This window comes from Gossypium hirsutum, chromosome A03 (assembly GCF_007990345.1).
Source record: "Gossypium hirsutum isolate 1008001.06 chromosome A03, Gossypium_hirsutum_v2.1, whole genome shotgun sequence".
In the NCBI taxonomy this organism is placed as follows: domain Eukaryota; kingdom Viridiplantae; phylum Streptophyta; class Magnoliopsida; order Malvales; family Malvaceae; genus Gossypium; species Gossypium hirsutum.
In genome coordinates, this window is record NC_053426.1 from 39,211,443 (window position 1) to 39,283,531 (window position 72,089).

Here is a 72,089-nt window from a genome sequence, read left to right on the forward strand (position 1 = left end):
TGTATGAGGAGCAGGATTTTGATTTACTGGATTTGCAGCAACCACAGGAGGTAGCAGATTATTCTGATTATCAGCCATCTCCTCGGTTGTAGTATAGATATCGTCCTCTCGCTCTTACTCTATGTATAGTAGACTTTGCCTTATTTCTCTTCAGTTTCTGCGAGCAGTGCTCTCAATCTCACTGTCAAAAAGTAAAGGCCCTGACGGGTTCCTCCTAGTCATAAACTAGAGACACCTGCCAGAAGCAGTTAAAAAGAAAAATTTAGAAAACAAAAATTAAACTAAAAACAAAAAGTAAATTGCAATAAAAGTAAAAATGGCTAAAGTAATAAAAATCAAGCGTTCCTAATATCTTAGTCCCCGACAATAGCGCCAAAAACTTGATAGTCGCTACACTAACTAAAAAGTTAATTAAGGCAAGCGCACCTATCGAACAGTAGTATAGTTAAGGTAAGACCAGAAATATCGTATCCATAAGGACTAGAAGAACTAGTAATTACTATTTTTTTATTATCTAACCTAAGAATTGAAAGGATGTTTTCTAAACTAAACTTAATTATCTAATTAACTAAGAACACGTTAGAGATGAAGGTTGAAGAATACTTTTGGAAAACTGATGGAGAAGACAATACCCAGGGAAGAATCCACCTAAGCTTCCCTTATTACTTCTGAATTAGACGATTTATTCACTTGACTTAATCTGTTGAAATTCTAATTTATGTTATTATCTCTCTCAAGACTAAAAACAACTGACTCTAGGTTGATTAATTGAAATCTCTTTCTAATTAAACCCCTATTGTCGCATTAACTCGACCTATGGATTCCCTTATTAGATTTGACTCTAATCCGACAGATTTATGTCGTCCTATCTCTAGGATTGCATGCAGCTACGCTTAATTATAGAGGATCTACTCTTAAATAGGGACTTTTGCTCCACTGAATAAGCACATTAAACCTGAATTAATATCCTGAAATATTAAAACAAGGATTAAATCTCACAATTAAGAATAAGAATAAGTATTTATCATATAATTCAAATAGTAATAAGATCCGTCTTAGGTTTCAACTTCCCTAGGTATTTAGGGAGTTTAGTCCATAATAAGGGAAAACATCTCAAAATTGGGAAAACAACAAAACATAAAGAAACCCAAAGAACTTCTAAGGAAATTGAATGGAGATCTTCAATTTTGAAGTAGATCGTGCTTCCCAGCTACTTTCAATGGCTATCCTTGAGTATTTTTTTCCTTCTACTCTCCCTATCCCTTTTAATCCTCTTCTAGGGTGTTTATATAGACTTTGGAATATTTCAAAACCCTCTAAATTAGCCTTTTCTGAATAGAATTAGACTTGGGCTCGGCAGAGACACGGCCATGTGCCATGCCCGTGTGAAGGTGCTCAAACCGTGTGTAATTCTAAGTTGGTTTTTTAGTTGACATGGCCATGACACACAAGCATTGGCCTGCCCGTGTGCCTCACACAGGCGTGCGGTTTACCCGTGTGGAAGTGCCTAGGTCGTGTGAAATATTGAGATAAGCCCATTTTGTCTGTTTTTTGCCCGTTTCTTGCTTTTTTCACCTTCCTATGCTCACCTAAGTATAAAACATGAATTTAAAGGATTAGGAGCATCAAATTCACTAAATCTTATGATAAATCATCCAAAAATATGCCAAGCATGGGATAAAAATATTTATACATTGTGGTTTATCACTAGGTTTGAGTAATCAAGAAAATGCATGCATTCCACTTTAAGAGCCTAAGGACTAAAGTGTAAATATGAGAAAGTTTACGGGAAAAATTATAAATTTGCCAAAGTATGATTATTAGACCAATTTGAATAATTTGAGTGTTAAATAAGTTATATTTAAAATGTTAGATCAAGAAGAATGAGGTTATGATTTTTGGACCAATTTGAATAATGTGAGTGTTAAATAAGTTATATTTGACATGTTAGATCAAGAAGAATGAGGTTATGGACTAAATTGAAATAAATAGTCATTTTTGCATTCGAGGTAAGTTAGTATGATAAAATAAGCATGTTGTTAATGTTATTATTGTTTATATTTGAAACCCAAATTGGTATGTTAATTTGGTTGTGATGAATTATATGTTTATGATAATATGTATGTGATAGTGACGTACCCCATGAAATCTTCGATAGTTCAAGTGTCAATAACGTGCTAAATGATGGTTGAATATATTGGAAATTTGATGGAACATGATATTTGATTAAATTGAATAGATTGTGAAGAAAATGAAATGAAATGAAATGAAAGCTTATGAAAAGCTTATGCTATGATGGGTTCTATGAGTTGTAAAAATGACTTTTCGAGTAAGTTCACTTGCAAATAATGCAACATGTACCATAATTTAAATGCTTTAATATTGCATGTATGGTAAGTACATACATATTTAATATGATGTTGTATCATGTGTTTATTTCCTAAATTTTATCATGAATTATGCTTTGATTATTCCATGAATATGTGATTGGTGCTATAAGCATTGAAATCGACGTTACGAGCAAGTTTTATAGAAATGTGGTATCGAAGAATCTCGCTTGAACCTTAGGAATAGTTTAGGATACAAGTGACATGTCACTAGGAACTATGTGATCTAAACTCATGAGTACTGGTCTGAGTTCATGATATATGTGACACATGTTTTGGCGTTTCGGGTACTAGTCTTGTATGTTCTACCAATGGCTGGGTAGTCTGGCATGTGTTACGGATACTTGACAGCTTGTGTGAGCAGGCCGTGTAGCTACATCCTAATCATCAGCTTGTGAGAGCAGACCTGTGAGTAGCTCGAAAGCGAGCAACATGTGATATGTGATCAAAGTAGCGTTGGCTACATATGGGGCACTTAGGCGTGAGATTCTGATGTATCCAACGGTATTCGAAGTGTTCAATGGGTAATTCAAAGAGAAGTTCAAAGCGTAATTCATTAAGTATATCAAAGATGAGAAAGTAAGTGATTATGATATGAGATAGTACAGGTACGTATTCGAGACTCATGAGTAATGATCTTAATATGTGATGAACAAGTGGTAATGTTGTACATGAGAAGGTTATGATTATAAAATCTTGATGAGATGTAAAAGAATGAATCATGATTATAAGACTTTATCGTACACTATGCTAATGATATGATTTACAATATGTTCAAGATACTTGATGACTCCGTGGTGAATTATGTTTGAAGGAGTGATGAGTATAAGGTATAATGTAAATTATGTGTTCATAAGCTGCAACATGGAAAGGTAAATGTGTGGTAAGAGCTATGAATGGAAAGTATGTAGATATATCCATGACATATTATGATTTATGTTATGTTGTCTTTACAATATTGATCTAAGCAAAGAAATGGCATGAAATGCTTACATATGGGCTTATTAAGCCTTAAAGCTTACTCCCTCCTTTCCATTTCTTTTAGTATTGTTAGGATTGGCTCGGGGTTGGAGATTGTCGGAGACAGCATCACACTATCAAATTATCAAATTGGGGTATTAAAAGTCTTAAATTTTTTGAGTGAGTGGCATGTATAAAGGCTTAGCTATTATGATATGTTTTTTTATGATTTGGCCAAAGATGTGGGCTTATATTGATTCATTGTAGATAGCCATGAGATGTGGCTTATATTGGCTATAGATTTGTAAACCTATTTATCTATGCTAATGCCTTGAGATGTGGTTATACGTATGCATGTGCTAAGATTTCATGTGATATGGTCATGCGTGTTTGCTATGATTGGATAGTGTCATGGCATATATACATATGTGCTTGATGAATGCATTATGATCAATAAAAGTGGTCATAGCCATGGAATTAATGTGTGATATGGTAATAAGATAATAGTGCCTTGAATAAGAATGCTTGATGATTAAGTTGAGATTAATTGATAAGTTGATAATCATAGTATAAAAGTAAAAGTAGTCATCAAAATGACAAAGCTAAATGAATATGAATTGGTGTGTTTAGATGTGGTATAATATGAGTATGTGAAACACATGGATGATGGCATGTAAATGATATAATTGTGCCTTAATTGAGGATGTTTAATCATTAAATTGATGCTATGTTATGTGTCTTTGATGTGCCTAAGGTTGGGATTAAGGGTAACAAAGGGCCTGGAAAATAGCCTAAGTATTGGCCACACGGGCAGAGACATGATCGTGTGTCTCAGCCATGTAAAGGATACGGCCTGGAGGCATGGGTGTGTGTCCCGAGGTGTGTGAAGTCTGCACTTAATTCGCGAGAATTTAGTTCGTCACACAGCCTAGCACACGGGCGTGTGGCTTGGCCGTGTGGTTCATTTTGTTTGCTGACGTCATAAACTAAGAGTTACACGGCCTGAGGACACGGGTGTGTCTAAGGCACACGAGCATGTCCCTATGTCCACATTGGCGTGTGACCCTGTTCCATGAAAAATTTTCTAAGTTTTCCCAAAATTTCTCAAAGTTCTCAATTTAGTCCTTAACCTCTCTTAATGTATGTTTTGGGTCTCGTAGGCCTATAATAGGGACACTATGATTGAATGTCGATGATTTTGAATTGAATGAAATCTCATTGCCCGAATTTGCATGAATGTTTGTGAATTTATCTAGTAATGCCTCATACCTTATTCCGGCGTCGAATACGGGTAAGGGGTGTCACAAAGGAGGTAGATCAGTTTATGGTGTTCAATGAGAAGTAGAATTAAGGTAGAAAATGTTGACCATGAAGCAATTAATTAAAGTTATCAAGAAAGAGAAGTCAATGTATAATATATTATTATTTTGCACTATGTTATGAACTGTATGCATCCCCATACGTTTCTTTTTTGGCAGTAATAAGAGACATATGCAGCTAGTAGTTGCAACTGTTGATTAACCAATATTGGTTGTTTTTTATGTAATTTAACATTATACTTGGAAGTAATGACCAATATTGGTTGTTTATGCCTAATTTAATTTAGCTTAATAAATAATGTAGTGACAATAAACATAAGACTGAAAGGACAAATTTGATCATTTAAGCATATGATTTCCCCGTTCCAATTTGGATAAATGTACTTTACAAAAGCATATGCTTAGCCTATACACCATTACACTATACACCATCCACGCTATACCAGTCAAAAACCAAAATGTGAGGGAGCTATACATGAACCAAAAAAACCAACATATTGGTTTTCAATACAACAAAATAACATTCAACATTGGTGTATTCCAAAACCAGAATGTTGTCGGCTCAAAATGTGACTACCATCTTTTGTTCCAAAACCAAAATGTTGTAGGCTCAAAATGTTGTATGAAGAAAACCTTACACCGTCCTTTTTGGATCATAAGCTGTAAGCCAAGAATACCTTACACCGTCCTCTAAAATAGAAAATAGATACAAGATAAATGTTGTAGGCGAAGCTAGTTTTGGCATGTATAACCAGTACATGAGATGCAAATAGATAAATGAAAATATGGCACCCTGGATAAAATGATTTGCTTGACAAAGGAACTTCACAAGTAAAAAATTGTTGCAATAAGAGACTTATGTTGTACAACCTATTTGTAGAAGGTTATATGCATAGTCATGAAGTGAATTATGGCATGATTTGGCATACAACATAAAGAAATGGATATCATCCCCAGTTCCAGAGAAAACACAGCAGATATATATAATGAAGCTGTATTTTTTCCATGTATGATTGCACAAGTTCAATAGCAAGTTATTACTATGAATCACAAGACAAACAGCAGAAGTCATTCAAAATAAAAAAATAATGATTTACTCATGTTTCCTACAATTGATTCTTGTGTTCTCAGATGGTTAAAAGGAGCCTTTCGCTTGTTATTTTGCGACTTCGGTGTTGAAGAAGTTTGTCCACTACCATCTTGGCATGAAGCTATCATCATGCTCCTTGTGGTTTTACCAGGCTACAAGAGTATTTTATATTAATATTAAAATAATATACAATGTCTGATCAACAGTAAAATGAAGAAACTCACATAAAATGTTTGTTTTCCCTTAGATTTATCTAAGGTAGTTGACCTTTTAATGGAAGATTTCCCCTTTTGTTTGGGTGGTTGTGCATCTTGCTGCAAAAAATGGACCATAATCATTGGTTAGACAAAATAAAATAAAAAATTTACTTAATGTATATAACTGAAGGACAACATTGTACCTGTTTTGAATTTGTGCAAGGCCACTTATTATGGCCATGTTGGCCACATTGAGTACATGCCATGAGTAGATCTTTCCTACTTAAGTGGCCAGGCTTTAATTTTTTTTGTTAATCTTTGGCCATCCTTCTATTCTTTTTGGGCCTCCCAGGCATCTTCCTTTTAATAGGAGGTAGCACTAATTATTACTAGTTTTTTCCCAATCATGTAGCCCATTTATGGGCAGCATTGGAAAAGAGTAAGCTTTCTTGTAGGTGTCAATGTGATAATATTCATGTAGATATTCATCTGGTTGAAGCCCTAAGTGATACATGGTAGCACATGCATCGGAACATGGAATCCTACTAATTTGTCAACTTCTACAACTATATATCCTTTAACTTAGGTCCACTATATATTGATAACTTCCTTTCCTCAACTCACATCCATTTTCACCATTCCATATCAGTTACCACTTTACACAGTCTTTCTTGTTGGCATCAAACTTAGCTTTCACCAATGAACCATAATTTTACTTCCATCTATTACATAACTTCCTTTTTTGTACTATTCTAGTCATTATCTTGGTCCTAATATCCTCAAGCAATTTGATAATGCTTTTAAACCTAGCTTCAACAATGCTTGAATAGAATGTTTCACACAAATTGTTGTCAACTATATCTGATTTACAAGTAGTCCCCAAAAATGGCTTAGTCTACATCTTTAGAGACTTTTTCATCGAATTATTGTAAGCATCCTTATCTTTCTTCTTAAGTGCTGAACATAGATCCTCTCACTCCTTCTCAGTGATGCAATTCACAATCAGCTAGAAATCACACTCATAAGCTTTCCCTAACTTCCTCCCTGACCAAATTGCAAACACATGCCTCACACAATTCCTATGTTCCACCCTTGGTAGTATGTCGGAAATTGCAATCTCAAGGCCCTAATTAAAAATAATAAACCAGATAGATTGTTAGAAAAGTTTAGTTAAATACAAATAACAGAATAAAAAAAATACCAAGCTTAAATTTGCATATTCACTTACCAAGCTTAAATTTGCATATTCACTAACCTTTTGATGGTCATTGATAATTGTGTATCCATACCCATCTTCCAAGCCCTCTTAAGAAGCAACCATCTAGCCTAATGAGTGGCCTATACCTTGCTTTCTAACCTCTCTTTAATGCATCAAAGCATACATAATACCTCTTAAAAGGAGGAAGGAAGTCTGTTGTCACCCTTTAAATAGCCATTTTTTTGTGCTTCCTGGCATCTTTGACTTTAACTCATGAGCATAGTCCCACAGCAAGCCAAATTCCTCCTTATGATTCCCAACCATTTTCTCCTTCACTATTTTCTCGCTTTATAACAACAGTTAATGGTCACATTTACATGCATCTCAGAAGTACATCTTCTTTGAATTTCCTCAACTTCATCTTAGGGTGATCCTTGATAGTTGCTTCAAAATGTTGGGCAACCATAGCAACAGTCACCATTTTGTTCTTAAAACTAACCAAAAAATGGTGCTCATCCTGAAACGTCTTTATTTGTAAGCATTTCACCACAAGACTGTAGCTAGCCCTAATTCTCCATGGATAGTTAGGGGAAGCAATGCACCTTACAACAACCCTTTTCAGTTCACTCTTAATAAACTTTAGTTGTCTTTTACATTATTTAGAGTACTTTCAAATTGCACTCTTAAATTGTTTGCCATCCTTAAATAACATTCTTAAAATAAATTTTAACTTATCACTGTATAAGGTAAACTTGCTCCTCCTTCTCTCACCATTTTCATGTTCTTCATCTTCATCGGACCCAACCAAGCTTTCATGTTCATCTAAGTCCAATACCTCAATCTCATTCCCATCCTCCTCTTTTGCACTACTTGCAGTAGTAACATTATCCAATCCATTTGATGTTGAAAAACACTAGCATATTCATCAGCAACATTATACACTCCATCTGATGTTGTAAAATCACCAGCATATTCATCAGCAGTAACTTCACTATCATTTTCCTCTCCAACAATAGACCCTAAACTATTCTGTCCACCACTTTCCACACCACCCTACTCATCTACCTCAATAGCAATAGCACACATCCTCCCCATCAGATTGTACCCCTTCTACATCATCCTGCACAATAGATTCTACCCTTTCAAAATCAACTTCACCATTAGATTCTACTCCTTCAACATCACCCTCCCTAACTATAACAGCCCGTTTTTAGTAAAATCAGAATAGTGATTTCGGGGCCACAAATCCAACTAGTAAAATTATTATTTTATTCTTATTTTATTGTCTATAATACGTTAGTAAGGTTGTATTAAAATTTCGTTAAGAAATTTTAATGTTTGCATGCTTAATTACGTAAAAAGGACTTATTTGTAAAAGTAGTAAAATTCATGGTAAATTTATGAAATAATGGATTATATGGGTGGATATAGGTCCCTAATGATTTTGGATAGCATGAAATAAGGATGAAAATGTTTAGATTTTAAATTATGAGTTTAAAGAACTAAATTGTGAAAAGTTAAAATTTTAAGGGTAAAATTGTAATTATGCATAAAAGTGGATTATGGATTGGATTGAATGTTCGAGATTGATTGAAATACTTAATTGAATATACTTATTTATTTAGATCAAGATAAATCCCAATTGGATTTAAATCGGGGAAAGGCAAAAACCACATATTAGCTCGATCGTATTTCTATACTCTAATTGTCAATGTAACTTCATATCATTTCAATGTGTAATTGAGTTTCTACTTGTATAGTTTTACATTATAGTAATGTACTTAAATGCTTATAGTTAATTATTTCCTGAATTGTACATACTTGCCCCTATATATACTTTGGTACCCTGAATTGCACATACGTGCCCCTGTTTGTACTTTAATACCCTTGAATTGCACATATGTGCCCCTATTTGTACTTTGGTACCCTGAATTACACATACGTGCCCCTAATTATACTTTAGTACCCTTGAATTACACATACGTGCCTATTTTTATACTTCAGTACCCCTGTAATACACATATGTGCCCCTGTTTATACTCCGGTAACTTTGAGTCGTGTACAATAAGAGTTTTGAGTTGAGTACAATAAGAGTTGTACTTAATTTTTGTTAAGTTTAATGATATAATATGTTCTTACTAAGATCTATAAGCTTATTCAATTTTGTGGATTGTTTTGTAGACCATTGTAGCTAACTTTTGGATGGATCAAACTTTCGACTCACACTATCCATCGATGTTGGTAGTTCTTGTGTCCCTTAGGGTAGTGGCATGTATATGTGGCTATATAGGTTCTTTAGTTACAATATGACAATATACTAAACTAAATTGTTAGGTACTTTATTAAGATTGTAAATAGGTATCTTATTGGTACAATTAGAATGGTATGAAATTGAACACTTGTGATTTGTTTTAGCTTGTGAGTGAATTAAATGCTATGCTAGAAATGGATTAATGTTTACATGTTTTAGTTGTTGATGTTGGATAATTGCGGTGTCTATGATGGGCACATTTGTTTGTTGTTTTTAAGACATTAAAATGGTATGTTATGTTGAGTTACTTGTGGTCTCAATTGTGGTAATGCATATGTTTAGGTAAGTTTGTTTGATTTTAAGATTGAGGTTCCTTATATGACATATATTTTTAATGGATTTGGTGATTTGAATTGGTCAATTTAAGCATGTTCTGGTATGTTTTTGATGCCTTGGTCATGGGGGTAAATTGCTTGTATGTACACATTTGGCTTAGTGATAGGAATGGCTTGATTTTGGCCAATTTCATGTCCACGCGGCCTAAGACATGGGTGTGTGTCTCAATAGTGTGTGTCACATAGCCAGGCAACACGGGAATGTGTCCCCTATAGGTTTTAAAGGCATTCAAGTCAAGCAATTACACGGCCTAGCACACGGCCTGCTACATGGGTGTGTGAGGCCATTTTGAGTGTTACACAGCCTGGCACACGGGTATGTGGCTTGGCCGTGTGACCCAACTCAGAGAGTTACACGGGCATAGACATGGGCTGGGACACGGCCATGTGTCCCTATTTCAATTATTACACGGCCTGAGACACGGGCGTGTGTCTCAACCGTGTGAATCACATAGTTGTGCGACCCCTACAACTTAATTTTTTTAATTTTTTAAATGTTCCAAATGTTTCTAATTTAGTCCTGGATCATTTCTAAAGTGTTTCTAAGACCTCGAGGCTCAATTAAGGGACGTTATGCATATATATGTATGAATTATGCCATGTTTATGTAGAGGTACTAAACGTATGTTTTAAAGTTATGATTTTACTGAATGCTCTGTAACCCTATTTTGGTGACATATACGGGTTAGGGATGTTACATTTAGTTGTATCAGCACTACGGTTTAGTTAATTCTAGGACAAATATAGCAATGTAAGGTTTAGTATATTCTTGCCACATATACCCTGTGATAGTGTGATGCTTTTGATTCATTCTAACATTTTATTTCTTATAGATTCAAGATGTTAGTTGAATTGAATCAAGTTATAGTTAATGAAACTGAAAGTAATGTTCAAACTTCGAATCCTGAGGCAAGTAATAGTGCGTCTATTGCAAAATCCTTTGGTGATGAGATGAAAAATGTATTTTTTGGAATGATGAACCAATGGTTCAACGAGTTTAAAAGAAAATCTTGCAACTCATCCATCTCTACCCCCTGTTGTGCCTCTTCCAACACCTCTGAATACACCAAACCATGTACTTGCGATGGTTACCCGAGTATCTATAGACAAAATTCAAAAATGTAGAGCAAAAGAGTTTAGAAGTATGGTAGTTGATGATCCTTCAAAATCTAAGTATTGGCTATTGAACACAAAGAGAGTTTTTGCGGAGTTATTATGCATCCCTGAAGATTGCTTGAGGTGTGCGGTCCTTACTAAAAGATGAGGCGTATCTATGGTGGGATACTTTGAGCACGATGATATTGGATGATCAGGTTAATTGGGATTTCTTTCAGAATGAATTCAAGAAAAAGTATGTTAGTCGACTATTCATCAACTAGAAAAAGAAAGAATTTCTCGAGTTAAAACAAGGAAACTGGACTGTAGCTAAGTATGAAAGTGAATTTGTTTAGTTAAGCAAGTATGCCTATAACATCGTATCAAATGAGGAGGAAATGTGTATCAGATTTGAATATGGCTGAATGATGAGATCCATATGGTTGTAGAGGCATTAAAGTTATGGGGATTTGTAAAACTTTCAAAGCGGGCTCAGAAAGTTGAAGAGATTTGTAAAAGCAAATGACAGTCACATTCAAGATTCGAGATTATAACAAGATAGGGTCATTCAAGCCTGCTCAAACATCTCCATCGAAGAATTTAGAAATGACATCTGTAACACCCCTTACCCGTGTCTGACACTGGGACAGGATACGAGGCATTATCAGACTTAAACACAAGCAAATGTACAAAACCCAGCCATTAAATTTCATTCAAGTCAAATTCATTCATACATATGCAAATTGTCCTTGGTATAGGCCTACGAGGCCCAAAACATACATCAGGAGTAGTTCAAGACTAAAACGAGAACTTTAGAAAACTTTGGGAAAACTTAGAAAAATTTTCATGAAACAGAGGCACATGCCTGTGTGGAGATAGGAGACATGCCCGTGTTCACTCGACGCGCTCGTGTCTTCAGGCCGTGTAACTCTCTGTTTATGACGTCAGCACCAAAATATAGTCACATGGTCGTGTCACATGCCCGTGTGGTTGATTAAAATTTCATAATTTTTCATAAAATGGTGCAAACTTCACAAGGCCTGGGCACATGCCCATGTCTCCTAGCCGTGTCCCTCAGACGGCTAAGACACAAGCCCATGTCTTAGCCCGTGTGTTTATACTAGGCATTCTGTTTTGCCTAATTAGGGTGCAGGGGACACACGACCGGATCACAAGCCCATGGGCCAGACCGTGTGTCACACACGGCCTAGACATATGCCCGTGTGTCTACCTATGTGGACAACTTTGAGGCTATTTTCAAAGCCATTTGCCACCCTTAAATGCTCACTCACTTATACATTTTCGATAGCATGCAACATAGCATATTTAGTCACTTAATTACTCTCAATCATGATTAATCCATGACTTTGTAATGTCAACATATCACATGCTCAAACCATCATGCTTTCTTATGGCATTCCACACAGATTTCATATTTATTCAACCTTATAAACCTACCTTAATCTACTCAATTATACCATAGCTATGGTCATACCTAGTAGTCCCAATTCATTCATTAAGCATATGTACCATTTATCACGTCCATTTCCAACAAGCAACCACCAACCCCATCACAAAGCATAAACACATTGTATGCATGCATAAATAATTAGGGTTACAACCTAAGAAGCAAATATAAGCCACATCTCATGGCCTTATACAAAATGAATCATAATACCATCATTAGCCAACTCAATTGGCTAATCAATATGACACATAACAAAATGACCAAGTCCCCTATACATGCCATACTCAAAATGTTAAGACTAACTATATCCAAATGTCCAATTGATAGTGTGATCGAGTCTCTGACGTCCTTCGATCCCCAAGCTAGCTTGGCGACACTAAAAAGATGGAAAGGAAGGGGGTAAGCATTAAAGCTTAGTAAGTCCATATGCAAATAACATGCTATCTAAACAAGTATTTAACATACATTTAACATAATGAACATAAATTTGTATTTCATTAAATCACTTAAACTTACTCATCACATAAACAACCTTGTCATAAGTTCATCACATACCAGGTCATTACTCATGAGTTCTGTATACATACCTGTATCAACTCATAACATAATCTCTTACTCATTCTTCTCATTGACTTACCCCTTGGGTCTTCTGTCAAGTTACTCGATAATTTACCCTTTGAACACTTGGAATACTATTGGATACACAGAAGGCTCACACATAAGTGCCATATACGTAGCTAAAGCTACCTCATATCAAATAACACATAAAAGCTCATTCTCGAGCTACTCACGAGTCTGCTCACACAAGCTGTCGGACAGGACGTAGCTACATGGGCTACTCACGCAAGCTGTCAAGTATCCGCAACACATGCCGGACTACCCAGCCACAGGTAGGAAGTACAAGACCAGTACCCGAAACCACATAAACATATACCACATATCTCATAAGCTCATAAATCACATGGTTCCTAGTGACATGTCACTTGTATCCTAAACTATTCCTAAGGTTCAAACGGGATTCTTCGATATCACATCTCTTTCAAGCTTGCTCGTAATATCAATCTCAATGTCCATAATACCAATCACTTACTCATGGAGCAATCAAAGCATAACTCATAATAGCATTAAAGAATTTAAATTCACATAATACTCAAGTATTGAGAATATAACATAACATCACATTATTTGTATATGAACTTACCTCTGTACAAAATGATGAAAATGAGTCTATTCTTCGTAAACCTTATTTTTACCTCGTCAAGACCCGAATCATGTTTTTCTTGATCTATAATGTCAAATTTAACTTGTTTATTACAATAATTGTTCGAATCGACCCATAACACATACTTTGGTAAAATTACCTTTTTACCCCTAGCTTTTCACTTATTTACAAATTGGTCTTTAGGCTCGTAAAATGAAATGCATGCATTTTCTTTGTTACCCAAGCCAAGCCTATTCATATTCCTACTCCTAGCAGCCCACATTTTTCTTTATTTCACATATTACTACCCATTTTACAATTTTTACAAATAGTCTCTTTTTAGGTGTTTTCATGAAAAATCACTTTGTAAAAGATGTTTATCACACATCAAACTTTCATATTCTTCCACTAAACATCAAAATAAATGCATGTCATACAAGGTTAAAATTTTGAACATAAACCCTACTTCAAAATAAGGGTAGAAATGGATAGATCATGCTTCAAGGATCTCAAAAATGTACAGAACATTAAAAACGGGCTTGGAGGTACTTACAATCAAGCTTGAAAAGTTGAAAAACCCTAGCTATGGAGACCACCTAAATTTTGGCACTTAGGGAAGAAGACGGACATGAATTTTGCTTCTTTTTCCCTTTTTATTCTTTTAATTACTAAATGACCAAAATGCCCTTAAGGCTTTTCTTTCAAATTTTTCCTATTCATGCCCATTTTTGTCCAAAATTTTAGAACTTGGTTAAATTGTTATTTAAGACCTTCTAATTTATAATCCATACCAAATTCATGCTAAAAGCTTCTAAAACTCAGGTTTTGCAACTTATTCAATTTAGTCCCTAACTTCAAATTGGACACTTTAGGCATAAAATTTCTTCATGAAAATTTCACACAAACATGAAATCATTTCATGGATCATCAAATAATCATAAAATAATTATTTTTACTTCAAATTTGTGGTCTCAAGACCACTGTTCTGACTAAACCCTAATTCATGATGTTACAACATCAGTCGATCAACTACTCCTTCAAAGTTCGTTAGTAAAGAGAAACAGAGGCAAAGCAATTTCCAGTCAGTCAATTCTTCAGAGGTGAGTGTTGGAACTGTAATAAATGTGGAGAGAACCGATCATGTGTGTGATAAATGCAATAAAAGACATTTCGGAGAGTGTCGATCAAAATCTGGAGCTTGTTTTCATTGTGGGTCTACTAACCATTTTCTTTGTAACTGTCCGAAGAAGCAAAATGATTTTGGAAATCAATTAATTAAGTCGGAAGAAACTTCTCAGAGGGGTAGACGAACTGGAAACAGTAGAAATACTACTCTCAGTCGAGGAAAGAATAGCGAAATGAATGAATGGTTTGAAACGAGAACACCAACTAAAGCCTATGCAATCCGAGCTCGTGAGGAAGCTGCTACTTCAGATCTTTTTCTCTCTTTGATATTAATGTATATGCATTGATTGGTCCTGGATCAACCCATTTGTATATATGCACTACATTAGTAGAAAAAAAAATACCTGTAGAATTCATTGAATATATTGTTAGAGTTAAAAATCCCCTAGGTCGATGTGTTCTAGTTAATTAATCAATTATGTAGATCATGTCCACTGAAAATTAGGGGTTACAATTTCCCTACTAGTTTGATGTTGTTACCCTTTGATAAGTTTGATGTGATACTGGGTATGAACTGGTTGACTCTGCATGATGCTATTGTGAATTGTAGAAGATAACATATTGTACTTAAATGTTAGTATGGTAAACGAATCCGAAATGAGTTAGACAAATTAGATGGTACATCTAATATAATCTCAGCAATAATGGCACAGAAGTACGTTAATAAGGGTTGTGAAGCATATCTCGCTTACATAGTTGATTCTAGGGTCTCAAAGTTGAAATTAGAGTCGGTTCTGATTGTATGTGAGTTCTCAGATGTGTTTCCATAGGAATTACCAAGGTTATCATTGACCCAAGAGATTGAGTTTGCTATTGAATTGGTACCGGGAACATATCTGATATCAATAGCTTCATACAGAATTGCACCTATAGAGTTGAAGGAGTTGAAAATCCAGTTGCAAGAGTTAACAGATAAGGGCTTTGCTCGGCCCAATTTTTTACCTTGGGGTGCTCCTATGTTATTTGTTAAGAAAAATGACGAATCTATGTGATTATGTATCGATTATCGACAACTCAACAAGGTGACGATCAAGAACAAGTATCCATTGCCATATATTGATGATCTATTTGCCCAGTTGAAAGTTGTAATGGTATTCTCAAAGATCGATCTTCGTTCTGGTTATTATCAATTGCGAGTAAATGATTCGAATATACCAAAAACCGTATTCAAAACCAGGTACGAACATTATGAGTTTCTTGTGATGCCATTTGGTTTGACTAATACACCTGTGGTATTTATGGATTTGATGAATCTTCAGACCATATTTAGACTTATTTGTTGTTGTATTTATTAATGATATTCTAATCTATTCACAGGATGAGACAGAGCATGCCCAACATTTGAGAATTGTTTTCCAAAATTTATACGAAAAATAATTATTCACTAAGTTTAGCAAATGTGAGTTCGAGTTTCAAAAAGTCAGATTTTTGGGACATGTTGTATCGACTGACGATATTAGAGTTGATTTGAGCAAGATTTCAGCTGTCGTAGATTGCTTCCGAGAAGTGTCTCTAAGGTCAGAAGTTTTCTGGGTTTGGTTGGATATTACAGAATATTCGTCAAGGGATTCCCGATGATTGCTACACCATTGACGAGATTGTTACAAAAAGATGTTAAATTCGATTGGCCTGAGAAATGTCAACAAAGCTTTAATCAGTTGAAAGCAATGTTAACTGAGGAACCAGTGTTAGTTCAGCCAGAGTCCGGTAAATAATTTGTGATTTATAGTGATGCGCCGTTGAATGGTTTGAGTTGTGTTTTAATGCAATAGGGCAAAGTGATATCGTATGCTTCTAGATAGTTGAAACTGCATGAAAAAATTATTCGACTCATGATTTAGAGCTTGCAGTGATTGTGTTTGCTTTGAAGATTTGGCGACACCATTTATACGGAGAAAAATGTCATATCTTCATGGATCATAAAAGTCTGAAGTATTTGATGTCACAAAAAGATTTGAATTTGAGACAGGGTAAATGGCTCGAGTTATTGAAAGACTACGATTTGATCATTGACTATCATCCTGGAAAAAACTAATATTATTGCTGATGCATTGAGTAGAAAATTTATATTTTCTTTGCGAGCATTGAACGCGATTGACGTTGTTTGATGATGCTTCGATTTTAGTCTAATTGAAAGCTAGACCGATGTTTTTGCAACAGATTTTTGAAGCTTAGAAATGTGATGATGTGTTGATAGCCAAACGAAAATAGATTGAAACGACTCCTGGTTTAGATTTTCGTGTTGGTTCCGATGATAGTTTGTAAAGACAGAATTTGTGTATCGAGAAATTTTAATCTTGTTCAGAAGATTTTACAGGAAGCTTGCAATAGTAGCTTGTCTATTCATCCTAGTAGCAATAAAATGTATAGTGATTTGAAAGAGATGCACTGGTGGCTAGGTATGAAACAAGAAATTTTAGAGTTCATATCAAGATGTTTGGTCTGTCAACGACTTAAAGTTTAATATCAGGTACCTTCATGTTTATTATAAATTCTAGAGTAGAACAATGGATTTCGTGTCAGGATTGCCTCTATCTTTGAGAAAGAAAGATACTGTGTGAGTCATTGTTGATTGTTTGACGACATTCGCACATTTTATTCCAGTGTGTATAGATTTTTCACTCGAGAGATTGGAAGACTTGTATGTTGTTGAGATTGTTAGATTACATGATGTGCCTCTTTCTATTATTTCATATAGAAATCCATAATTTAAGTCTCAATTCTAAAACAAATTACATGAAGCTCTAAGTACTCGATTGCATTTTAGCACAATGTTCCATCCACAAACCAATGGTCAGTCTGAGCGAGTAATTCAGATACTCGAGGATATGCTTCAATGTTGTGTTCTAGAGTTCGAAGGTAATTGGAGAGATTTCTACCATTGGTTGGATTTGCATACAACAGTTATCAATCAAGCATTAAAATGGCACTGTATGAGACTTCGTATGGTCGAAAGTGTCAAACTCTATTATACTAGACTGAACTTGGTGAGAATAAGTTATTTGATGTTGATTTGATACGGGAAACCGAAGAAAAAGTTAAAGTGATACGTGATAGTCTGAAAGCGACTTTAGATCGATAGCAAATCTTACGTAGATTTGAAAAGAAAATACATTGAATTTCAAACTGGTGAAAAAGTGTTTTTGAAAGTATAGCCTTGAAAGAAAGTCTTTTGGTTTGGTTGTAAAGAAAAGCTTAGTCCGCAGTTTATCGGGTGTGTAATAGATGTTTTCAATGAAATCAGAATAGTGGTTTCGGGACCATAAACCTAAAGTCGTAAAATTTATTTTAATATTATTTTGAGGTCTATAGCATGATAATATGATAGTATAAAAATTTCGTTTAGAAATTTAACCGTTTGTATGCTTAATTTATGAAAAAGGACTAAATCGTGTAAAGTGCAAAATGTTGAGTTCTATTAGCTAAAGGTGTTATATAGCTATAGAACCTTAAAGTCCTTATGTGGTAATTAGACCATTAAATGAGTTAATGGATGTGCATGGCTTGGTAATTGAGTAATTTTGAAAGTTGGGTAAGGGTAATATGGTAATTAGGCAATTAAATAATAAAAATAAACAGAACAAAAGCTAGATATCATCTTTTCCTATTTCTTTCTTTTTCGACTGAAAACACAAAGAAAAGGGGAGATTTGAAGCTTGAAATTCAGCTAGGCTAAATCCATTCCATGTAAGTGAAGTTTTGGTCCGTTTTTAATGGTTTTTAAGTTTTCGGGATTATTGTAGCTTAAGCTAGCTAAATAAGGGACTAATTCGCAATATTATTGAAAGTCTACGGTTTTTCCATGTGAACATTCTAGTTGTTCTTGAAGTTTAATGGAAGAATATGAATCCTTATTGTTAAATAAACAACTTTTGTTAAGTTATTTTTAGTAAATTGTCAAATAGGGATTAAATTGAGAAATATGAAAATTATGTGTTAAATATGTGAAATTGTGAAATGTATGAGCTGCTATATGCACATATGAAATTCGGCTAGGCTTATATAGGGATGAAATTACATAAATTTCATTTTTACGAGCCTAGGGACTAAATTGTAAAGAAGTCAAATGTTTAGGGGTAAAATGGCAATTTTTCCATAGCGTGAAATTTGGATTGAATTGAATAGAATTGTGATTAAAGTAGTTAAATTTGATTATTAGATCAAGAAAAGAAACAAACGGAATTAGATCGAGGAAAGGACAAAGTTATCGAGTAAATGATCATTTTTCGTTATACGAGTTCAAGGTAAGTTTGTGTAATTAAATTGAATATTTATATGCTTTAAATGGAAATATATGTATGTGAATGATTTAATTATTATGTATAATTATCAAGAGCATAATTGATGACGTACGAAGAATACCGAGCCCCGTTTGAACCTTAGGAATTCGTAGGATACAAATGACATGTCATTAGGGTTACCATTTTGGTTGATGTCTTGCATTTGTTGCGGACTCACCACAGCCGTATGAGCTTACTGATTTGTAGCTCGTGAGAGCTTATAGATATTTAGCTCAGAAGAGATTACTGATTATCGCTCGTAGGAGCATACATGTACAAGAATGACAGATTACAGTTCAGTACACCTCGTGTGTACCACCCGCATATCTAACGATATTCTAAGTGGTTCAATAGGCATAGTGTTATTATGAGATTATACCAATTTGATATGAACAAGTACAGTTATTTGCATGAAAATGGTTGATATTTGATATATGTTTACATGGCTTAGATGTTACAAGTACATGGAATTCAATTAATTGATGATTTCATATATGATTCTTGGTTTTTTGTGAATATATGACTGACATGATATGGATTATGATAGACTTTGGCCAAATTGAATTGTGCCTTACTTTGAGTTGCTTAATTAAATTTTAGTCAAATGGTAAGTCTAATTTCGTATCACACGGACTTACTAAGCTTAATTGCTTACTCTATTTATTTTTTTCTGTGTATGGCAGTGTTTCGGAAGCTTGCTTGGGTTGGAAGTTGTCAGAGATCGCATCACACTATCAAACGTTATTTTGGTACTTATGACTTTTTATTTCAGGTTAAATGGCATGTATAAGTCTTTTTGGGTAATGGTAGCCTTTATGTTCTTTTGTATATTTAGCCGATTGATTTGGCTTGATTTTAGTATATTTGGTTATATAAATATGTAAATGGACTTATTGTATTTGATGTATGGTTGTCATGTAATGCCTTGTTTGTGAATTGGTATTAGGGTGCCAAATAGTTGAATTTGAAATGTGATATGCATGGTGAATTTAGGCACAATATCTCATAGGTAAGGTTAACCATTTAGGTATACTTTAGAAGTATATTTGGTAACTTTTGAAGTGATCATTTGATTGTGTTTATGGATATCATGTTATATGTATGGAAGTACATGTTATAAACTTGATATTGGTTGGTTTTGAGTGCCTATTTATGCCATGGTTATATGCAAATTGATGTGTATAGGTTGGTACCAATGTGGGTGAGGAATATGGCTTGGAAAATGGCCTATTTTTGTCCACACGGGCAGAGACACGGGCGTGTGTCTCAGCCTTGTGTAACATACGACCAAGTGATACGGCCGTGTGTCCCCTGATACTTTTATAGAATTCAAGTCAGTAGCTTCACAAGGCCTAGCACAAGGGCGTGTGGCACAAGTCAGTATACCCTTTAGTTTTCACACAGCCTGGTACACCCTCATTTTGAATGTCTACACGACCTAAGACACAGGTGTGTCACTTAGCCGTGTGAGACACACGGCCTGGCTATACGGGTGTGTGTCCCCTGCACTTTGAAAATTTTCCATGTTTTTGAAAAAAAATTATTAAGTACTCGATTTATTCCCAAACCACTCTAAATGTCTATTTTTGGCCGAGAGGGCTCGTTTTAGGGACTATATGATTAAATTTTAATGGTTTTTGTTTGCATTGAGAAATGAACATGAATTGTATGATTGTATGAGTTATAAGTTCGGTAATGTCCATAACCCTGTTCCGGCATCGGATATGGGTTAGGGGTGTTACAAGGTCGTATGAGATCATCGAGAGAATCGGGCCAGTAGCTTACAGATTAGCTCTGTTGTCAGAGTTAGAAAAGATTCACAATGTATTTCATGTATCTATGTTACGATGGTATTGATCAAACCCTTCACAAGTGATTTCACCTGCTGACATTAAGATTCAACTAGATATGACTTATTGTAATGCCCCGTACCCGAGACCGTTGCCGGAGTCGAACACGAGGTGTTAACGGACTTAATTCATTAATTAAACAGCTCATACAATTCATTTTAAAATTTCCAGACAAGCTGGCTAACTGCATCACAGTTGCTTTAAAAATCATATCTCGAGTTATAAAACTCGAAATCCAATTCCGTAAATTTTTCCTAAAACTAGACTCATATATCTATCTACTAATTTTTTTCTAGAATTTTTGGTTGGGCCAATTAGTACAGTTTATTAGTTAAAGTCTCCCCTGTTTTAGGGTTCAACTACTCTGACCTCTGTGTATTACGAATCAGATATCTCCCTGTACAGAGCTTCAATGACTATGCTGTTTGTCTTTAATAAAACTAGACTCAATAAGAAATCTGTACATATAAATCATGACTTCTAATTATCTTTGTAAAATTTATGGTGAATTTCCAAAGCCAGAACAGGGGATCCAGAAATCGCTCTGGCCCTATTTCACAAAAATTTAAACATCTCATAAAATATAGCTCATATACCTGTTTCGCTTCTTCCATATGAAAATAGACTCATCAAGATTAGATTCCATAACTTATTCATTATTTAATTTAATTTCTACTATTTTTAGTGATTTTTCAAATTCACGTCACTACTGCTGTCTGAATCTATTTTATGGTAAATTTTACCTATTTCATGGTTTCCATGGATTAGCTAGCAATTTGATATACATAACACCAAATATGATCATGATTAGCCATTCCAATGGCTAATCATTACCAAGCATTTCCATACCACTCAATAACCATATCATAAGACCATATATACAAAATGATTATAATGTTATACATGCCATACTCAAAATATACAAGCCATTATGCCAAGATGGTATACGGATAGTGTGAGCGAGCCTCCGACCGTTCCCGATTTCCGAGCTGGCTTGTCAAAACTACAAGGAATGAAAAGGAGGGAGTAAGCATAAATGCTTAATAAGTTCACCTGCAAATAGCAAGTAACATAACCATATAAGCAAACATAAAACATCATTTGCATAATCATCACTAAGACATTCATATCACATTTTCATTTATCATCTTACCATATTGTTGTTATATCGATTTTTCAACCCGAGGGTTAAGTACATACCTATTCAAAGTACCCATTTCACAACAATTACCAATACGTCTCTTTCATCTTGAGTATTCCTCCATTTCAGTAGAACTTTACCCGTTGAACACATCGGAATATAATTCGGATACATGGAAAGTTTGCACATAAATGCCACATATGTAGCCAAGCTACCATGTAACCCACCCATAAGTGAACTCGGACTCAACTCAACGAGCTCGGGCGTTCGCATCCATGAGTGAACTCGGACTCAACTCAACGAGTTCGGATGCCTAGTTACATCTCACGAACTCGTACTCAACTCAACGAGTTCGGACATTTGCATCGATAAGTGAACTTGGACTCAACTCAACGAGTTCGGATGCCCAAATATCCCAGTGACATGTCACTCGTATCCTAATCCATTCTTAAGGCTCAACGGGACATTTTTCCCAATCATATGTCTCAACCATCTTCTATGGAATGTCGATACCGATACTCGGTAGTATTTCACATTTTCCAAGTATATCACATAATTTGACATATTATCAAACAATTGTCACAAGTATGATATTTCATAATAATTATCATATCATTTAAATAACATTAAAACATTTAAAACAATAACTATGTTACCAACATTTACATATGAACTTACCTCGTATGCGAAAATGGCTATTTTTACCATTTCGTCCACAACTTGGTATTTTCCCCATTTTAGCCTGAATTTCAGTTTTCCTTGCTCTATCATTTAAAATATAGTCTAATTAGGACTCACATTATTCAAATTGAACCAAAATCATATTTTGGAAAATTTACAATTTTGCCCCTAAACTTTTGCATATTTACACTTTTTCCCCAAAGCTCGTAAATTAAACTTCAGCCTATTTTCTTATGTTTTATGACATGCTTATCATTTTTCCCTTCTATGGCAACATCAAATTCTCACTCTAACATGTACTTATGACTATTAGGTATTTTTACCGATTAAGCCCTTTTGCTCGTTTTCACTTAAAACCGAGTAGCACAAGTTGTCTAACATAATTTAAAACCTCATATTCTATCATAAAACACCAAAATACACAAATTTCACCTATGGGTATTTTTCCAAATATAAACCCTAGGTTAAATTATTACTAGCATAAGCTAAATCGAGCTACCGGGACTCCAAAAACGTAAAAATCATTAAAAACGAGGCTAGAACGGACTTACAATCGAGCTTGGAAGCCTGAAAAACCCTATCCATGGTTTCTCCTTGCTATATTCGGCCATGGGGTTGAAGATGAGCAAAATTGGCTTTTAATTTTGTATTTTAATTCATTTTACCCCTAAATGACCAAAATGCCCTTACTACTAAACTTTCTAAAAATTCCATCCATGTCCAATTTTTGTCCATAGACTTAGAAATTGGTAAAATTATATTTAAGACCCCTAATTAATATTTCAAAACAATTTCATACTAGAAACTTCTAGAATGCAAGTTTTGAAATTATTCGATTTAGTCCCTAATTTCAATTTAAGCACTTTATGCATAAAATTTCTTCACGAAATTTTCACACAATCATGCAATCATACCATAGACCTCAAAATAATCATAAAATAATTATTTCTATCTCGGATTTTGTGGTCACAAAACCACTATTCAGACTAGGCCCAAAATCAGGATATTACAACTCTCCCCCCTTCAGGGATTTTCGTCCCCGAAAATCTTACCAGAAAAGTGGTCTTCACTTTTAATCTCATATTCGGTGCCGAAGAACTTGCACTTAGACTGTACCTCCAATACATCTCTTCAATTTCTCATATGATCTAAAAGCTTACAGTCTCAACTCTCAACTATTCTTAAATTTTCAACCCTTCTCAGTTTCCCATGATATCATGACATAGAACCCGGATCTCAACTTGATTTAATGGAGACCGGAATTCCAAGAAATCCAACAATCAAAGAGACCTGAAATTCCATGAATCTGATGAGTAGGAATTCATTCAATACAGATATGATTTATAGATCTCGCCAAACATTTAACAATAGGATACATCACATTTTCCTCTTTCTGCCATAGAAATAATTCTGATATGGCCTCAAGAATAATCCTTCTCATTTCCATCCCAATATCAACATTGACAAGGATAATTTTGATAGATCCCAATGCTCGGCTTTAACCCCTTTAACAACTCCGATTTTATGTAACATCGGATGCTCTAAACTATCACATTACCTCACTGTCTTGAAACACATCATAATTCATACAACAATACATTACTGAAAGTCAGGAAGTCTTTGCTCAATGTAGACTAGTCTAGTTCAGACGCTTCGGTTACCAATATTCTCATCTATCCGAACTCTGTCAACATGTAATAAACTTTTCAGCTTTCACAAGATGGAAACCTTATCATTCGTAATGACTTAAACTAATATTCAACTCTTTCTAATAAATATACACTTCTCGTTCAAACTATTTACTCTTTTATCCGTACAAAATGAAATTCTATTATCAGACTTGGGAAAAATAATCCTGACATAATTGTCACATGAAATCTTTCAAATAAATAATTTACCATACCGACTGAAACTCGCGCTTTTATCACCTATGCCTTTACAGATGTCAAATCCTTACACAGAAATTAGAAAAAATCCCAATACTAAAATCACCACATTACCAAGATCAAATTAGAAGTATAGTCATATTTGACATGATTATCACGAGCTGAAGAACGTACTTCGAACATGAGTCATAATTGACAAATTATGGAACAAAGATAACAAGAAAACCGAATAAAGAAATCCAAGATAGAGAAACCCAGAATAAAGAAATCCAGAATAAAGAGATCCAGGATAAAGAAACCCAAGATACGATACTATGCTGGAGAATCGAAAACCAAATTCATAGAGAAAATACAAAATACCCTGATAATTCTTCAAAGAAAGAAAGTCCAAAAGAAAACATCATTTAATCCCACTGAAATCAAATATAACAGGATCAATATATTTTCCCATACATATATATCAGATGAAGCATCAAGTAGAAGAAACAGAATCATAATATCATACATATTCTCTCATCAATTCTTATTAGACGAAATGAAATAGAATACCCAATGAAATAGAGCAATATAAATTATAAACCAGTCAGACTACCAATGCTTTCATCCAACACCAGAATTAGAAGACATTCCCATATAACAAGAATTTCTTCAGAAGATTAATAGCCATAGAAATATTTCTGAGAACGGGTGAACACATAGAACATCTCAAAAGAGACTGTTAAATCTGTCCCGTCATAACTGTCACACTCAGATAATTCACATTTCAAATATCATTTCCCCAACTAGTTCTGCCGTCACAAATTTCATATTAAATCATTCACTAAAGAATGTCAGTTCTGAATAAATTTCGATTTACACTTTTCTCGACCTTGCACCTGAGTAATTCGATTTACCAAAGAGAATTCCTTCTCTAACTGGGACAGTGCATAATTCCAATAATCTTTATATCAATCCGATACTTTCTGGCTCTGACTTTACTTATCAGCTCATTTTCAATCTCTGATCATACTTATAATTATTCTATCACTGAACTCTTTGGGTTCTCAACCGGAAACTTATTCAACACAAATCTCATGAAATTCCATTATAAGTACCACTTCGGTAAGGGGGAGGGGTTGTAGGACCTCTGACTCGACTTTCTTATACATACACATATGACACAACTTCCATCATCATAGTAACATCATCAAAATCATGTCATTCATTCATGTTACCAACATTTACATATGAACTTACCTCGTATGCGAAAATGGCTACTTTTACCATTTCGTCCACAACTTGGTATTTTCCCTATTTTAGCCCGAATTTCAGTTTTCCTTGATCTATCATTTAAAATATAGTCTAATTAGGACTCACATTATTCAAATTGACCCAAAATCATATTTTGGAAAAATTATAATTTTGCCCCTAAACTTTTGCATATTTACACTTTTTCCCCAAAGCTCGTAAATTAAAGTTCAGCCTATTTTCTTATGTTTTATGACATGCTGATCATTTTTCCCTTCTATGGCAACATCAAATTCTCACTCTATCATGTACTTATGACTATTAGGTATTTTTATCGATTAAGCCCTTTTGCTCGTTTTCACTTAAAACCGAGTAGCACAAGTTGTCTAACATAATTTAAAACCTCATATTCTATCATAAAACACCAAAATACACAAATTTCACCTATGGGTATTTTTCCAAATATAAACCCTAGGTTAAATTATTACTAGCATAAGCTAAATCGAGCTACCAGGACTCCAAAAACGTAAAAATCATTAAAAACGAGGCTAGGACGGACTTACAATCGAGCTTGGAAGCTTGAAAAACCCTAGCCATGGTTTCTCCTTGCTATATTCGGCCATGGGGTTGAAGATGAGCAAAATTGGCTTTTAATTTTGTATTTTAATTCATTTTACCCCTAAATGACCAAAATGCCCTTACTACTAAACTTTCCAAAAATTCCATCCATGTCCAATTTTTGTCCATAGACTTAGAAATTGGTAAAATTCTATTTAAGACCTCCTAATTAATATTTCAAAACAATTTCATACTAGAAACTTCTAGAATGCAAGTTTTGCAAATTATTCGATTTAGTCCCTAATTTCACTTTAAGCACTTTATGCATAAAATTTCTTCACAAAATTTTCACACAATCATGCAATCAAATCATAGACCTCAAAATAGTCATAAAATAATTATTTCTATCTCGGATTTTGTGGTTACGAAACCTATTCTGACTAGAACCAAAATTAGGATATTACACTTATAGTGAAGAATCGATTAGAATTCTAACTCGAGAGGTTAAAGAATTAAGAAATAAAAGCATAGCTTTGGTGAAAGTTCTCTGCTAGTGTCACGGTATAGAAGAAGCTACCTGGGAACTGGAAGAAGTTATGAAAGTGCAGTACCCGAACCTCTTTTCTTGTAAGATTTTCGGGGATGAAAATTTCTTTATAGGGAGAGTTGTAATAGCCCGTTTTGTAACATCCCAAATTAGGGCCTAGTCAGAACAATGGTTTTGGGACCATAAATTTGACGTAAGAAAACTTATTTTTATTATATTTTTGTGGTATAAAATTTCACGGGATGATTTCGTGAAAATTTCGTTCGAAAATTTTGACGTTTGGGCACTCAATTTAGTTAAAAGGACTAAATTGTAAAAAGTGAAAAAGTTGAGTTCTACATGTTAGAGGTGGAAAATTGATTTGAAAATTTAAATTTGAGGTCCTTAGATGGTATTAGATCATTGGTTAATTGTTGGACAAAAATAGACATGAAATGGGTGAAATAGAATATTTTTAAGTTAGGGGCATTTTGGTAATCTAATAATTAAAAGAATTAAAAAGGGAAAATAAGACAAAATTGTCCATATTCTTCCCCATTCAGCCGAAAATTTCATGGAAACCATGGCTAGGTTTGGTTCAAGCTTCCAAGCTCATTTGTAAGTGATCCCGAGTCTTGTTTTTAATGTTCTTTACATTTTTGAAGTCCTAGTAGCTCGATTTAGCTATTTCCACCATTATTTTAAGCTAGGGTTTGTGTTTAAAAATTTACCCATGGATGACATGCATGTGTTTTGATGTTTAATGGTAGAATATGAATGCTCGGTGTGTAATAAATGACTTTTACTAAGTGATTCTCGGTGAAATTGTCAAAAAGGACCGTTTTGCAAAAGTTACAAAATTTGTCAAAAAGTGAGATTGAGTGGAAATTAGGGGCTGCTATAGTTATGAAAATGATTCGGATAGGCTTAAAAAGCAAGGAAATTGAATAAAAATCATTTTACAAGCATTGGGGCAAAAGTGCAAATATGTGAAAGTTTAGGGGTCAAAATGCAAATTTGTAAAAGTATGATTTTTGGACCCATATGAATAATGTGACTAATTATTAAGCTAAATTTGATATTATAGATTAAAGAAAATGAGATTCGAGTATAGATTGGAAATGAATGAGATTATGGACTAAATCGGAATAAATAGCCGTGCTCGCATTCGAGGTAAGTTCGTATGTCAATAATAATGCAATTATATCATTGTTTATGATTGAACTTAAATTGATGTGTTAACATTATGTGATGAATATTTATATAGTTGATATGATGATTGTATTATGTGACAAATGTCTAAATGTTATTAATGGGCAATGCAATGTTTATTTCATGAATATGAGAATGGTGAATTGGTAAGCATGAATGATATTATGGTCGTTGTTCACGACATGACAAGCAAGTGCGATAAGGATGCTATGTGCAAGTGTGGAAAATCCCGTTTAAACCTTAGGAATAGTTTAGGATACAAGTGACATGTCACTAGGAATTAAGAAATCCGAGCTCGTTAAGCTGTCTGAGTTCGTGATATATGTGAGAATCCGAACTTGTTGAGTGGTCCAAGTTCGTGATATATGTGACATATAAGCTTGTTGAGTGGTCCGAGTTCATTATGGATGTGAGCATCCGAGCTCATTGAGTGGTCCGAGTTCATAATGGATGCGATACATGTAACATCCGAGCTCGTTGAGAGGTCCGAGTTTATTATGGATGTGTTACATGTTATAAGGTAGCTTTGGCTACGTATGTTTATGTGGCACTTATGTGCAAGTTTCTTTGTATCCAATAGTATTCCAAGTGTTTAAGGGGTATTATAATGAATGATACAATGAAAGTCCCGAGATTGACATGGTAATGAAGGTAAAGTTATTCGATATGCTAAAGATACGTACAGGTACGTATGTTATACTCATGAGTAATGCTTTGTTACAGGATGATATATGACGAAAAGGTATATTCATGTATATGTATATGAAAATTTGATTAATAAGCTAGAATGCTTGAATGATGAATAATCTTGATGATTATGTTATTATGTCATCATATGATAGTTATAATGATATTGCACTAAAACAGTTTTGGACATCAGCAGTTGTGTGATTTCGAAAATCCACCAAAAATTATAGAAATTGAATTAGAGACTAAATAAGATATGAGATTAAATCTTACTGAATCTAGTTTCACATAGAAGAAATGGTGTAAGAAAAAGAGTTTCATATTATGAGATATTTGAACTTTTGTGAGACAGAGTCAGAGTGATTTCGGGCACCCTTGTCTCAAATTTGGAAAATCACTAAAAATTTTAAAAAAATTATTGTGGGTTAGAATTTATATGAATAAATCCTTAATGAGTCTATTTTCAAGATAAATATACAGGAACATTAATCGAATCCTGTACTAAGAGATAATTGATTTTTAGTAAAGAAGGGTCGAAGCTGACAAACAGCAGAACAAGGGTGAATTTAAAGAATAAACTGTACTTATTGGCTAATCCAAAAATTCTGAAAATGTTATGATAAGAAGATATGTGAGTCTAGTTTCAGGAAAAATTATCGGATCTTGATTTGGAGTTCCGTAGCTCCAGATATAAATAATTAAGTGACTATGACTCAAGAAAACATCATGACCAGAATATTAAGTTGACTCAAGAAAACATCATGACCAGAATATTAAGTAAAAGTATAATTATGGTTATATTACCATGGAATCATGTTGATAATTTGCTTATTATTTTCATTTGGACTTACTAAGCTTTAAGCTTACTCCCTCCTCTCCCTTTCTTTAGTGTTATCAGGTCGGCTCGGGGTTGGAGATTGCTGGAGGCAGCATCACATTATCAGGCAGCATGTATAGGGACTTAGTCATTATGATGTGTATTATTTTGATTTGGCCAAGATGTTGGCTTAAATTGATTCGTTGTGTTTAGCCATGAGATGTGGCTTGTATGGGTTATGGCTTCTAAGCTTATTTATCCAAGCTATTTATTGATTCCTTGTGATGTGGTCATGTGATTATAACTATTTGACATGAATGGTTAGTATTACGGTATGTATACTTGATGAATATCTTATGACCAAACGAAGTGGTCATAACCAGAAAATAAAAGTATGATATGGCAATAAGTCAACAATGCTTGAACATGAAATTGGTGTGGAATGACTTAGGCAAGCATGGTAGAAATGTACAAGTAATAATTAAAATGAAGTGTTCAATTGATTGTGAATTGGTGCGTTTAGACTTGGTATAAAATGAGTAAGCAAAACACATGTATGATGATATATGAATATTACAATTGAGTCTTATTGGAGGATGTTTAATCATTTACTTGATGCTACATTGTATGTGTCTATAATGTATTTAAGTATGTGCGGTATTAATGGTAACAAAAAGGCTTGGAAAATAGCCTAAGTGCTAGCCACACGGGCAGAGACATGGCCAGTGTCTCAACCGTGTAGAGGACACGGCCTAGCATACGAGCATGTGGCTTGGCCAAGTGGTTCAATTTGTTTTGCTGACGTCATAAACAGAGAGACACAGGCGTGTTAGAAACACACGGGCGTGTCCTTGTGTCCACACGGGTGTGTGACCCTGTTTTATGAAAATTTTTATAAGTTTCCCAAAATTTTCTAAAGTTCTCGGTTTAGTCCCGAACCACCCCGATGTATGTTTTAGTCATCAAAGACCCATATAAGGGACGATATACATGTATTTGAAAAGTTTTAATTTTGGACGAAATTTTGTAACCCAGTTTTGCATCATTGTGAATGTTTAAGTCTGATAACACCTTGAACCCTGTCCCGACGTCGAATACAGGTAAGGGGTGTTACATGTTTTCAATGAAATTGGAACAGTGGTTTCAAGACAACAAATTTGACTAGTAAAATTATTATTTTTTATTTTATTGTCTATGAGACGTTAGTAAGGTCATATTAAAATTTCATTAAGAAATTCTAATGTTTGTATGCTTAATTACGTAGAAAGGACTTATTTGTAAAAGTAGTAAAATTTATGATAAATTTGTGAAATAATGGTTTATATGGGTGGATATAGGTCCCTAATGAATTCGGCTAGCATGAAATAAGGATGAAAATGCTTAGATTTTAAATTATGAGCTTAAAGGACTAAATTGTGAAAAGTTAATATGTTAGGGGCAAAATTGTAACTATGGATAAAAGTGGTTTATGGATTGAATTGAATGTTCATTTATGGATTGAATTGAATGTTCGAGATTTATTGAAACACTTAATTGAATATGCTTATTTATTTAGATTAAGATAAATCTTAACCAATTTAAATTTAGGAAAGGTGAAAATAAGGGATTAGCTCGATCGTATTTCTACGCTGTAGTTGTCAATGTAACTTCATAGTATTTCAATGTGTAATTGAATTTCTACTTGTATAGTTTTACATTATAGTTATGTACTAAAATGCTTATAGTTAATTATTGCCTGATTTGCACATATGTGCCTCTGTTTGTACTTTGGTGCCCTGAATTGCACATACATATCCTTGATTGTACTTTGGTACCCTTGAATTACACATACGTGCCCTTGTTTGTACTTCGATACCCCTAAATTGCACATTTGTGCCTCTGTTTGTACTTCGGTACCCTTAAATTACACATACGTGCCCCTAATTATACTTCGGTACCCTTGAATTGCACATACATGCCCCTCTTTATACTCCGGTAACTCTGAATCCAGTACAATATGAGTTGTATTCAATTTTTGTTAAGTTTAATGATATAGGCCAATCTCCTTAAACTTGACCCACAAGTCTAACATAGCTATGGTTGAAGTGTCATCATAAATCATCCTTAGATTATTTTGTAACCTTACTGTACTAGGTTCATGAAAATATATTAACATGACAGTGTTAAACCATATCCTAATTTTCACTATTTTACATAATTCAAAATAAGATATTGTGTCGGAGTCCTCTTTAAGCCTAATCCTTTCCCCATCTACATATCTAACATATGGTCTTTTGCAAAATGCCTACCCACGTGCAAAATAATATAATATTCCTCATCTAATGACATCTGCAAAGCATAAACAAACAAATTTCTAAGAAAAAAACATTAAAAAAACTCACTACCTACATCAAGACCACTTATTTGAATACAATACAAAATAGTAGCAGATATCTACAATTTTAACGATATCTTTTTGCTTGGGTAATAGAAATCAACAACATCGGGACCATTATCGCATCATAAATCAACAAAACAAACCCTACATTGTGGCATTAAAATTGCAATAATAAATCACAAATAACCATCTACAATTTTAACAATAGCTTTATCAACAACATCAGGACCACTTTCGCATCACAAATCGACAAAAGAAACCCTACATTGTGGCACTAAAAATTGCAATAATAAATCACAAATAACCAACAAATCGAACCAAAATTGGAATTTATATTCCCAACAAACCAAATAAGAAAGCATCTACCTTTCGATTTTAGGTTACAAAAAGCTTTTTCGTTCCTAAAAGTTCTAGGAATTCAACGATTTGGTTTGTAAAAGTTTTAAGGATTTCAAGAATATTTCAGATTGCTAAAGATTTAGGGATTTTAAGATTTGAGGATTTTAAGATTTTAGGGATTCAACGAAGATTTCAGATGTTATGGATTTGGGGATTTCACTATTTGGGGAATTTGACGAGTTGGGGATTTTAAAATTTTGGAAAAAAGTTTCAAATTTGGGGGTTTGAGATGATTTGGGAGATTTAGGTTTTTTTTTGTTTATTAAATTTGTTTAATTTTTTTTGCCACGTCAACGTTATTATTTAAATGTTTGCCACGTTATCTGTCAATTGGAATGCCATATACCAATCTGTTATGTTGAGGGCCGAAATTAAAAAAAAAAAGGTTAGGGGCATATATTCAAAAGCCACCAAAGGTTGAGAGCTTTTTTGCAATTATGCCTTTCAGTAAATTATATTCAATTAATATTTTGTATGAATCAAATTCATATATTAATTTTATCTATGTTCTCTATTTGAGTACAACAAGCTTATACATATAATGTGTTCAATATTTAACTATCAAATTAAATTAATTCAATAATTAATTTAATTCATGTGGTAGCTAAATACAATACCAAAAGTATTTGGATTCTGTTCGCTTCAAGTATAGGGTATGACCCTGTAGGCTCTTGTAACATTAGTAGTAATACTAGAATGTTTCTAATATTACAAGCAATTAGTGGCATCTAGCAATGCATCATTGCTACCCAAGTTACAAGAAGTCGTGATTCGACCTAACCTTTTTGTGATAATCTTTTTCATGTATTATATCCTTTTATCCTTAATATCTAGATTGGACACAAGTCATGGAATAGTCACACTTGTATAGCCCAATATCATATTTCTTGATATTCTAAGTAGACTACAATAAACAAATTAGTGTGATATCTCATATCAACTTATTTGAACATGGTCATGCATTTCTAGTCTCACTCTATCAAGAGGCCTAAGATATTACTCCCATTATGCAGGAGGGAAAAAATGCTATCTTAATCAATCATATCCCACTACATAGATTATGACATACTCAACATCAGTCTTTATAGTATAATCTGTTATGGTAGACGTTTGACTATGTCAAAATATACAACTTACTATATTGGGACAATGATGATCTCAAGTCTAAATCATATACATAGTTATCACTATGAGTAATTTTGTGACTATTACATAATAGTTCAAGAAACATACTCATAGTGGGTTAGTCCAGTATGTTGTTCTCTAATACATACTTATATATCGATTTTGATATCTCTATGTCAATGACAACACTTGGTCATCAATCAACTACACATTAGTCTTAATGCATTATCATTGTTCAAGCTCACAATAATACTTGACTAAGGGCCTTTTAAGAATAATCATATTATTCTCAGGAATTCATTATTAACCAATTTATTTATACACAGAAAAATAAACTGAAATAACAATGACAATTATAACACCCCTAACCCGTATTCGTCACCGGAATAGGGCTACGAGGCATTACTGATCAAATACAACATACAATAAACATTTCTCATACTTGAATCCATTATCACATAAACATTAATCAAACATAATCACAATGTCCCTTATAAGGCTCTACGAGACCTTAAAACCTACTTGGAAGAGGTTCAGGACTAAATTGATAACATTTGAAAACTTTGGGAAATTTAGAAAATTTTCATGCATAAAGGGATCACATGTACCGTGTGAACAGGCCGTGTGAACCAAACACGCCTGTGTCACAGGACGTGTGAAAACAGGGCATACATACTGACTTGCACTACACGGCCGAAGACACGCCTGTGTGCCATAGCTGTGGGAAAACTGGAGGGTAAACTGACTTGGGTCACACGGCCAGTCACACGCCCATGTGACAGCCCGTGTATCACACACGGCCAGTAGAGATGCCCGTGTGTCTAAGCCGTGTAACTCACTGACTTGATTAATTAAGTTATAGCAGACACACGGTCGAGTCACACGCCTGTGTGCTCAACCTTGAGGGGGTGAAATTAGGCTTGGTTTAAGCCACATTTCTCACCTTTCTCAAGCATACCTAAACCACATCATTTCATACCATTTCAATGCACTTATAGGAAACCAAAACATGCCAATTCATATACAAATCATGCCATTTCATCTTAAACCATTTTACTACCAAGTCAATACCATTTGTACATTCAAACACATACTAACTAGCATGATTCATTCCTCATTACTTACCTATTCAATCATATACCAAAGTACATATCGTACTCATCAATACAACCTATTTCAATATGTGTTTTTACTACCATCAATCACAAACAAAGCTTGACTCATAAATCATCTATTAACCATTCATTTATTAAGTCCAAATTCATGTTTTTCATAAGTAAATACTCAACATATACCAAATTGCCAAATGATCATCTTGAACCATCATCAACCATACCAAATTATGCCATTACATAAGGTAAATTACACATCAAACATAAGTCATTAATAAGCCATATAAAATGGCCAAATAGATCACCAAAACCTTTATAAAAAAGACTCAAGCCTATACACGCCATATAACCAAGTCACAAGTGTATAAATACCGAAATAAAAAACTAGATAGTGTGATGCCATCTCCTTTGACTTCTAACCCGAGCGAACGTTTGAATCACTATAAAACATAGAAAAATAACACAAAGTAAGCTATAAAGCTTAGTAAGCTCGTATGGTAATAAACTTATATTATTAAATAACTGCATTTAAAACCATTATTCAAAACATGATATAATTTATATGATTGCACCATTTTATCACAAATTCATGCACATAGTTAATCAAGATTTTCATGAGTTTATTCATTCAAAACACATATGGTTTGAATACTTCTTATCAATTCATTCACATCTTCATATGCATAAGCAATTATATATCTAAACTTTATCCAATTCAATTACCATCACCTTTTCTTTAGCCAAGTGAATTATGTGAAATATCATCAAATGACGATATTTTGCACACTATGTGCCATATGTATATTTAGTTAAAACAACTATAACTCATATCTCACATATCATTCAATTCATACCTTATTATAGCCAAATAAACACATTTTGGCATGGAACATACTTATACATAAATCTTTCTCATTTTATATACATGATACACTAAAAACTTACCAAATTACCTTCATTTGATTCTCATATAAGTTCTGTACGAAGCTGTATCACTTAATTCAATTGTACTTTCCTTCTCGTCTTGATTATGCCTATTGAACCATTCAGAATCGTTAAGGATACTCAAAAATCACATAAAGCTCATACAATGCCATATCCCAGATATGGTCTTACATGTTATCACATATCGATGTCATTGTCCCAGACAAGGTATTACACGAAATCAAATAACGATGCCAATGTCCCAGACATGGTCTTACACGTAATCACAATACAATGCCAATGTCTCAGACATGGTCTTACATGTAATCACATGGTAATCCTAATGTCATGACATTTGTATCCTATAATATTCCTACGGTTCGTACGAGACTTTCGGATGTCGTAACTTCGTCGATTCTTGCTCGTATTTGCTTGTTCAACATTCGTAGCAATTCAATGATAATGAAACATATATAATTCAATTCAATTCAATGATAAATAAGCATTTATAACACAATTTAAATACGTTTATTAGCATACGAAGTTACCTCGTTCGCTATAACGACGAATTAGGTCGACTAATTCAATATTTTGTTTTCCTCCGTTCTAGATTCGAATCTCATTTTTCTCAATCTATATAATAACAAAATTTACTTATTTAATCATTAATTCATTCAATTTAACACAATTTACAAATTTTAACAAAATTACACTTTTACCCCTATTATTTCACATTTTTGCAATTTAGTCCTTATCACATAAAATCACAATTTCATGCAATTTCATCCTACCCATGCTTAGTCGAATTCTTCTTATTGCCATAGCAGCCCATATTTTCCAAATAATCACACTTTCAACCACATAATTTCAATAATTCACAATTTAGTCCAAAATTGACATTTTTACCAAAATTCACTTTACAAAACATGTATATCCAACAACAATAATTTATTTTCCATCATCAACTATCAAAATACTCATGCATTCAACAATGAAAACATTCAAATACTTTAATAGTTTTGAAATCGGAGGTACGGGCTAGCTAGATTATGAAGCAACGATCTCAAAAACGTAAAAATTATTAAAAACTGGGAGAAAACCACTCATCGAATTAACTTCCAAGCTTGGCCGAATACTCAAGCTTCCATGGCTGTTCAAACTTTTCATTTTCGGTGGGGAATTGAAAGAGAAAGATGATACAAATGTTTGTTTTATTATTAAACTTATTTATTTCCTAAATTACTATATTATCCTTAATTAATAAAATGTTAAACATCCATTTCATGCCCACTAATGTCCACTTAACATGTCAATGGTCTAATATCAACATAAGGACCTTTAATTTAATGTTCTATAGCTATTAGACACCTTTAGCTAATAAAACTCAACTTTTGCGTTTTACGCGGTTTAGTTCTTTTTACCGAATTAACCACTCAAACAGTAAAATTTCTTCACGAAATTTTCACACAATCCTAATATCATGATGTGAATATTAAAATAATAATAAAATAATTTTTTTGACATCAAATTTGTGGTCCCGAAATCACTGTTCCGATTAATCCTAAAAACGGGTTGTTACAACAATACCTTATATTAATAAATAAGGTAAAACGAGTATGTGATTATGATAATATCATGATTAGTCTTTAGGCATACTTTAACAACCAATACATTTTAATGGTGGAGTGACGAAAAAAGAAAATTAATCTAACTAGGTGACTAAATTAATAAAAAAATCGGTAACCAAAATAGGAACATTTTAAAAGTTGAGTGACTATCTAAGTAGTTTATTCTTTAAATTTTTTAAAATTATTATTAAGAAAATTTTAAAAGTATCAAATTAATATTTTAGTTATAGTTCAAGGGCTTAATTGGTTATTAACCCTTTAAATTAACTTGCCTCATCATCCTCGAAAGTTAACGGATAAATGGCCAAAATGTTATATTTCGATAATTTTAGTGAAAATTATGTAACTTTTGAATGTTGAGTGATTGAAATGTATTTTTAATAAAAGTTTTAAGTACCATTTGTGTTGTTTACCCCGAAGAAAATACAGAATGTCAATTCCGTCATTTCCAAGAGTCTCTAAGTAAACATTTTACAAGTCATTGTTTTTTACATTTTTCTTTTCACGCTATGCTTTACCAAATTATTATTAAAAGAAAAAAGAATTGGAAGTCCAAAACTTCAAACCCTTGGGATAAAATAAAACATAGGCAATCTCTGCAAGTAAAGATTTTGCTTTCTCTTTCTTCGAAAACAAAATTGCTTTCTCAATCAAAGCAACAAACTTTCTCTCTTGCTAAAGCATGGGGCTTTGGATTTAGTTGGCATTTCCATAAGTCTACTGAGATTCCAACAGATTTTGTGAAGAGTTGTCGTTTCAAACTCCCAAGGTTTGGGTCTTTTAACTTTGGTAACACTAACTTCTATTTTTATTTTTATTTTTTTTGGGGGGGGGCGCTTGTTTGGTTATCGTTTTTGGCTGTTCGGTGTCTCTGGAATTGGTCGATTGTTGAGTAAAAGATAGTTTCTTGCTTTAAGATTAATGGGTTCTGTTTAATTATATTAAATATGGTTTTGTGATGATATGTTTCATTAAGTAAATGGGTGTAGCTGTGAGTTTTTTGGTTGATAAAGTAAGGGTTTCTTTGGCGGGTGTTACGGCTGAGAATATTGATGAAAGTTGACTTGCTTTTTCTTGGGTTTATTTTCTGTTTTGTTAGTTTTTCTTAAGGTCTGAAATGCAAATTGATCACTACTGTATATGTATACTGGTCGATAGCTGTTAGCCATATATGCCTGGATGGAGTTCTGGAAGAATTTGGAACCGAAGTCTGAACTATATGAGCCAACAGCTGGTTTGGTTGAATGAATTCATGTATGGATTATAATGTGGTCAATAATTTACTGTTTTTGTGCCGACGAACTGAAATTTAGTTGTCCAAAGGGATAAGAGTCAAGCTGGTTGATGGTTACATACCAGCCTTTGCTTTGGTGAAGTTGACGCTTTTTGCTTTTGCTTATGAATCATCTGTATTACTAAAACCTACCTTTCTGCTTATGTGAGGTTTTTTTTTTCTCCTTAGAGTACTATGCATCTGACATCTTTCTTTGATGTTTGTATCTTTTCTAATACATAATCCATCATTCAAGTTCATGTCTTGATTGACCAAAATTTTCAGTTAACAGTTTAATTTTGACTTTCACATGTTTTCTCTTGATGTCTATTTGTGTGTTTGTCTTGTTGCATGTATCGATATTTATTAATTTTTTCTAGTCTTTCTGGTTTTGAAATGTCTTAGCTTGCTTGCTCTGCAATTGACGTTATCGAGGAAACCTCATTTTATGAATTTTATTTCTTCTATGTAGTTGTTTGTGTTTAAATGAATCCTATATTAAAGTCATGACCTATAGATATAAGCTAATCATATTTCCTCATATACATAGAAGACCAAAGCTGTTTTTGTATCTGATTTGAGATTTAGAAACCTATAAATGTGTTGTGCTAAGCCGGTGTCCTTCTGGTGTGAAAATGTCTCATAACAGTGACGCTTTGACAATATTGTCAACGTACTTGAAGACTGACCTTCTTAGATGTGCAGGTATATAAAAGTATTTAATTGTTTATTTGAAAGATACTACTTATCCTCTAAATGTTCAGTATTGTGGATTGATTAGTTGTTGAGTGGAGTAATAAAAAAGAAAGTTGCGTAATTCTCACATCACAGATAATCAGCATTGAGTTGATTAAAAACTTGGATAATTTTCTTAACTTTTTTTGTTGATTTTATATTCTTATATTTTATGGGTTTAACCATAAATTTGTATAGATGTAGGATTTGTATATTATTTAGACCAATGTTGTCAAGGGCATAAGGCACACTCTTGGTGCTAAAACTCCTCAATTGCAAGGCACAAAAAGTGCACTAAGTGAAGTAAGGGAAAGTGTGTATATATGTTTGATTTTACATGCATGTCTTGTATATATTTATTATATCATATATATGAGCTTAAGATATATAATAATAAACCCTTTTAAGGCTGTGTTGCTCCAGCTCTTCCTTTTTCTGGAAGTAGTGGTGTGAAACACTTGGATTGGGGGAATGATCTCCAAGGATCTTAGAAAATTCTGACTATAACCATGTCAAGCATATACCCATATCCGAGACTCATACTTGAGTATGAGTAACATAGCTCTAAAGAGTGGGCCAGTTTATCTACAAAATATGCATTTTTTTTTATGTTCGTCAGTATGCATAATTTTATCAGGGTTCCATGTTTGTTGTTGAATACTAACATATCGAGAAAATAGGGAGTTTGATATTATCACTTTCTTACCAGTAAGGGTATCTGATGAGGAAAAAACTTAAAACTAAAAGAAATTAAATAGAACTTCAGTAAAGCGTCTGTCTTTTTTATGCTCATCGCCTTACCCAAAAAGGAAAGGTTGTAGGTGCACTGGTCGTGTGCCTCTCCTGAGAGAGTTTGAGGTACTTATATTGTCTGGGTGCATGAGTTGAAGACAATGGTTTAGGCAAATGTAATGTAACAGTTAGATTTGCATGTTTTCCAAATATTAGGTCATAGTTTTATACAGTATTTTTGCTCCCCCTAAGGGAAACCCAGAACTTGAGACTCAAATTTCAAATTCTAACATAGTATTAGATTTACTTGTTTTCCTAATGTTATTGTGGACCCTGCGAATTTGATAGCCCTATCCTATGTAGGAACAAAAGGAAACCAAAAAAAGCATTTTTTCATTTCTGCTAAAAGGTTCTTATATATATTTGCTAATGCTTGAATTGTATATATATTAGATTCATATTTGAACCTGTCACTTATGTCAGAACCTTTATGCTCATATGGTATCATTTTGATTACTTGTTTTTGTCACTTTTTCTGGCAATAAATGCAACATCTCATGCTTTACCATGAAAATGGTACCACTTTCATCATGTTCATACTTGTGAATGATTAGCAGTGAGTTCTAATAGTGACAAGGCATTGCATCCATGCGCGTTCCAAGAGAATAATGTGATTCTTACTGTTATTAGGAAAACGAAGTCTTTGATGATCTTTCTCCATAGAACATGGCAACTGAGAGCCCGATGCGAATGATAGAAAGTAGTGGGGCCACAAAGTGGCGCACTTCAAAGGATGCTTTAGTATTTGATTCACAGTTGAAGGATATGGAAGTAGAGGAGTTGACAATGCTTTTGAAAGGACAAAAAATCCGTGGAGATCAAACAGATACAGTGCCAAATCGAAGTGGGAGTGCTCCACCAAGTATGGAAGGTTCATTTACAGCACTTGGAAACCTTTTGGCTCAAAAGAACACTAGCCTGACTTCAAGCCTGGCAAGCTTGAGCAGTGTCATTGACAAGTGTGAGTCTGAGGAGCAACTGCGTTCTCATCCAGCTTATTTTGCTTACTATTGCTCCAACATTAACTTAAATCCAAGGCTTCCACTGCCCCTCATCTCACATGAAAACCGACGCTTGGCACGCCATATTGGTGGTTTCGGTAGTAACTGGAGAGCAACATCTGTGGATGATAGTGGCAATGGGTCGTTACCTTTTTATCGAACTTCACTCACTACACATAAGGAGGAAGTTGAGGATGATAGATCATCCCCTATACAAGCTTTAGACAAGTGGGCAGAAGATAGTAATGAGCCTTTGCTTGAACAAGACTTAGCATCTTTCCCTGGTCGCCACAAGAGTTTGGTTGATCTGATACAGGTATTCTTATCTTTTTTCTATTTATTCTTTTTTATTTATTTGTTATATGTCCGTCATTTCCAGAGAGATGTTGGTGTGTTAACTCTCCTGTATGTTTGGGCAAAAAATTTTTGGGGCTGAAAAAGAACTCTCCAGTACAGTATTATTGGTGAGAGTCCAATATTTTATTTATTATATTGTCTGTCATGCTTCTACTAATACAGTATTTAGATATCAATGGGCTACTAGTACACATAACATATAGATGCTTCAACATGTGAAAACTAATCATCTTGGTTTCTTCTTCTTCCTTTTTTTTTTTCCTTCAAAAATCTAATTGAAGAAATGGAAATAGGAGATAAAGGGGAATATGTGGTTTGGTGAAAATCTGATGCCAGTTGTCTGAGATTGGCGACAAGCGCGGAAATCCACTGCCAAATTCTGGGTTTTTTGGGTGCTGCTGTAGCATGAGTTTAGAGAGAACATAGAAATAAGAGGGGTAGGAGGAGAAGAAAGAAAAAAATAAAGAAAAAGAAGGAAAAGGAGAAGGAAGAAAAGAAGAAAACAGAAAAGGAGGAAATAAAGGAAGAAACAACTAATATTCTCTGGGTCAATAAGAAAAATAAGGCCTTAGGCCTTTGATATTTTGGACTACTAATTGATCATATAAAATCTAATATCAAGGATTTAAGGTTGACGAAAACGCAAATATTTAATATTAACAAGAAATAAAATATTTGAATTTAAGCAAAATTTTTTTTTATGGCAGTATTCTTTTACATAATAATATATTCATATATTTTTGTGATAATTTTAAATAAAGTTTTCTCATATATGTATCCCTTAGATACATCCACATTGGACGCTTGAACCAAAGTCAAGCTACTTTTAAGATTGCTGTAGTTGCTTTTTTCACATCAAACTAGTTTCATAACCACATTTTTATAAGAGATAACTGGCATAAGATAACCCAGGAAACAAGTGATGTCTCGTTTGTTGTGTTTTTTTTTTCTCTTTTAATGCACTGCACATCAGCAGTTGGATGGATAGACTCTGTAGAATGATGCCAATTTAAAATATTTCAACATTTTTCTTCTCAAATGTTACGAAGAAAACTACATGCAGCCCTATATTCTTGCCTGTGTGTTCGCATAGAGGCTGAGAAAACAAAGTCACATACAATTTAAATGACTCTCAGGTGTTCTGATATACTGCTGCCTCTCATTTCTTCTAGAGTGCTGCTATGTATCTCTGCTTCTTTCTCACTCTCCGGTGTTTCTTACACTTCTTCCTTAATTTTAATAATCTTATTCTTTGTACGTTTTATTAAAGGTCAATTTAAGGACAATTGCTACGGTGTTAAAATTCTGTGCATGAACTTGGCTATATCACTTTCTTACTGATGATGTGTCATGCCAACATGAATATTGCTTGGCCATGTGGTACACATTAGTCCACAAAAGAAAAATAGTTTTAATAGAAAAACTTTTTCTAAAAAGTTCTTTTAGAGTTAACCAAAGAATTATTTATGATTTTATTAAAAGAAAAAAAATGTTCTTTTTAGATTGATATGTGCCATGTAGCCGAAAAAAGTTAATCCGCCATAGCGTGGCATATCAGGTAATCACCAGAGTGGCACATCATATAAGTTAAATGGCAAATATATTAAAATCATCATCAATTATTCTTAAATTGGCTTTTAATAGGAGTATATGGATTAAAATCATTGGAACTGGGATAAAGAATTAAAATAGTAGAGTAGAAACAGATGAAGGATCACATTCAGACTTCAACCTCTTATAAATCTGCCCTTTGCAGCCATGGTGTTCCTATGAAGTTCAATTCAAAGTTGTCTTACACGGAATTTACATGTATTGATATTATTGCCATTGTGTTTATTAAGTAGCTTTCGGCATTTTTGCGTTTGGATTTTTTTAGTTGTGTTGCCTTATATTGATGTTCTGCTTTATTTCTTGGCGAATGTGTAGGAAGACTTCCCCCGCACCCCTTCACCTGTGTATAGTCAGTCACGTTCATCAGGCATCACCACAGCAGATGAACCAATAGATCATGATGTTAATGCCATCTCGTCAAATTTTTCTTCCATTAACTCTTCTTCAAAAGTACCTGAATCGGTCGTGCGTTCTTCTGATGCCTGCATGGATACAAATGCCCCGGATGCTCATGCTATTAGTTTGATACCCCACAAGGATTCTTCAGAGACCTCTATTCAGAGCTCGCAATGTCCTGAACAGGTGGTTAGATTATCAACATCTTCAAAAAATGATACCAATGTGAAAGATGCTAAGTCAGATGCGGATTCCTCTGGTGATGTTTCACAATCTGTCATACTTTCCACTGTAGAGTCCAGAATGAGGCAAAAACAAGAAGCACAGCAGTCTCATGGAAGGAATATGCCTCAAGAATATTATTCATCCATTCAACCAGCTTCTCCACATCAGGCCCAAGGACTTCCAGCACAGGCCAGTTCTCAAGGATTGAGCCATCTGTATAGCCATTCTAGGTTCTCTTCTGTGGCATCACAACCATTATTGCATTCTTCTGGACTCACGCTTCCCATGTATGCAACAGCAGCACCATATATGACTTCTGCAAACCCACTTTATGCCAATTTTCAGCCATCTGGTCTATATGCTTCACAATACAATATCGGTGGATATCCATTGAATCCTGCATTTCTTCCCCCATTTATGGGTGGATACCCTTCTCATGCTGCTATTTCTTTGCCATTTGACTCTACTGCTTCTGGTTCAAGCTTCAATAATCGAACTTATGGTGCTTCAACTGGGGAAAACACTCCTCATACAAGTGATTTACAGCATCTTGGCCACTTCTATGGGCAGCATGGATTAGTGCTGCCACCTTCCTTAGTCGATCCACTTCATATGCAATACCTCCCACATTCGTTTAGCAGCACATATGGTGCTTCTGTTCAGCATGGTCATTTGTCATCAACTGGTGCTTCTGGGGGCCAAATTGATTCTTTTGTGCAGAAAGAGTCAAGTGGTGCTGCTTATATTGGAGATCCAAAAGTTCAGCCTCCTATTAATGGGAGGCTAAGCATTCCAAATCCTGGGAAAGTTGGAAGTATTGGTGGTGGCTTTTATGGAGGTCACCACAGCATGGGTGTTATTGCCCAATACCCTACATCACCAGTTGCTAGTCCGCTGATGCCATCATCACCGGTAGGTGGAATGACTCCTCTAGGTCGCAGAAATGAAACTAGGTTTCCTCCAAAAGCAGGACCTTATTCTGCATGGCAAGGACAGAGAGTCAGCAGCTTTGAGGACTCCAAAAGGCATTCCTTTCTCGAAGAACTGAAATCCAGCAATGCCCGAAAATTTGAGCTCTCTGATATATTTGGTCGTATAGTTGAATTCAGGCAGTTTTCTCTATCAAGTTTGTTTTCATTCTCTATATATAATGTGATTATTATTGCTAGCGGGAGAAATAATTTAATACCTGTTTGACTTCAGTGTTGATCAACATGGGAGTCGATTTATCCAGCAGAAGCTGGAGCATTGCTGTATTGAGGACAAGGAGTTTGTTTACAAAGAAGTCCTTCCGCATGCTTCAAGATTAATGACTGATGTTTTTGGTAATTACGTCATTCAAAAGGTATGGTTTTAAATGTGTTTTATGAATGCTTCAAGTAATTTACTTTTAGTGGGAATTGTAAGCAATTTGAATAGCATTTTTGGATTGCTGAATTTTGCTGCTGTGTTGCAGTTCTTTGAGCATGGGAGTTGCGAGCAGCGAAATGAACTTTCTGATCAACTGGTTGGAAATATGTTAAACTTTAGTCTGCAAATGTATGGTTGTCGTGTGATACAGAAGGTATATGGAACCTTTTATAAGTATGATATTCACAGGGATGTAGCTTGAATATTTCAGTGGATGAGACTCACGTTTATTGTTTTAAAAATTTGACCCCAGAAAAGAAAGAATCATTGAAACAAATACTATCATCAAATATTATGATTAGTTTAATTCATTTTGAAAAAAAAAATGGCCGGTATTCATCTTCTTAGCTTGGACTTATATATAAATATATGCAATCTTTAATTTGTTTTTATGTAATTTTCAGTGAGAGTCAAGGATGGCTGTGCCCTTTTTGAGCCATATGTTCTTTCATAAGCTATTCAAATATCAATGTATTGAACAGTAGAGCCTTACAACGGCAGGACTCTCAACAAGGCCATAAATTGTTATTCACTTTCTTAGAATGACAATGATATGATCATGTCCCCAGTAATGAGATCTTAGTTTCTTTTCTTGAAGAATATCCATCTGCATCCGGTCATTATATTATATGATCAAATAAATTTGTTGGTATGATCAATATGTTGGATTAATAACTGGTTGTTCTTATAGATATGCACATAAAAATATATTCTGACATATTTATGAATTTATACATGTATGTGGAGATTAGTTATTATTTTTTTGTTTGATGCATCCTAGCTGATATTGGGCCTTCGGGTCATAAAATGGATGAGCATCTTTTGAACTGTATAGAAGTGGTAAATAGTGGCTGTCATGTTTTTCAGTTTCCATCTCTTTTGTGAAAGGTACTTATATTTTAAAATTGGTTTCAGTCGTGGATTATGACAAAGCACTTCATCAATTTAGTGCGGTTTCCTGAGATTCTTTATGTGAATTTTGTTTTTCCAGGCGTTGGAAGTGATTGATCTTGATAAAAAAACCCGACTTGTTCAGGAGCTTGATGGTCATGTTATGAAATGTGTACGTGATCAAAATGGGAATCACGTCATACAAAAGTGTATAGAGTGTATCCCTACTGATAGAATTGGGTTTATTATTTCGGCATTTCGTGGTCAAGTTGCCACCCTTTCTACTCATCCCTATGGTTGCCGTGTCATTCAGGTAATATTACATTTTGTTGGTCCCTACAAGAGGGCTGAACATAAGAAGTCTTATTTTATATGCCCGTTATTCCATAGTCTTACCGTTTGCTATTATTCTGGATTTGTGATAGAGAGTTTTGGAGCATTGTTCAAACAAACTGCAAAGCAAATGCATCATTGATGAAATTTTGGATGCTGCTTACGACCTTTCTCAAGATCAGTATGGAAATTATGTTACACAGGTTTGCTTTTACCTTCTGATTGTCAGTTTTATTGATGGCTAATTGGATAATTTCTATGAACACTATTTGCTTCTCAAAACAAGAATCGTCTTTAGAGAGCTTAAAACAGCTTATTTGTTTTGCCAATTCATTGATCTGCTGTCTAGGAATGTGAACAGCTAAGTTACTAGGACTTGGGTTTGTCGATATGGGTATGTATACAACTTGGGTGTCGCACATGGTATTCCAAAAGATGAAGATTTGGAGCAACATAGGCTTATGACATATCTGCTAATGTTTTCTTATTCCTTTTTCACTTTTAGTTTCTTTCGTTAGTTTCCATTTTCGGTGGCTGATATATTGGTTGCTATATGCTGTGGAAATTGGTGGTAGTGCAAATCTATCCTTATTTGATAATACTGACTATAGGGAGAATCAAATCAAGGCCTCTTTATTGGTTCCTAATTATTTTTCTTTAGTACTTTCCCACTCACCCTAATTTCTGATATCTCGATTGAAATTAACAATCTGTTGGATTTTACTACTTGCAGCATGTTTTGGAGAGGGGAAAGCCGCATGAAAGGAGCCACATTATTAGCAAGTTGACTGGGAAAATTGTACAAATGAGTCAACATAAATATGCATCAAATGTTGTTGAGAAGTGCTTGGAGTATGATGATGGTGCTGAACGAGAGCATTTGGTTGAGGAGATAATCGGACAGTCTGATGAAAATGACTCTTTATTGGTAAGTTGAGTAAAAAGCATTTATTGCAACCAATTATCACTGTTAGCTTTAGTTTTCGACAAGATCTAGAACTCTTTTCTTATTGGGGTTTTTTCTTTTTAAGTGATTGACCATTATTTTCTCAGTTTTTCCAACTTCATCCATTTTCTTTGTTCAATTTTTTTTGGTTAAAATTTTCCTTGTTCAGTTTAAAACTTATTGCTTTCACCTTTATATAATTCTGAAGATCTAACCAATTTCTTATAATAAATGAATAGCTGGGTTTGGATATAATGCATTGCTTAAATTATGAATCATCGAGGGAACCTGACTGTTTATATGGTGCGAGTGAGATATCCAAATACTTTTGTTCTGGTGTTCTACTGTCACAGTTCTCTTTGCCCCAAACGAAAATTTACTAAACTTGGAATTTGGCGTCTTTACTTTCTTTTCCTTTAGTTTGTCCCTAATGTGAAACTGTACCGATCAACTGTAGAGATTCTGATGCCTTGACGAGCATGAAGATTCAGGGATTGTTACTAGTTTTGTGATGTTTTATAAATGTATTATTTTGCAAATTGAACATGTCTTTTTCTCGTAGTATTATGTTCTGACTTTTATTTGTTAGACTATGATGAAGGACCAATTTGCAAATTATGTGGTCCAGAAGGTTCTTGAAGTAAGCAATGATAGGCAACGGGAACTATTACTGGATCGTGTAAGAGTTCATCTTAATGCTTTGAAGAAATATACTTACGGGAAACACATTGCTGCTAGGTTTGAGCAACTGCTTGGTGAAGGTGCGTTAATTTTCTATTCATTGACATAAATTTTAAGATCATTTGAGAAGAAATTATAATAAATTTTTTTTTATTACATGATGAAAAGTAGATTGTTCTCTTGTTTATTTGGTTACATGATGAAGTATTGATGTAAACAATGGACTACTGCATGTTACATGTCGTGTGCACTATTGTTAATTCATATTACTTTGTGGGAACATTTGTACCAAAAAACAAACACCTTCCATTTAGCCTGAAAAACGAAAAGAAAAAGAAAAGGATTGTTGGAAAATACTTTTTTTATGTCTGTTAAAAGCAGGTTTAGAGAAATTGCCATTTACTGGTATGTTATGAGGATTCTAAGGGAAATATCGCCTAAGAATAAGATAAGGTGTTTTCTTTATTGCTAAAATAAACCCGGTCTTTTGTCTTTGTTCTATTTCTGTTTTCCTGTTTTTATCGAAAATAAACATAGGCATGGTAAATACTTATCGCTCTATGCAGAAAGTGATGCGACGCTGCAAAATTAAACTGGGTCTTTCGTCTTTGCTCTATTTTTAGTATTTTCCTGATTTTATAGAAACTTGAATTAAGGATGGTTTATGCTTGATTGCTCAATGCAGAAAGCGATGCCTCAGCCTCGGGGCATTAGCAGTCTTTCGAGTAGGCGCGACTTGGGAAAACTGTTGATCATTCTTAGGGAAGACAACAGCCTGGAACTGTTCCAGGCCTGCTAGATAAATAGTTAAAAGTTGGGGAATAAATGTATTACTGTATGTTTTAAACCGTGTTTATGTATATCTATGTATAGAATCAAACAAACTTACAAAGCTTGCAGTGATTGCTTGGAAATTGATTGAAATTTAGCTTGACAAAATGCTTGCAGGTTTTCATCATATATTTATGTTTTCTAGTGAACGAGTAATGCATGTGTATCTGCGTGTGCTCGTCATTCTTGCTAAAGCTCTTGGGCTTATAAGATTTTTTGGGATTAAGATTTGTTTCAAAGTTCATACCAGTAATTCAATTAATTGTTTATATATTTAATTCAAATCTCTAATGGGTTAACTTTTCCTTGGACTGAAACGGCTAAAAACAGTAGCCCAATAGTGAGTTTATTTTAGAAATCAACATTAGTAAAGCAATTCACTTAATTGTCCACCAAATTAAGGGTGAACTATACAAAGTTAACATCTTATCATTTTGAACATTTAATTTAAAAAGGCGGTCATTAAATTTTTTGAAATTAAATCATTGAATAAATAACAATTTTTATTCAAGTTATTAGGATTTTATATATTTAAAAATTTAGCTAGCAAGTTTCAAGTCTGTGATTTAATAATTGGTACGATATAGTAGTGTTTATCAAATATTCAAGTTAATCTAACGATTAATGTCAAACATCAAAGAAGAAAGTTGTATGAATTTTTGTTTGTAGATTAGTGATGTTTAAAAAAGCTTCTTGAAAAAACAAGAACTGTAGAAGAGGAGAATGATATGAGAGCTTTCTATTGGTGTAGCTAGTGCAAATAAAAAAACCATACAACAGTGATTTTAGCAGCCGGTGACTTTAATGAAATTTTTTGAATAGTTTAATAACAATTTTGTAATTTTTTAAAATTAAAACTGATACATCACTACATTAAGTTAAAATATATTTAAAAGAACAAAAAAAATCAATTAATCTTTTGATGAAAATTTACACAGATTGACCCTACTAAATATTTGTCATGAGTAAATATTAAAATTAAAAATCTTTAAGATGTTCTTAAAAAATAAAAATTTAAACTCAAATCGATTAGTGTTTTTCACTGCTTTAGTAGAGAGAAGTGGATGTTAGCATCTCCTTCCCTAACTGAAAGCTTAACTCCAGCGACTAATTCACATGCTTCACTTTTCACTTCCACTACACTGCAACTTACTCTTTCAGCTTTGTTCTTTCCTAATGATCTTTGCCAATTCAAATTGCATTTTCTCTGAACATAAACTGAAACTTTAAAGTCAAGATTTGCAGGTACTTTTATATGATCAATCTGAAAAATAACCGTCACCATAGTCATTTGGATGTTAAAGCATAAAACAATGTAAAGGGTTTGCCATGTTTAATGTAAACATAGAAGAATATGCAATCCCTTTGCTTTAACCCCTTGTGTCTAGCACACCGTTTCTTTATGGTACTCATATTACAAGAAAAGTTGAACAACTTTTTTGCCAAACCAAAGTTGATTTTCAACTTCGGTAGGACATAAAAGTTTGATACAATTAAATAATATAAGAGAGTTGAAAAGGATAAATGAATCGTGAAAGAACAAAATTGATAATTGCAAGCAATTTGAACAGTCCTACAAGCAGTGCCAACTGCTTCAGGTACTGGTGAAGAACAAAGATGAACACAATGATATGTTTATTTAGTTTGGTTTCTTATGTTTGTGGGTTTTGATCAAATAGAAAACTCACTATCTTAACACCTCGAGCAACAAGTGATTATAGCCACTAACACTCACTAGATTAGCAATCTGACTTTTGTTGCTAAGATCTAGATGACTCTTGTGACAGCCCTAAATTGACCCTAGTCGGAAAGTGGTTTCGAGACCACAAAACCGAGTCATAAAAATAATTAACCATTATATTTGATGCTTATTATATGTATATAGGCATGTGTGAAAATTTCATGTTTGAATTTTGTTAATTGTAAGTGAATTTTGCTAAATAGGACTTGTGTGAGAAAATTTAGAAATGTGCTAGGCAAATGTTAAAGTGGCCTATTGATGCATGTTAGAAAATGTTGTCCTTGCATGTCAAAATACCAAAAAGATGAACTAGTGGCCGGCCATGCTATGGGATTAACCATATTATAAACACTTTGTGTTAATGTGGTATGTAGGAAACAATAAAATAAAAAAAGTTAGTAATAAAGAAAGGGAAAAAGGAAAATGATGAAAAAAGAAAAAAGAAAAAAGTTATCATGTTGCTCAAGTTGGCCGAATAGAGGAAAGAAAGGAAGGGAAAAAGCTTGGAGAAAATCGGCTATGGTGGTTCACTAGATTAAGATATGTTTAGTGTTGCTTTGAAAGTTCATACATCCCTTGGATGATTAGTCTAAATTCTAACTAATGGATGGATTTGGGGTTATTAGAGAGTTAATATTCGACTAAGAGGCTTCAAAAGTTTTAGTTGAAGCCTTGATACCATTAGCATGTTAGCTATATGGATATGTTATGATGCTTGAGGTGTTAGATAAATTTGAACTCATCACCAAGTTCTTTAAGCAACCCAAGTTAAAAGTTTCGGTATTGAGGTATCTTGAGCATTCGGCCATGGTAGGAGGTAGAAGAGAAATATGGTTGTTGTTAGATGAAGTAGAGTCTAACAAATGAGCTCATATGTGCATTAGTTGCTAGATGGAGAAGAATCGACTAGCAAGTTGTGTGCTAAGGCCGAATATAATTTTGAACATTATTGAGTAATGTATGTGTTTTGAAATTGATGGAATGGAGAGTATGCTTAAATTGATTATGAACAATTATATGTTAAATCAAGGTTTGCTAAGCTAGCTATTAAGGTGAAGTGCAAATGTTAGTATTTGATTACTAGTGTATATATATGTGTATTAGCCGAGTTTTGAACTTGAAACAAAATGGTATTTAGTCAATATAAGTGACCATATTTGTAGAATGTATTAAGTATACAATCGGCCTCAACATAGACATGCATATTCGGCCACATGAATGAGTACATAGGTTGATGTGTATGTTCGGCCATAGGTAAGCATATTGATGTCTTTATCTCGACTTAGAAAATTCGGCTAAGGAGAATATTGGCTAATATGTTGAATTTGATTCGTGATTTCATACATATATGACTCTAATGCCTAATATATAAGGGCTAAGTACCTTGAATTCCTCTTTGATGTTCAAAATGATTAAATCAATTTATTTGTTGATATTAAGCTCAAGAGCAAAGGGGAACTAAATCCGATAAAGAAAAGGGAAAGGGTGATCGAATAGCCGTTGAAATCGTTCAACAGCATCCGAGGTAAGTTTTAAGTGATTAAACGTTGAGTAAATTCAGTCATAATAGGACATAATGAGTTGATTTAATAAGATATGATGTGGCCATGATATGTCTTAAACTCAAATGGTAAGTTCATAAGTGTTTGGACTTGGAAATTTAAGAGCAAATTGTAATAATTTGCTTAGGACAGCAGCAGTAACATGATTTTAGAAAATCACTATAAATTGTTGGTGTGGAATTATAGGCTGAATAAAATATGTAATCAAAGCTTAATTAGTCTAGTTTCTTATAAAAGATACCGTGTAAGCAAAGAAGCTTCCTATAAAGAGATATTTAAAGTTGTGTGAGACAGTGTCAGAATGACTCCGAAATCCCCTGTTCTATTTTTAGAAAATCATTATAATTTTTAAAAAAATGTTTATAAGATAAAATTTATGTGCTTAGACTCCTTAATGAGTCTAGTTTCAAATGAAATCAAATAGAACATATTTTGAATTCTGTACAATGAGAAATTTGATTCGTAGTGAAGAGTGGTCAGGTTAGTCAAACAGTGAAACAGGGGAAGCTTTAAGAAAAATCTGGTATTGATTGGCCAAACCTAAAATTCTGGAAATTTTATGGATGGAAGATATACAAGTCTATATTCAGGGAAAATTAACGGAAATTGATTTTGAGTTTTGTAGCTCCAGTTATAAATAATTTAGTAACTATTGCTCAGGAAAACAGCTTGTGGTGAATATGTGAATTTGTTGTAAACATTGATGAAACTATTTGAGTTGCTTATAAGCTATGGCTGAAATTGATGTACAAGATAAATATATATATGTGTGGTGAAGCCGAATGGCTAATGTGAAATATATGTGTGATATGTGTATGTGGTAAAGCCGAATGGCTAATGTGAAATATATGTGTGATATGTATATGTGGTAAAGCCGAATGACGAATGTGAAATATGTATGAGATATGTATATGTGGTAAAGCCGAATGGCTAATGTGAAATATATATGAGATATGTATATGTGGTAAAGCCGAATGGCTAATGTGAAATATATGTGTGATATGTATATGTGGTAAAGCCGAATGGCTAATGTGAAATATGTGTGATATGTATATGTGGTAAAGCCGAATGGCGAATGTGAAATATGTATGAGATATGTATATGTGATAAAGCCGAATGGCTAATGTGAATGTTGTAACATGTGATTAATGTACATGAAACTTGGAAATGTATTCCGGGTAAGACCCGATGACTATGTGTGGAGATTTTGTCCGGGTAAGACCCGATAACTACGTGTGGGGACTATTCGAGCTAAAGGTTTCGCTGAAGATTCGAGTAAAGCATAGGATTATACGACTTCACAGTATCAACTGGTAATAAATATGTTCAATGCGTTAAGTTGGTCAGGTATGTATTTTGAGATTATATTTAAGCGTGATTTGGACTAAATCACAAGGTCGTTATGTGATGCATATGTGAGTAAAGCAATAAGACTGTTCTATGATTATTGTGCGTTTAGTCAATGTGGAAAGTTAGGCGAAAATATGTAATGTACCTATGTTTATAAGAGATCACTATCAAGTGAGAATTTATCTGCCTATTATATATGATGAGATGGGCATATTCGGTAAAGGGATGGTATGCCAGACGGAAGAGTGAAATAAAAATACGAACGACTAGGTTATAATTTGATTGTTATCTGTTGACACTGCTCAAAACTTACTAAGCATTCAATGCTTATTTCGTTTCTTTGATTCTCGGTTTTATAGATTTTGGTTCGTCAGCTATCGGACTCGGGATTGTCGAAGTCAAAGTCGTCCACACTATCAAAGCCCTTTTGGTACACTTTTGGTTGAACTCTAAAAATGGCATGTATAGAACTACCCTTTTTGTTGTTGGTCATGTACCCTTTGGTTTTGTATAAATTTGGATAGCCATGCGAAAATGGCTTATATACACTTTGAGCATAGCATTATAATCATTTTGTATGTTGTTCATTGAGAGGTATGGAAATGTTTGGTAACGATTAGCCATTGGGAATGGTTAATTATGATTATTGTGATGCTATGTATGACAAACTCTAGTTGATTCATGGAAAACCATGAAATAGGTAAAGTTTACCTTAAAAACAGATGCTGACAGCAGCAGTGGTGTGGATTTGAAAAATCACTAAAAATAGTAGGAATGGAGTTAAATAGTGAATGAATTATGTAATTTAACCTTGATGAATATATTTTCATAGGAAAGTAATGAAACAATCATATGAACAGTATTTTATGATATTTTAAAGTTTTTGTGAAACAGGGCAGAACGGTTTCTGGATCCCCTGTTTGGACTTAGGAAATTCACCATAAATCAACCAGAGATAATTAGAAGTCATGCCTTATATGTATAGATTCCTTTTTGAGTCTAGTTTATTTAGAAACAAATTGCATAAGTATTGAAGCCCTGTACATGGAGCTATCTAAGTCGTAATGCATGAAGGCCAGAGTAGTCAAACCCTGAATTAGGGGAAACTTTAACTAATAAACTGTACTAATTGGCTCGACCAAAGATTCTATAAAAAATTTTGTAGATGGATATATGAGTCTAGTTTCAGGAAAAATTTACGAAACTGGTTTTGGAGTTTTGGAACTCGAGATATGATTTTTAAGGTGACAGTGACGCAATTAGCCAGCTTGTCTGGAAATTTTTAAAATGGACTGAGAAAATAAATGAATTAAGTCTGTTAGCACCTCGTGTTCGACTCCGGCAACGATCTCGGGTACGGGGTGTTACAATTTTTTTGGTATCAGAGCTACGGTTTAGTCGATTCTAGGACTACCGTAATACGTTTGGGTCTATCTAGACATGCCATTATGTGATTATTTGATAGTGTGGTGATTTCTGACAATTGAAAATGTGTTTGTTGTATTGTAATGAATTTTGATCCCGATCGAGCTGTAGCAAGCTTCTGACTATGAGAATTTGCGATATAACTTCACTTGGATATGCTTAAATCATTAAGTTGATCAGGTACGTATCATGTACCCGTATTTGAATTTTGATTTGGATTGAATTATAAGGGTATAAGTGATGCAATTTTGAAAGTGTTACGACTGTAAATGTGATCTTTGTATGTGGCTATGGAACTAAAAGTTGAATAGCCGATAAGCATGTTGTGTTTGTGTTCAAGTAATGTAAATGATATACTAATGTGTGTTGTTATATATGTATATGCACATGAGAATTGAGAGTTGTATAGCCGGGCTAAGTCCCGAAGAGCATTCGAGCTAGTGATGTATCCGGGTTAAGTCCCGAAGAGCATTCGTGCTAGTGATGTATCCGGGCTAAGTCCCGAAGAGCATTCGTGCTAGTGATGTAACCGGGCTAAGTCCCGAAGAGCATTCGTGCTAGTGATGTATCCGGGTTAAGTCCCGAAGAGCATTCGTGCTAGTGATGTATCCGGGCTAAGTTCCGAAGAGCATTCGTGCTAGTGATATATCTGTGCTAAACCCCGAAGAGCATTCGTGCTGGTGTTATATCCGGGCTAGGTCCCGAAGAGCAATCATGCTGGTGATGTGTAGTCGGGCCTTCGTGCCTAGTAGGCTTCGTGCCGGTAATTTGAGCAAAGTTTAAGTGTTCATTACTATACAAATTCAAATTTAAATGAGATGATATGTTTAAAAGTGTACATACATGATGTTTATAGACTTGGTTAAGTCATTTCAATGTGTAACAACAAATGAATAGGGGCACTATGTGTGCAAATGATTAGAGGCACTGAGAGTGCGAGTTCTTCAACCGAGCACTATGTGTGCGAGATCGGTCAATAGACATTAAATGAGTAAAACAAGATTCATGTAAGACCTCGTATGGAACGAAGGCATTGATTTAAGATGGTGGATATGTTGTTAAGAAATGAATTCATGTTACAAATGTGTTACAGATTTCGTTTATGGGATGTTTGAGTATATGTGTACTCTCGGTCAGGTTACAGCTTATACATGAATGAAAATGTGGGTTACAAATATGTGGGTTGATGATGTGAATTATACATGTTAATATGTGCTTAATATGTGTTTGAAATGCATTTGTGAATTAAATTAAGTGATTATTTCTTATGAAATCAAGAAAATGAGATATATGTGCATACTTGTAGAAATGTTTATGTATTTGTTTTAAGATAAGAAAATGATTTTTTTGATCGATGCGAAATCAATAATGAATTACAATTGCTATCGATGAGCTAATGTTTATATGAATATAATTCAATAAGAGGACGTTATCCTAAACTATGCATTGGCAGAAATTTTCGGGGACGAAAATCCCTAAAGGGGGGAAGAGTTGTGACAACCCTAAATTGACACTAGTCGGAAAGTGGTTTCGGGACCACAAAACCGAGTCATAAAAATAATTAACCATTATATTTGATGCTTATTATATGTATATAGGCATGTGTGAAAATTTCATGTTTGAATTTTGTTAATTGTAAGTGAATTTTGCTAAATAGGACTTGTGTGAGAAAATTTAGAAATGTGCTAGGCAAATGTTAAAGTGGCCTATTGATGCATGTTAGAAAATGTTGTCCTTGCACGTCAAAATACCCAAAAGATGAACTAGTGGCCGGCCATGCTATGGGATTAACCATATTATAAACACTTTGTGTTAATGTGGTATGTAGGAAACAATAAAATAAAAAAAGTTAGTAATAAAGAAAGGGAAAAAGGAAAATGATGAAAAAAAAAAAAGAAAAAAGTTATCATGTTGCTCAAGTTGGCCGAATAGAGGAAAGAAAGGAAGGGAAAAAGCTTGGAGAAAATCGGCTATGGTGGTTCACTAGATTAAGGTATGTTTAGTGTTGCTTTGAAAGTTCATACATCCCTTGGATGATTAGTCTAAATTCTAACTATCTTATGGATGGATTTGGGTTTATTAGAGAGTTAGTATTCGACTAAGAGGCTTCAAAAGTTTTAGTTGAAGCCTTGATACCATTAGCATGTTAGCTATATGGATATGTTATGATGCTTGAGGTGTTAGATAAATTTGAACTCATCACCAAGTTCTTTAAGCAACCCAAGTTAAAAGTTTCGGTATTGAGGTATCTTGAGCATTCGGCCATGGTAGGAGGTAGAAGAGAAATATGGTTGTTGTTAGATGAAGTAGAGTCTAACAAATGAGCTCATATGTGCATTAGTTGCTAGATGGAGAAGAATCGGCTAGCAAGTTGTGTGCTAAGGCCGAATATAATTTTGAACATTATTGAGTAATGTATGTGTTTTGAAATTGATGGAATGGAGAGTATGCTTAAATTGTATTATGAACAATTATATGTTAAATCAAGGTTTGCTAAGCTAGCTATTAAGGTGAAGTGCAAATGTTAGTATTTGATTACTAGTGTATATATATGTGTATTAGCCGAGTTTTGAACTTGAAACAAAATGGTATTTAGTCAATACAAGTGACCATATTTGTAGAATGTATTAAGTATACAATCGGCCTCAACATAGACATGCATATTCGGCCACATGAATGAGTACATAGGTTGATGTGTATGTTCGGCCATAGGTAAGCATATTGATGTCTTTATCTCGACTTAGAAAATTCGGCTAAGGAGAATATTGGCTAATATGTTGAATTTGATTCGTGATTTCATACATATATGACTCTAATGCCTAATATATAAGGACTAAGTACCTTGAATTCCTCTTTGATGTTCAAAATGATTAAATCAATTTATTTGTTGATATTAAGCTCAAGAGCAAAGGGGAACTAAATCCGATAAAGAAAAGGGAAAGGGTGATCGAATAGCCGTTGAAATCGTTCAACAGCATCCGAGGTAAGTTTTAAGTGATTAAACGTTGAGTAAATTCAGTCATAATAGGACATAATGAGTTGATTTAATAAGATATGATGTGGCCATGATATGTCTTAAACTCAAATGGTAAGTTCATAAGTGTTTGGACTTGGAAATTTAAGAGCAAATTATAATAATTTGCTTAGGACAGCAGCAGTAACATGATTTTAGAAAATCACTATAAATTGTTGGTGTGGAATTATAGGCTGAATAAAATATGTAATCAAAACTTAATTAGTCTAGTTTCTTATAAAATATACCGTGTAAGCAAAGAAACTTCCTATAAAGAGATATTTAAAGTTGTGTGAGACAGTGTCAGAATGACTCCGAAATCCCTGTTCTGTTTTTAGAAAATCATTATAATTTGTACAAAAATGGTTATAAGAAAAAATTTATGTGCTTAGACTCCTTAATGAGTCTAGTTTCAAATGAAATCAAATATAACATATTTTGAATTCTGTACAATGAGAAATTTGATTCGTAGTGAAGAGTGGTCAGGTTAGTCAAACAGTGAAACAGGGGAAGCTTTAAGAAAAATCTGGTATTGATTGGCCAGATCTAAAATTCTGGAAATTTTATGGATGGAATATATACGAGTCTATATTCATGGAAAATTAACGGAAATTGATTTTGAGTTTTATAGCTCCAGTTATAAATAATTTAGTAACTATTGCTCAGGAAAACAGCTTGTGGTGAATATGTGAATTTGTTGTAAACATTGATGAAACTATTTGAGTTGCTTATAAGCTATGGCTGAAATTGATGTACAAGATAAATATATATGTGTGGTGAAGCCGAATGGCTAATGTGAAATATATTTGTGATATGTGTATGTGGTAAAGCCGAATGGCTAATGTGAAATATATGTGTGATATGTATATGTGGTAAAGCCGAATGACGAATGTGAAATATGTATGAGATATGTATATGTGGTAAAGCCGAATGGCTAATGTGAAATATATGTGTGATATGTATATGTGGTAAAGCCGAATGGCTAATGTGAAATATATGTGTGATATGTATATGTGGTAAAGCCGAATGGCGAATGTGAAATATGTATGAGATATGTATATGTGGTAAAGCCGAATGGCTAATGTGAATGTTGTAACATGTGATTAATGTACATGAAACTTGGAAATGTATTCCGGGCAAGACCCGATGACTACGTGTGGAGATTTTGTCCGGGTAAGACCCGATGACTACGTGTGGAGATTTTGTCTGGGTAAGACCCGATAACTACGTGTGGGGACTATTCGAGCTAAAGGTTTCGCTGAAGATTCGAGTAAAGCATAGGATTATACGACTTCACAGTATCAACTGGTAATAAATACGTTCAATGCGTTAAGTTGGTCAGGTATGTCTTTTGAGATTATATTTAAGCGTGATTTGGACTAAATCATAAGGTCGTTATGTGATGCATATGTGAGTAAAGCAATAAGACTGTTCTATGATTATTGTGCGTTTGGTCAATGTGGAAAGTTAGACGAAAATATGTAATGTACCTATGTTTATAAGAGATCACTATCAAGTGAGAATTTATCTGCGTATTATATATGATGAGATGGGCATATTCGGTAAAGGGATGGTATGCCAGACGGAAGAGTGAAATAAAAATACGAACGACTAGGTTATAATTTGATTGTTATCTGTTGACACTGCTCAAAACTTACTAAGCATTCAATGCTTATTTCGTTTCTTTGATTCTCTGTTTTATAGATTTTGGTTCGTCAGCTATCGGACTCGGGATTGTCGAAGTCGAAGTCGTCCACACTATCAAAGCCCTTTTGGTACACTTTTGGTTGAACTCTAAAAATGGCATGTATAGGACTACCCTTTTTGTTGTTGGTCATGTACCCTTTGGTTTTGTATAAATTTGGATAGCCATGCGAAAATAGCTTATATACACTTTGAGTATAGCATTATAATCATTTTGTATGTTGTTCATTGAGAGGTATGGAAATGTTTGGTAACGATTAGCCATTGGGAATGGTTAATTATGATTATTGTGATGCTATGTATGACAAACTCTAGTTGATTCATGGAAAACCATGAAATAGGTAAAGTTTACCTTAAAAGCAGATCCTGACAGCAGCAGTGGTGTGGATTTGAAAAATCACTAAAAATAGTAGGAATGGATTTAAATAGTGAATGAATTATGTAATTGAACCTTGATGAATATGTTTTCATAGGAAATTAATGAAACGATGATATGAACAGTATTTTATGATATTTTAAAGTTTTCGTGAAACAGGGCAGAACGGTTTCTGGATCCCCTGTTTGGACTTAGGAAATTCACCATAAATCAACCAGAGATAATTAGAAGTCATGCCTTATATGTATAGATTACTTTTTTAGTCTAGTTTCTTTAGAAACAAATTGCATAAGTATTGAATCCCTGTACAAGGAGATATCTAAGTCGTAATGCATGAAGGTCAGAGTTGTCGAACCCTGAATCAGGGGAGACTTTAACTAATAAACTGTACTAATTGGCTCGACCAAAGATTCTAGAAAATTTTTTTTAGATGGATATATGAGTCTAGTTTCAGGAAAAATTTACGAAACTGGTTTTGGAGTTTTGGAACTCAGGATATGATTTTTAAGGTGACAGTGACGCAGTTAGCCAGCTTGTCTGGAAATTTTTAAAATGGACTGAGAAAATAAATGAATTAAGTCTGTTAGCATCTCGTGTTCGACTTCGGCAACGATATCGGGTACGGGGTGTTACAACTCTCCTTTAAATTTTCTCCTTGAAAAACTTAGATAAAAACCAAGTGACTCACTTGGTTACTTACAAAATGCTTAAAAGCTAGTTCAAAATAATAGAGCAAGTGCTAAAATTCTCCACCCTTTTTTAACCTACATAAGCCTTTCAAATATATAAGAGTTTAAGGCTTGTTAACATAAAGATCAATTACGATCAATCTTCCCATCAAATAACAAGATAATCAACATCAATAATATCTTTAATATGATTCGGATAAATCTTTAAATATTCAGGATATGTTACCAAGTTACTCGATCTAATCTAATATCTTCTGTAATACCTCACGTCTATTCCAGTCGTTAGATCCGAATGTGAGTACATTCTTGCTGAAGCAACTCAGTCTTTTATCAATTATTCCATAAGAACTTTGATTTAATTTTAATTTTTTTTAAATATTTTAAAATAAGTAGATTCAATGTTATAACTTCAAAACCATGTTGAAAATATTAAAAAATTGATTTCTAGGTGTTTGGAGGTGTTCGGGGTCGAATGTGAAACTCAAGAAGTAAAGAAGTTTCAAAATAGTATAGGGATATATGTCAAAAACTGTGGTATCAATAGAAGTCCATAGTTCTATAATACAAGTGCCTTGTATTATAGTTATTTGCATTCTAACTTGTTTCGATACAACTAACCCCCTTGTACCGAATCAAGTTTGCCCGGATAAAAAAATCACCTAATTTGACCAAAACATTACCATATCAAAACCAATACTTGTAGTACTCAAATTTATATTTTCAACACCATTTACACTTACACAAACACAATTAAACATTCATGAATTTAATTATGTTCATTAGTTACCAAACTTAAATATCAAGTTAACATATTTGACAAACAATTATCCTAACATATACAAGCATAACATATTCAATATTTAGAAATATAAAAACATCATGAACAACTAAAAATTTCTTGTATTTAACATATCATCCTTTGCTCATATCATTATACAAGACTCCTTAGTTATCTGACCTACATGCCATTACAGAAGAAACTTTAGTGAAACATTAAAGGGACTTTAATGAGTTGAGTTACACAGTATTAAATGCTCAATGATGCTAAAACAATTTGAATTCAAAATAATAAAGTATTTAAATAATCAAGCATACTAATAGATCACTTTGCTAAATTAACAAGTTAACATCAAATCTCAGCACATCATTTATAAGGAATTAAATCATGTTAGTTTAAAGCCATATCCAATGTTTCAAATGATCATATAGACATGAAAATTTCATATGGTATTCCTTATTCCAATTAATAACATTTCTTTTGTAAATAATTACATATATCTATTGACTGCCACCAGACATATGAACACTTAGACTGAAAATACTACAACAAAAAGATAAATCATAAAACAGCGGTGTTCGCAAGTGTATGAGTCATTGTAATATAGTAAAGTGTTACAACGAAACAATCCAGGAAGTATTTCGAGGATCGTACCCAAGAGAGAGGTTGAATTAAACTAAAATTCTTTTTTCTACATTAGCAGTACTAAATAGTAATAATCTAAAATTATAGTACGAAAAACCAAATTAAAATTAAATAAAAATTAAGAAAGACAAATTAACAATCGAGAATTAAGAAAGACAAATTAACAATCGAGATTAACTCAATTAAACAAATAGAAGATTAATTCACGTCAATGTTCCTAATTAACTTTAGAATTCAAGTTTTATCGAATTAACTATTAACTAACTAGTTATTAATTTTCAACATCCAACTAATTAATTAATTGTCAAAAACAACTTATCTTTCGACCTCACTGTTTAAACTGGGATAAAGCATATAACACCTTCACTCGTTTTTATCATCGAATTAGGGTTACGAGATGCTACAATATATAGCAAAACAAGAGCAAATAATTTTAATTAAAAAATTCATTAAAACATTCATTAATCATCATGTAACACCCCTTACCCGTACCTGAGACCGGGACAAGGTATGAGGCATTACCGTACAAAAACAGGGCATCCCCGCAAAATACGGATCATAAAATTTCATTCCAAATTAGAACTGATCAAACAAGATCATATTATCCTTATTATGGACCTGCGAGGTCCAAAACATACATTAAAAGCAATTTGAAACTAAACCGAGAACTTAAAAAAATATAAGAAACATTTCTAGGTTTAGGCCTCACACGCCCGTGTGCTTTGGGACACGCCCGTGTTCCATACCCGTGTGGGATTTCTAGAATTTATTTTTCATTTCGAACCTACAGGGGTTTTCGCACGGCCGAGCACACGCCCGTGTCCCTCACACGGCCTAGACACGCCAGTGTCATCGCCCATGTCCAAAAATCTAGACATTCTGTTTATGACGTCATCACTCATTTAGAGGCACACGGCCAAGGCACACGCCCGTGTGCTAAGCCGTGTCCTCCACACGGTTGAGACACATGACCGTGTCTCTACCCGTGTGTTTACTACCATGCATACTAACTTAAAAATTTTAGGTGTAAGAGACACACGACCATTCAACGTGCCCATAGGGTAGGCCGTGTGTCACACACGGTCTAGACACATGCCCGTGTGTCTACCCGTGTGGACCATTTAAAGGCTATTTTCCAAGCCAATAGTCACCCACAATCACCCATACATTCAAACATTTTTTATAACATGCAACATGACATATTTAGGCACTCAAATATTCTCCACCATGGCACTCTCACATCTGCATAATGTCATTCTATTTCACATTCATTTGTTGTACCATTTAAAGGCATTCCCCACCAATTTCATGTATTATTAAACTTGTTACCATAACTTCAAATTTAGCATTCATGCATATAGTCATTTTAAGCTATTAGGTCACCCCTTATCCTTTAGCACCAGATTCGTACTTTACCATACATTCATCGATCAACAACATATCACATCATTATCATGCACTCACCAAGCAATAACATATCCTACCATCAAAACACTAGCGCATGCATGCATGGGTAATTAGATTACAACCCAAATGATCAAATGTGAGCCAATGGCCAAGACAAAATGAATTACCATTATCATAGGCCATCACAATTTGGCCAAATAGCATGACACATATCACAAAATGACCAAGTTCCCTAGACATGCCATACCCAAAAATAACAATTTCACTATACCCAATAGTCTTTTGATAGTGTGATTGAAAACTCCGATAGCTTCCGATCCTCAAGCTAGCTTAGCGGAACTACAAAGGGTGGAAAGAGAGGGGAGTAAGCATTAAAGCTTAGTAAGTTCACATACAAATAAGATGAAATGGTAGTAAGGAATCAACACGCAGAGCATAGCAACATATACATAAAGACTATTCATCCTTCAAACCTTTTGCTTACTCATCATACGCACATATATACTTGCTCATCATAAATCGATCTTTATTAAGGCATTACTCATAGGTTTAGTGCACATACTTGTACTCATCGTAAAGTATCCATAACCATACCTCTTTCATATGTCCTCCTCGGGACCCTCATTACATTCATTACATTACCTGTTGAACACTTGGAATACTATTGGATACGCGGAAACCTTGCATATAAGTGCCACATTTACAAATGTAGCCGAGGCTACCACATAACATGTAACACATCCATAATGAACTCGGACCTCTCAATGAGCACGGATGCCACATATCTCACGAACTCGGACCACTCAACGAGTTCGGACTTCTTAGTTCCTAGTGACATGTCACTTGTATTCTAAACTATTCCTAAGGTTCAAACGGGATTTTTCCTCACTTGCATATAGTATCTCCATCGTACTTGCTCGTAACGTCGTGGAAAACGGCAATAGTAATATTCATGCTTTTATAACAATCTGCAAGCATATAACTCATAGTTATAGTAAAAAATTTGTTACAATATATTAAAGCATTAAAACACACTACAACACCACATTATTTGCATATGTACTTACCTAGGTACAAAATGATGATAATCGAGCCTAATCATTGTATACTTTATTCTTTCCTCGATCAAGTCTCGGTTCACGTTTTTCTTGATCTATAATGCCAAATTTAACTTATTTAATATTCACATTATTCGAATGGGTCCATAAATCATACTTTTGAAATTTTACACTTTGACCCCTAAACTTTCACATATTTGCACTTTGGTCTCTAGACTCGTAAAATGAAATGCATGCATTTTTTTGGTTACCCAAGCCTAGCCGAGCCTTTTCTAAGCTTATATCAACTCATATTTTCACTTATTTCCCGTTATTACTATTCTCTTTTACACTTTTACAAACAAATCCCTTGTTTAGGTGTTTTCACTAAAAATCACCTAGTAAAAGATGTTTATCATGAATCAAACATTCATATTCCTCCATTAATCATCAAAATACATGCATGTTACACATGGTTAAAATTTTATACATGAATCGTAGCTCAAAATATAGCTAGAAATGGGTAGATCATGCTTCAAGAACTTCAAAAATGTAAAGAACATTAAAAACGGGGCTAAGAAGCACCTGCAATCAAGCTTGAAAATGTTGAAAAATCCCTAGCTATGGTGTCTTGCAAATTTCGGCAATGAAAGAAGAATATGGACACCAATTTTGACCTATTTTTCCCTTTTTATTCTTTTAATTACCAAATAACCAAAATGCCCTTAGGGTTTTTCTTTCACATTTTTCCTATGCATGTCCATTTTTGTCCAAAATTATAGAAATTGGTTAAATTGCTAACTAAGACCCTCTAATTCAATATCTAATGCAATTTCATGCTTAAAGCTTCTAGAATGCAAGTTTTGCACTTTATTCAATTTGGTCTCTAAAATGCAATTAGACATTTTATGCATAGAATTTCTTCATGAAACTTTCACACAAGCATGCATTCATAACATAAACCTCATAAGAATCATAATAATTATTTCTATATTAGATTTGTGGTCTCGAAACCACTGTTCTGACTACCCTAATTCGGGATGTTACACATCACACATTAAATTAAAACTTGTTATACATGCAAGATTGGGCTTAATCGAGCTTAAAAAAGCTCTAGAAACAATTCAAAACAAACCATAAACTAATTAGAAACATTTTAGAAAAGTATGGAAAACATACAAAAAGAGATCACACGGCTGTGTGATAGACTGAGGCCCAATTTTAAGCCCATTGATGTGATGGGCTTACACTACCTTAAGGCCCAACAACAAGGTCAAAGGTCAAGCAAATCAAACCAAGATTTGATCAAAACCAGTATGTGATGATGAATCATTTCAAGAAATGAGGAATGATACATGTACGGAATGAGTGAAATATATTAAAGTCAATTCAACCAAGCTATCAATTTTCAAGTTGAAATAATTAGTCAACTTGTGAAAAATATTTGGATGGTATTTAGGCATTTCTAGATTAAGATGTCTTTGTAGAGTTCAAAAACCTACCTCTTAGCTTTGAAACGCAATTTGAATCACTCGGTTTCAAGTTCGGGAACTCAAGTTACGATTGTTTTAGTGAAGAATGCACAAGTAGAATTTCTAGACAAAATTATTATGGAAATTACAAGTTTTGAGCTTTTAATTCGACTTTAAATCATATTGGGTTTGATTTTTAGGCTTAATTTTTATTATATACGAGCCCAATATTGTATTTATCACATATTATTATTAATTTTTATTCCAAATTATTGATAATTATTAAGTATTTTAAGTTATTTAGGAGTTTTATATCAACAAAGAAAGTTTAGTTTAAAACTACTTCCTGTTTAGGTATTTTCATTGTACACAAAACAATCAATTGATTGTTCGGTTTGAGTTAATAAAATTCTCTTTGAGTTTTTTCTTTTCAATAATTTTTCTTGAGTTTCTTGTAGAAGAGTTTTAACAATATTTTCAGATTATGGGGATCATTTTCAAACATTTTCTTACCAAGTTTTCTTTCTTGGAGGGGAAATTAGGACTGCTTGAAATGGGTTGTGGATTCTTTTTGTTTCCAAGGCTCCTTAGGAACTTTACATGCCACATTCCATCTTTTCCATCTATCTTCTTTATTGTTCTAACATTTGATTTATCATTATATTTTATTTATCTTAGTTATTTATTTTAATTACTTTCTTTAATTTTTTTTACTTTGATTCGTTTGTGTTTCAGGTTGTGTCAAAATCCAAGTTTTTTTTCTGAATGTCTAAAGCCCTAAGTTAAATTTGTGATTTGGACAAACTTGCAGTCCTCTTCTGCATGCATTTGCTCTCATCTTTATCATTTAGTATCAGTTTCTTGGGCATTTTTAGGTGTTCTTTGTGTTCTTATAAATTGATTCCCAGCAAACAGTTTCAAAATAATTTTTTTACCCATAAAATTTTTGGGGAAAAATATTTTTTAGTGGGTAAATGTTTTCCAAATGATATGAAATTTTAATTACAAATTCTTGGCACTCTTTTAAAATATTAAAAAAATATTTCTCTCAAAAAAATGGAAAAAAATAAAAATACGAAAAATAAATAAAAAATTAAAAAATTCAAAGGGTTGATTTTCGTGCGAAAACTTTTCAAATCAAATCTAAATTATTTGAAGAGACTCCAGTTTAGAATTCGTGATTTTTGCAAATCGAGAACACCTGGAATGAAGTTTGTCATGTTACTTCGCAATTTTTCAGGTTTTCGAGTTTTAATGATTTTCATTGACTCTTAGACTTAGGTTTTCATTTATTTTTGGTTTTTATTTTTCCTTTATGCATTCTAACACTTTATTGTTTTTTGTGTTAGTAGGTTAAAGCTCGTTCCATATTTCTTCCTCCATGCAACACAATTTTTTGGTGTCTAGTTGATTTTGGACTCATTGTACCACTAGGTTTGCTTTGCTAGATTAATTCTAATACATTCTAATTAATTGATATAAACCCTTTTAAAATATTCACAAGATCAATTCTTATCTCATTGAGAATTTAATTTTTTTAGTGCATAAAGTTGAGGTTTGCTTAATTTTTTTCTTCTTGAATGTTGTGTTCTTTTCAAGCTTTCACAATGACTCGTGATACTCGTAGTAGCAAAGGGATTGATAATCCAAGTGATAAGCCACTAATTACCATAAGAAGTCTTGTTGGTTTCGCGAAGGAGCTCAACAAGGCCTTTTTCAGGTCAAGGATAAATTTAATAAGTTTGCAAATTTGCAAAAAGATCTAGAGGCTCAAGTGTTCAAGACCAGCAATGAGACACTATTCTAGACACAATCAACAAAAAATTGGCTCATCTAAGTACCTAAATTGAGCATCAAAATTTTAATTGGGAAGATGAGGTTGACTAGCCTCGTCTTCGTGCAAATAATGCTCGACGTGTCCCTCGTGAAAATGACGAGACTTTGGTTAACAATTACCATGAGCAATATTCTTTTGCTAAATCAAAGTTCTTAATTCCACAATTTCATTAAAGGAATGATCAAAAGACTTATTGTGATGAAAACGGTGGCCATAAATTAGTTTTTCAATTCAAGGGAGTTGGCCAAACAAAAGGAGGAGTACGATTGATTTCTCACTTTTCGTAAAACGATATTAGTGTAGTTGAAAAAATCATGAGGGTTTCCAATGTCCAATTAAATATCTAATTAGAAAAAAAGTAAGACTGTTCCCATATATATTGTTAAATGTTATTGGTGTGGTAGCAAAGGTCATAGAAGTCTTGAATGTCCAATTCGATACTCACCCAAAGAGGAAAGTAAATATGATGGTGTAACAACTCATTTTTCAGTGGTGTCAGAAATAGTAGTTCAGGGCCACCAAATCCAACTAGTAAGTTCATAAATATTGTTATTTAATATTTACATGTCAAATATGGTCTTAAAAAGGTTTTTGATATAGTGATAAGCGATTTATAAAGTTCAAGAGTTAAAACCTTAAGATCAAGTAGTTTTAGAAAATGAGGTATCAGGACCCTATTTCTATAAATCGAGCCATAAATATTTTTAAATATTTACGGAGTGTCATTAAGGTGATATTAAAGTTTCGTTGAAAAATTTTAATGTTTCGATAATTAATTAATTAAAAAGGACTAAACTGTAAAAAATGTAAAATTTGATCGCTAATAGTTTAAAGATGCTAATTTCTTAAAGAATTATAGTTGGATGGCCTTAATGGGTAATTTACCCATACCTAAGGTAGTGGGAAGGTTTAGTGCTTTAATTTCTTTTTAAGTTTTAATGTATTTTATGTTATTATATTATGAAAATAATGAATAAAAAGTTAAAAAATAAAAACATAAAACACAAAAGCTGTTTTCTTCTCTCCCACATAATGTCACCATGTAAATGGAAATTTAAAAGCTGCAAGCTTCTGTTCTTCTTTAAATGAGGCATGGTAAGCCATTTTTCACCCATTTCTAATAATTTTTATGTTTTTGAAATAGTTGCAATTAGGTCTAGCTAGCCCGTACCTTCGATTTTGAAATTGCTAAAGATTTTGAATGTTATTATTGATGCTCTTGTGATATTTTATGTTAAATGATAAATTTGTAATGTTGGTTGATATTAAAAGTATTTTGTTAAGTGATTTTTGGTAAATTTGTCGATTAAGGATTAAATTGTTAAAATAGTAAAAATACAAGGATTTGTTGTGAAGTTATTGCATGAATAGGCTGTATTGGATAGCATAAGTATTCAGTTGGGCTCAATTTTGGGTAAAATGGTTAATTTGCATGTTTTAGGCTGAGGGACTAAATTGAATAAAAGTAAAACTTTAGGGGTAATTTTGTAAAAATGTAAAAATGACTAAATTGCATCAAATGAATTGTTTTTCTATCTAAATTAATAGGTTGAATGAAATTATTAATTTAGATCAAGATTGGGTGGAAAATCGAGGAGAGTAGAGATTACCAAAATGCCCCTATATTTTGACATTTCTGCAAAATAGCCAGGTAAGTTCGTATGAACTGTACTATGTATAATGTTGACTAAATTTAATGTTATTATATGATTTTATTGAAAATTAGTCAATATATATATGTTAATTATACAATTTATCGAGTAAAGAAACGATGAAAATTCAAAGACGTACGGCGACTACCGAACCTCATTTGAACCTTAGAAATATATAGGATACAAATGACATGACATTAGGGTTATCGTGTTTTGGGTGCTGGTCCTAAACGTCCTACCGGTGGTTGAGTTTTGGCATGTGTTGCGGATACTTGACAGCTTGTGTGAGCAGCACCATGTAGCTAAGTTTCGACTGACAGCCTGTGTGAGCAGACCCATTTATGGCTCGAGAGAAAGCATTTATGTAAAGGAAAAGTAAAGAAATGGTTTTGACCATATGTTAGTACACAGTGTGTGAGATTCCTATATATCTGATATTATTCTAAGTGGTTCAACGGGCATACAAACGTAAGGAAAGGTAAGTGTTTTGATTGGAAATGTCTTAAAAGTATGGAAGGGTATGAGTTGTTGGTTATTAAAGTGTGTATAGCCATGTTCATGAAAAGTACGAATGCTTATATGCTATATTCATGAAAGTTATTTTATCATGTGGTGATTTATGCTAAATTATGTGTTTATTCACTAACTTGTGAATATGGTTAATGTTATATTTATGACTTATGTGTTGTGCAAATGAAATGGTAAGTGTTCAATATGAATTAAGAAAGGAATGCATGAAACTCATTGAAACGGTGATATATGAAAAACATGATAAGTTATTAGATGGATGATCCAATTGAATTGTGCTCAAGTATAATGGTTATCCATGTCAAATTCATATGAATCATGTTTAAATGAACTAACATATGTTATTGATGTGCTTAGACTTATGCCAAGCTTGTGGATGTGATTGATGTTTATGATTATAATTGTACTATGCATATATAACGGGCAAGAAAAGGGAACGAAACGGTAAGTATGTAATTGGGATGTATTATGATGTTATAAAAAGTTTAATGTGATAAATGATGTATTTATATGTGAACAAATTGCGTATGCTATTGATGAACATACCTAGAATAGGGATAAATACACTAAGTCAGAATTGATAATGTAGTTTAGGCTTATGACAAGCATTACGTAGGGAATGGAAAGTAACTAAATTGAAAAGTGTATAATCTTATAGAAAGGTTGATGGTTATACATTATGTCCCATAAAATCCTATCACTTAAGAATGGTAGATATATGCGACATTAATGAATTTACTCATTTATTTTCGATGATCATATAGAATTATGAATTTTGGAATTGGCATAAGTTTATATCTATTCTAATAAGTTTATTATCAAAATGGAATTTTTATGCTTAAAGTTTATATGAGTTAGTAAGCATACATTGCTTACGTAGTTATTTTCCTTTACATTATAGATTATTTAGAAGCTCGATCGGGTTGGAAGCTAGTCGGAGGTTCATTACACTATCCAACAATTTTATCGGTAGATTTTAATGCTTTGGTTGTGGCTATAATGGCATGTATTGATGCGATCCCAGCTGCATCATGTCTCGATACAATTCGACGACACCGGTAATGGCCTAGCCACGAGGGGCCCAAGTGCAAAATGAAGCTGTTAATTTGTTTGCAATCTTTAATTGATCGAGTGAGAGGAGAAAAAGTTGTTGGGCTAATCGAACAATTGTGGACAAGTCACCCAAGCAGGCCCTGCAACCTCCTACAAGCTAATCTAGCTCATTCGTAGCTCATTTTTTAACTTAGCATTATTTCGTTGCTGGAATAAACTTTTAATTTGGTTTTTAGTTAAATTAGTTTATTTAGCTCAAATAACTATTGGCGTGTTTAAATGTGTCACAATCTGGACATTATAATTAAGGTTTAATACTTGTTTAATAATTATTTTTAATGTGTCTAAGTTTGAGATAAATTAAATTCATGTTTGAATTAAATTTGCTTAGCCGAATTTAATATGTCCTAGCTGAATTAATTTGCTGAATTTAATTGTTTCAAGTACATGCATGGACTGCTTAACTGTGGTGTGCTGACGGTTGAGATGCTCCAAGCACCTCTTCGTTTAGTCCAAGAGCCATTGAGCTGCTGATTTCTCTTCCTCAAGATGCCCAATTGTGTTCTCCAACAGCCCTTAAGTGTTTCCACACTTGCTGGAGGTTCCTTTCACACTTATAGCTGTTCGGTTTTGAGCTTTCACACCCAAAGCCTATTGAAGTGTTCAAGCTTATTTTAATAGCTCAAGACTATTAAGTTAATCAAAGCAGCACATTAAAGCAGGTTTACACCTCTTGGCCGAATTTAATCAAGTCCATTTAGCTCATTATTTATTCCAATTAAGCAAAATGAATTAGGAAACTACAAAGGACATTCAAGGAAGCTTTAAGCCAAGTTCACACCTTAAGTCATCAAATTTGGTTGTTCACACCATAGGGGCTATTCGTGCGCCATAATTCCATTAAAATGGCTGCTGCACTTTTAGCTTCGCAAGAGAGGAATGAATCACATTCATATTGCCTTGCCTGATCAAATACTTACTGAATTCAACTTAGTTCATTAAATCCAATTGAATTGTTGATTGGGAATACTAATAGCCAAGCTGTTGGCATCACCTAGGTCTAGGACTTCTCAAAAAACATGTTGATTCATTTTAATAGTCATTTCAGATCATTAAAAGCTTAATTGAGCTAATTACTTTGTGTCCATTCGACTAGAACATG

At 33.7% G+C, this 72,089-nt stretch overlaps 1 protein-coding gene across 2 annotated transcripts; it reads left to right on the plus strand.

Annotated features, from left to right (window-relative positions):
* The first annotated feature begins 37,670 nt into the window (after positions 1 to 37,670).
* On the plus strand, positions 37,671 to 48,766 carry LOC107887110 (pumilio homolog 5). 2 transcript variants are annotated; one of them, XM_016811255.2, is made up of 11 exons: positions 37,691 to 37,945; positions 39,099 to 39,154; positions 40,607 to 41,293; positions 43,261 to 44,675; positions 44,770 to 44,911; positions 45,023 to 45,130; positions 45,968 to 46,180; positions 46,293 to 46,403; positions 46,934 to 47,128; positions 47,736 to 47,907; positions 48,513 to 48,766. In XM_016811255.2, exons 3-11 carry the CDS (start codon positions 40,643 to 40,645, stop codon positions 48,539 to 48,541), a joined length of 3,036 nt encoding a protein of 1,011 aa, XP_016666744.2. In that variant the 5' UTR covers positions 37,691 to 37,945; positions 39,099 to 39,154; positions 40,607 to 40,642; the 3' UTR covers positions 48,542 to 48,766. The 2 variants fall into 2 exon arrangements, with proteins under 2 accessions (XP_016666743.2, XP_016666744.2); XM_016811254.2 differs by lacking the exon at positions 39,099 to 39,154 and having other exon boundaries at positions 37,671 to 37,945.
* The last annotated feature ends 23,323 nt before the right edge of the window (positions 48,767 to 72,089 follow it).

What these genes read in the sequence shown, in the direction of transcription:
- LOC107887110 (XM_016811254.2), top strand. Translation starts at nt 40,643, where the DNA reads ATGGCAACTGAGAGCCCGATGCGAATGATAGAAAGTAGTGGGGCCACA. An exon ending in GTTTGGTTGATCTGATACAG is followed by an intron (nt 41,294 to 43,260) that starts GTATTCTTATCT and finishes GCGAATGTGTAG; the next exon opens with GAAGACTTCCCCCGCACCCC. An exon ending in ATGAAAATGACTCTTTATTG is followed by an intron (nt 47,129 to 47,735) that starts GTAAGTTGAGTA and finishes TTTATTTGTTAG; the next exon opens with ACTATGATGAAGGACCAATT.